General features: G+C 42.0%; 3 protein-coding genes across 5 annotated transcripts; 1 reads left to right on the forward strand and 2 right to left on the reverse strand.

The window, feature by feature from the left end:
• Nucleotides 1–1,060: 1,060 nt before the first annotated feature.
• On the reverse strand, nucleotides 1,061–22,216 carry cracr2ab (calcium release activated channel regulator 2Ab; the record flags this gene model as incomplete). Its single annotated transcript, XM_083757996.1, has 17 exons — nucleotides 1,061–1,222; nucleotides 1,703–1,779; nucleotides 2,173–2,274; nucleotides 2,978–3,092; nucleotides 4,861–4,942; nucleotides 6,568–6,706; nucleotides 7,142–7,925; nucleotides 8,671–8,753; nucleotides 9,247–9,295; nucleotides 9,773–9,844; nucleotides 10,375–10,550; nucleotides 12,138–12,233; nucleotides 16,901–16,991; nucleotides 19,160–19,306; nucleotides 20,443–20,635; nucleotides 21,198–21,309; nucleotides 22,055–22,216. The coding sequence occupies 17 exons, from the start codon at nucleotides 22,214–22,216 to the stop codon at nucleotides 1,135–1,137; spliced, it is 2,568 nt and encodes an 855-aa protein (XP_083614122.1). The 3' UTR covers nucleotides 1,061–1,134.
• Nucleotides 22,217–26,028: 3,812 nt separating this feature from the next.
• ccdc59 (coiled-coil domain containing 59) lies at nucleotides 26,029–33,045 on the reverse strand. 2 transcript variants are annotated; one of them, XM_083757730.1, is made up of 6 exons: nucleotides 32,763–33,045; nucleotides 32,550–32,684; nucleotides 30,513–30,776; nucleotides 28,883–29,051; nucleotides 28,200–28,308; nucleotides 26,029–27,295 (listed from the first exon to the last, which is right to left on the reverse strand). In XM_083757730.1, the coding sequence occupies exons 1-6, from the start codon at nucleotides 32,830–32,832 to the stop codon at nucleotides 27,131–27,133; spliced, it is 912 nt and encodes a 303-aa protein (XP_083613856.1). In that variant the 5' UTR covers nucleotides 32,833–33,045; the 3' UTR covers nucleotides 26,029–27,130. The 2 variants fall into 2 exon arrangements, with proteins under 2 accessions (XP_083613856.1, XP_083613855.1); XM_083757729.1 differs by having other exon boundaries at nucleotides 32,550–33,044.
• Nucleotides 33,046–50,307, forward strand: mettl25 (methyltransferase like 25). Of its 2 annotated transcripts, none has more exons than XM_083757727.1 (13): nucleotides 33,046–33,410; nucleotides 34,202–34,378; nucleotides 35,364–35,470; nucleotides 35,919–36,120; nucleotides 37,064–37,491; nucleotides 38,629–38,779; nucleotides 42,484–42,578; nucleotides 43,113–43,142; nucleotides 43,586–43,659; nucleotides 45,606–45,699; nucleotides 46,099–46,173; nucleotides 47,478–47,549; nucleotides 49,769–50,307. In XM_083757727.1, exons 1-13 carry the CDS (start codon nucleotides 33,203–33,205, stop codon nucleotides 49,898–49,900), a joined length of 1,845 nt encoding a protein of 614 aa, XP_083613853.1. In that variant the 5' UTR covers nucleotides 33,046–33,202; the 3' UTR covers nucleotides 49,901–50,307. The 2 variants fall into 2 exon arrangements, with proteins under 2 accessions (XP_083613853.1, XP_083613854.1); XM_083757728.1 differs by having other exon boundaries at nucleotides 37,067–37,491.
• The last annotated feature ends 12,335 nt before the right edge of the window (nucleotides 50,308–62,642 follow it).

The raw sequence follows: 62,642 nt of genomic DNA on the forward strand, positions 1-62,642 counted from the left end.
GTAGGTGTACTGTGCAAAAACTTGTTTTGCACGAAGCGGCCTCCTGGTGGCGCTATAACAGGCCGTTCTGGAAATTTTGGGGCAGAGGTTCATCGTTGGCATCCAGGGAGTGTGTGTGCTAAATTTGGCATCGACCGGGTTAACGGTGCCGGAGATTAGCTGCTCACGGACACACACACGGACGGACACACGGACGGACGGACGGACGGACGGACGGAGTGCAAAACATACTCTCCCCCCATGCCTTCGGCCTGGTGGAGACAACTATAGACGAGAACCGTATCATTTCTAGATCAAAGAGGCGGTCAGCTATTAGAAAGATTCAAGTTCAGGGCTTGTATGGTACCACAGAAGAAAGCGTGGAAGATAATTGGATTACAAGATGAAGAGGGAAGCCACTGTATGATGCAAAATACAGTGAATGAATGCCAATACAATGAGTTTTATTGTAGGCTTCTAGAGACAATGCGCATGTTTGACATACAGTACTGTGCATGGACAATTTGCAGCGTGTTTACAGTATCACACACTTCCTTAGGCTTCACTAAGTGAGCATTTGACGGCATTACATAACTGCATTTTAATTGGTTGCCATGTTTGACAAAAATGGCTTATCGTGGATATACTGTACCTATTATATTAAGTAGCAGATCTATAAGCTCAAAAGGCGTCGCTTCGTGTCACGTGTCGAGCTTGTAGAAGTGCTACTTTTGATGCTTTCGTTTGACGCGGTAGTATGATCAAGTGGGGCGTTAATTTCAGGAAAAGAAAAGAAAAAACACAAAAAGTTTGAATAATTATGGAGATAAGACGTTTCTGTCCGACAGATATGTTGTACATAATTGTCAAAAAGACAAACCAGAGAAAAGCTCAAGAGCGTGTTTCCACTCGATTTCCTTCAAGTGTAAACGCATACGTAAGCGGCGTGTTTGTGCAGGCCAGAAAGAGAAATACAGAAAATAATCGAATCAATAATAAATACATTCAAACATTAATTTTCAAAGTACATATACACACAAATTATAATAATGATGATAAAGTGATGGATTCATTTGGTTGAGGTTCTCACAACATCTGGGCCCTACAGTACCGCCAAACCCCACCAATAAGGTGAATGAACATTCATATACCTCCTTACTTGCAGCAGGCTTTTTTCTTGACGGGCTGGCCGCTGAGGATAATGACTGTGTCTCTGACGCGGTCCTCCTGTTCCTTTAGCACTCTGGACGGACGGACAGACAGACAGACAGACAGTGAAACCGTCGTTAATAGTCTAAAATAGATGACTTGCTCTAGAGTCTAGAGCAGTGGTTCCCAAACTGTTTAGCAGGCAGGCATCATTGCACATAACAACCACACCAAGGGGCCTAGTGAAGTAGTGTGAACTCATATACACATGAAAAATAAATACAAAAATCACGGCACTCAATCTTTCTTTCTTTTTTTACCTAATATATCCTCACGGCCCACCAGTTGGCCTCCGCCCACAGGTTGAGAACCAAAGAAACTTTTCTTTTACTTCTTTTTAGGTACAATATTTGCGTCTAAATGTAGTGGAGTAGAAGTAAAAGTACTGACATTTTGAAATACTCCAGTAAAGTAAAAGTACCTCAAAATTGTACTTAAGCACAGTACTTTAAGTACATGTATTATGTTACTTTCCACCACTGATCACTGGTATAGGACCGGTCAAGCGGCCTACCTGGCCAGGTGCGTCAGAGATTCGCTGACGTTGCAGCCGGTGTAGGCGCTGACCTCGAAGAACATCATCTTGCTTTCCTGCACAGGAAGAAGGATGCAAAATGATAGCAAAAATCACACCCGTGTGAAGTGAGGGGCACTAATATATTAAAGTCTAACTCATGTTGATTAGGTGATGTAATGGTGATGTAAAACGGTGCAAACACAAACATTAAACGCCTTTAACAATAAAGAGACAATATGACGTAAATGACACACTATGACGTAAATCTCCTCTTCTCTCTCCCTTTCCTGTCAGTCTTCACTGTAACTACTGTATCAATAAAGGCACAAAAAATGACCCCTGCATTCTCTGCTGATACCGACAACAAGCCTCTCCGGCTTACTTATTTACAGTCATAACAACACAACACAAAACAACATATCTACAGTTGCATAACATAACATAATGTTTTGTAATTTCACACTGACATAAGCGAGTTGCTCCGCCACTTTGTGAGACACCGCCCTGTCTCCCTCCATGTCCATCTTGTTGCCCAGGAGCAAGATGGGGATTGCTTCTCCTGCTGCCTCCTGGGTAAAAACAGCAGAATTAACACATTTAGGACTGAGGACCAACAAAATGTCTTCTAAATCCTGACAGTTTTCTGAAAAACCTATATGTTTCTATGTCAGCGGTTCTCAAAACTAGTTCATGTCAATGAAATTATGTATAATTGGCCGTTGACCCCCATCTGAAAATGTTGTTCCAGGGACCCCCCAGAAGCAAATGTTTGAATTAAAAATGTTCGCTGTGGCCCAGGCCGTAGCGTAACGGTCTGGGCACCGGACTGGTAATCCAGTCGCAGTGTGCCGCGGGTTCGACTCCCGGACCCGACACGGCCTTTACTGCATGTCATCCCCCCATCTCTCTCCCGTTTCCTGTCAGCCTACTGTCTGTCCCTTCAAAAATCAATAAAAGGCGTAAGCCGCAAAAAATATCTTAAAAAAAAAAAAAATGTTCGCTGTGAAAGAATATACTGTATATTCAAATATTTGCGCCACATTTTCACGATTTAATAAAAATTGCAGATCTACAAGCTCATAGCATTTGGTTTCATTTTACACTCTCAATAGTTAAATCATTGTTAAACTTCTGCATTACTCAATTTACAAGAAGTCTGCATAATTAGAGAATGGAATTGTGGACAAAATCCTATCCAACGTTAACTAAACTATTTACTTTTGGGTCAGCAAGGCTGAAAAAATAAAGGTTGAGAAGTCTAAAGGTCAGGACCTGGATATTGGCCAGCCACGGGCGCACGTCTCTGAAGCTGTCGGCCACGGTGATGTCGTACATCAGAACCACGCCGTCTGCCCTCCTGAAGAACTGCTTGGTGATGCTGCGGTACCTGTGGCAAGTTAGTACTCATTAGTTACCAAATAAATCACACCCGTCTGAATTGAGTGGTGCTGTACTGTCTAGTACTGTACTGCACCGCCCTCCTAACTGACCTGTGTGTGTGTCTGTATTAACTAAGTTTAAAGTTACCAACACTTGCTTGTCATGAAAATCCACTTTAAAACGGTGTAATCGCTTGTTGTAGTGTTGAAAAGTATTCCAAAGTGCCGACCACAACAACAGAACAGAGAATAGTCACGCATGGGAGTGGTCTCTCTCTCTCTCTCTCTCTCTCTAAGGGATAATGCATGGCTAGGTGGTCATTGTTGAGTGTATACAGCAATATTTGCCATTGACAATGAAAGGAGAAATTGGGTCAAATGTCCTCCAAATACTACGTAAATCTTGTCCACACACGTCTCAATATTTGCCGATGAAATTAGGTCAAATGTCCACCAAATATGACATGAGATTTGTACGATGACAAGAGCGCCGCTCAATTCACACGGGTGTGATTTTTTATATATATAAATCACGAACAGGCTAGGGTGATTAACCACCGACGTGGAGCGGAGGTGGTTAATTACCCTGAAGGTGAATTATATAAACTAGTCCTTACCTGTTGTGAGATATTTGCCCCCCCTTGTGGCCGCGAAGGGTACTGCGCCTGGGTGCGTTTGTAATTGACTAATACATTAATTAATAATCATTAATGTGTCGAATCGTCAATGCCTGTGTGAAAAGTGGGAGTGATTGGTGCAGGCAGTAAGTTAATTATAGTATGACAATGACGACCTAGCCATGCATTATCATAAATTGACCCAAAACACAACAAAACAAGGTATTTCCTTGCTTACGGTAATGAAAGGATTCCATAAGTGTTGCGCTGGCCGTCTACCCAGCTGCAGCACAGTCAGAAAACAGTGATGATTAAATGGAATCCATTTTCGTTACTGCATCGTCTATTTCTCGCTTTAAATGTTTTTAAAAACAATCTTTAGAGCAATGTGTAGTTAAATGACATTATGTTTACATGGCTGTCATGCTGGTTACAGCATAGAATCCAAGCAGCGCAGCCAGGTGCTCTTAGCCTTTGATTGACATCACAATATCAACCCCTCCCCCTTTATCATACAATAACAGCTGTGGGTGCGGCTTCAGTTCAGGTGGATCACCAGTTTCACCACCCATCAGGCAAACCAGGCATACTCAATGAACTGGAGGCCGTGGCCACATAAAAACTTTCTGTTCACTTTTTTTGAAAAAAATCTTTCTCCTACTAGAACTAAAAAATACATCGCATGGATGCACCTGGGACGTATCTTCAGTGATGTTTCCTGAGGTCAACGGGGTTTCGGGGTCTTCCAATCAATCTTCCAATAATCATAGTACCTGATGATCATGTTTTAGGTGGGAAAAAAATCACGGCCCTCCATCTTTAACCCATTTTAGGTGGGAACCCATTTTGGTGTTAGCATTACGTTATGCTTTAGCTATTTAAAAATAGCAGATCTACAAGCTCATAGCACGCCACGGAGTGGCGCGCTACGAGCTTGTAGGTCTGCTATTTTTTGAAAAATCGAAGAGCGACTGACGTAGAAGACATTTTTAGAATCTGATCTCAGGTCAGAATGGAAAACTGTCAGGATGTAGAAGACATTTTTAGAATCTGATCTCAGGTCAGAATGGAAAACTGTCAGGATGTAGAAGACATTTTTATAATCTGATCTCAGGTCAGAATGTGTTAAGTGAAATGCAGAGCATGAGGAGTGACAGACCTCTCCTGTCCAGCGGTGTCCCAGAGCTGCATGGCTATCTGGGTGTTGTCCAGAGTCAGTGTCTTCACACTGTAGTCGATGCCTGCAATTAATAATGACACAAAGCAGTGTAGATTTTACTAAAACCACGACTAAAAATGTTCGTCGACTACCTTTTTTTCACTGAAGAAAACTAAATAAAAACCAAGCTATGGTGATGACTAAAACTAAGACTAATTATATTGACAATTTTATCAAAAAATTAATTAGTGTTGTAAATCGGCTATTTTCAGAATGCAAAGTGTAAACTCCATTATGACGCCATTAAGGCCCAATAGTAAAACATTCCAGATGACAAAAATATGACTGAAACTAAATCAAAATATGCTGTCAAAATCAACACGGACACAAATGACACAATGACATTATTTTACCTACCCCTAAACCAGGTGGGTTTTCAACCCTTTTCATATCAATGTCCATTATTTATTCTACATTTGAGCATCGTACCACCATTTGATGACATTTAGCCTCTCGGACCTTGAATAATTTTGTCGTTGGATAGGATCACAATTCCATGCTGTATTGATGTGGTACCATAGGAGAGAGAACAGGCGTTGACCAAAATAACAATTCTTCTACATTCTCTAATTATGTTGGGCACCACTCATGAATGACCACAAGAGGGCAGTGCTGTATCTGCCTTCGGTCCTTATCAAAGGCTGCAACTTTTGAGATCTAATAATAAATAATGAATAGCTCGGAGGGGAAGGCATGAGAAAGGTCATCTTGTAGATGAAAACGAAGGCGAGTAATTGATCAGACGTGAGATAATCCTCAGCACAGTGTACCAGGACTCTGGTGCAGGCAGTGTGGCTCCACAAGCTCTTTCATGTGATGTTAAGTTGTTCTCAGAGTCTGACATGTGTGCAAGGCAACCATGCACCCCCACCCACACACACACACACTTTCGTACTGCACCGCAAAAGCCGCGGGAGGGTGTGCCCCGGCCTTGCCCCCAAACACGCCCACACCGTTTTGAGTGACAGGCAGCGACGTTAGCTCTGGAGTGTATGTATGTATGTATGCGTGTGTGTGTGTGTGTGCAGCTGGTAAAATGTATGACTTGATGTATTGGTCTTGTTTCATCACAAAACCGTCTTTGTAAATTATTATTTGTAGGTGTATTTTTCCAGAAGTCGAGAGGCTGTGCTGCACGAGTCCCATAGCCTGGACCAGAGCTAGCGCTGTTATAGATCGCGCCAGGCGATGATAATATTTATACATGTATTACATAAACGCTGCTGCCTTTAACATTTATTATCGGCTGACCTATAGTTACACTGCTGTTAACTGTTTGTTTCTCTTCTGCTTTCTGATTTCCACACATGAATTCAATGGAATTAGTTTTGCTAGTTTGCTGCTGCCAGTTGGACCCCAATGGATTCAATCAGTATTCAATCATTACATTGTAGGATAAGTATGTCTATATGATACCCAACTTGAACTTAAAAATATGCCACCCGCACCCAACTCGAACGTAATACTATATACACCAGTGTTGCCATGTCTGCGAGTTTGGACTTGTTTTTCCTGTAAAGTCACTTACTGAGTATTGGTGGCTGCGGCTTGTGTTTTTTGGAGGTTTGTTTTAAATGTGTAGTTGCTTATTTTGGCTTGCACACCACCTCAACAACAGCTCCACCTCGTCACTGTATGCATTCTCACCCACAGTAGCGGTGGTAGACGTGTGGAAGCGTCCCTCACAGAAGGAGCGGAGCAGGGATGTCTTTCCCACACTGGAGTTGCCGATGAGCAGCACTTTGAACAGACGCTCAGGTGTGAGAGAGGGTCCCTCTTTGATCCCCTGATGGAGACCGCGCACACGCACACACACACACACACACACACACACACACACACACACACACACACACACACACACACACACACACACACACACACACACACACACATCACATGTTGTACTTGGTGTTGGACGAATAAAGAGCGCACCAAGTACAGTGCAACTCAAGTGCGTATTATAGTGGGTCTAACCAACATTAGAGTTTTGGGCCGATGCAAAATCCCAAATAGCCAGCCTACAAGCTGTACATGTGCGTTGAGAGCTATCTTCGAATAGCTGAACAATAAGGGCTTAAGTTATTTAATTGACTGCCATTGACAAATATGTTCGTCATTTAAATCCAATGCGCAGACCGCCATTGACGCATGGCGTTCGTCCCCTGTCCTCCCCCCGGAGGACCCAAAACTTTGAGGAGCACTAGCCTGGCTCACGTACGTGTTGGGTCTCCTTTCCGACAGGCTGGCCTCTGGGGAACAAGGGGGTCTTCTTCGTCCTAGCGAAGCGGGACCTCCTTTCTGCTGGTGCCGGCGTCGCTACAGGCGCGGCGTACGCAGGGGGAGGTTGGCAGGCGGAGGCCTCGGTGGCCGGGACGGCGCCACCTTCCAGGTCGCATGACTCCTCTTCCCGCTCCTCCTCCGCCAGCGCCTCCCCTTCCTCCTCGTTACTGTCGTCTTCATCATCCTCCTTCTGCTCCTCATCCTCCTCACTGAGCTGGTGCAGCAGGGGCTGGCCAGACCCTGCGTAGAGGAGGTGCGGGAGGTGGTCCTCCTCGATGGAGATGATCCGACGCAGGGGCCATCCGTCGGGCGGTGCATCCAGGACCTCGTCCTCCTCCGCCACCCCCCCTCCTCCTACAACTCCCCTACCCTTCGTCCCCATCTCCGGTCGTGTACTTTTCGAGACGGGTATCTTGCTGGTGCTGGCCGTCTTCTTGGCTCTCGCCTTCCCGCGCTGTGACGCGGCTGTTTTCGCCATGCCAGTGTAGCCATTGCTGGCCTGCAGGCCCCCCGGCATTCCCCTCGCGGTGGACGAGGAGGAGGAGGAGGAGGAGAGCCGATGCTGCTGTTGTCGTGGAGGCCTGTTGCTGTTGTTTTTGCCGTTGGTGGGCGGGTCGGTGTCGTCCTCGCTGCAGGAGGAGGAAGCAACAAACACGATTTGAAGGTGTTCGATGGGCAAGGCCTCCAGATACTGGAAGGACCTGTCCACATACAGAGAAGAGCTTCTTTAAAGGAAACAAGACGGGAAAACAGGGGGGAGGATGGTAGCACGTCAATTCAAAGAGCTTTTTGAGACAAAAATACTTTTTTTTAAACCCAGTTATAGACCTGAGGCCGATTTAAAAAAAAAGCCTTCTGAATCCTAACAGTTTTCTTAAGAGCGCAAGTGGATACATCTTCATTTGTCAGGTGGAAACCTTGTATGTCCAAAACCGTTCCCTCTTTTGTTATCCTTATTAAGTCGTGAAAATATCCGATCTACAAGCTCACAATGCCTCGCATTGCGAAGTGTTGTGAGCTTGTAGATCTGCTCTCTATTTGTGCAACAGTATAGGGCTGATGAAGTATAGGGCTTAATAAGAAAACACACATTCAAAGTTGAAACATGAAAATACAAGTTTTCTGCCCGACAGACCACTACTTTGAGAACCAATGTACTATGTATATGTATATATATATATATATATATATATATATATATATATATATATATATATATATATATGAAAATTAAATTTGTGAAAACATTTTAACTCATCTTCATCGATCTTTGCTTCTTGGGATCAATGGGAACAAAATACTTTTTAGAGATGAATCGGCCTCAGGTCTTAATCAGTTTTACCTCCTTTCATCTGTGATGATGATTTCTGTCCCTACTGTAGGGGAGAACATCCGTGTCCAATCACACATGAAAGCAACTGACAGACGCGATTTATGCTAAAAGCATTCTAAGTTAAAAAAACTCACCTTTTCGTCGGCTGGCTGGAGTCATCGAATAAATTGCCCAGACTCGTTCTCTGTTTCTGCTTCTGTCTGAGGGAACTTCGAGGCTTAGGCTATTAGAAAGAAAGGGAACAATTTACAATTTAGGCATTTAGCAGACGCTCTTAATCCAGAGTGATTTACATTTAGGCAAGAACAAAAAGCATGGGAATACATCACATATATAAAATGCATTTATCATGAAACATGCGTAAGCTAAGAATGTAACTAGAACATATCTACATAATGACACTATACATATTTACTATACTATGCTATACATTATGTACTGTGAAGTGCTATGACTACTATATACAATGCAATTATTGTGCCGTCTACCTGACATGCTATAAGTCTGTTTCAAATGCTATCTAAGTCTAAAAGTGCTGTGGTAAGTGCTATGAGGCATGATGGAGTCTGAAAAGGTGGGTTTTCAGACTATGGCGGAAGGTTGGGAGTGATGCTGCACAAACAACACCACTTGTTAGACACTGACAACCATTATTATACTATTATTATTGTGAAATATATTTGTAGATGAAACATTTGAAACAAACTCACCGCACCAAAGCTCATGTCACGCTCATCTTTTAAATGTTTGTTCATCTCTCTGGGACGGTTGAGAAAAGACATTGGAAACAGATTTAATATACTAGTACATGTTATTTATTATAAATATGTTTTTAGAATAATGCATTCATAGGTTTGTTTGTACTCATTTAGGGGTGCAACAGATAACCAAACAAACCAATTTAATCAATTACAAAAAGTAATCAATGGGGAAAAATGCATTATCCTTTTATAGCAGAAATAGCATTGCACCACATTATGAGCTTGTACTGTAGATCGGCTATTTGACACCATTGTATGACAAAGAGGTTTATCAGACTAATCTATTTAGTCAATTATAAAACATAAATGAAACCTCTTTTGCGTTGATTCTTGACACACACAATTAAAAAGCATGTTTCATAATAATGTTTTTGAAAAAATAATTGACAGAATAATCGACGACGCAACCCTAGACTCAATTCAGAACTTTGTATTTGGCACAACACAATAAGACTTGTTGCTGATTATGTCTTACCTGAGGAGGTCCAACTGTTTCATTAGGCTCTGCTTTTCTCTCTGCAGTCCTTCTGTTACTCTGTACATCTCCCTGGAAAAGGGAAAATAAACATTATTGTTAGGGTTAGGAAAAAGGGAAAAGACTTGCACTCCTTCGCTGCTCACTGGTGTTAGCACGGTGTGCCGCCCCTCCACACCTTTAGCTAGCAGTAGAACCAGCTAAATCTTTTCAGCGATGCGATACAAACTCACTAATTATTTACGATCGTCAGGTGCACGGCGCGCACCTTGGACAGCTCTCCAACCTTTGGAGATACAGCGCTTTGAAAATCGGGTTATAATGGAGGCTCAACGGAGCTGCATTTAAAAATCGCATCACTGCTGGTGATGGAGGAGCCGGAGCAATGCTAAAAGGTGAACAAACGGACGGCACATTCATATATGGATTAAACGGTTGTCTACGCTTATACGCGTAGTTGGCATAAATAGGTCCCATTAGTTTACTACTACTACTACTTGCGTACAAGTACATTTTGATGCCAATACCTTTATACTGTACTTTTACGTAAAGTAAAGTTTGCAGTATTGATACTTTTACTAGTGAAAACCACTGCCACTCACATCTCTTTGTCCTGTTTCAGCTGGGCGGCCTGTTCCTCCAGGATGGTCAGCTGCTCCTGAGCCAGGGCCAGCTCCTGACTGGTGCCCGCCAGGTCTCGGGACAGCTCGTTGCAGGTCATCTTCAGCTTGACGTTCTCCTGCTTCTCGGTGCTCAGCTCACGACACTGGAGCTCCAACTGGGAGGAAGGAGGAGGAGGAGGAGGAGGAATGGGCAGATCAGTGTGTCATTTAAAAAGAATGGAGGACGAAGTGGTTCTCTAACTGGGGTCCAGGGACTCTCTGGATTCCTTGTCCTTGAGGTGGTTCCAAATGGACCCCACTCTGAGAGTGTACAAATGGAACCACATGGACCCGTATTTGGTTCCATTTGTACACTCTCCGAGTTATGGGGGGGGGTCCTTGAAATTAAAAGGCTGGACAACCACTGATCTAGGAATAAAATTCCATTATTCACCGTTTGGCATAGCCAACCATATTACTGCGTTTCGTGAAAACCGACTGCACGGTTCAGCCAGAACTGGTATTTTTGGTGGGAAAAAAAGAAGAAACAACTAGAAAAAGTGCCCCTCTGGGCACAGGTCTCCACCAGGCCAGGTCAGGTTGTGGCCTCCTGGTGGGGTTATAGTAAGCCAATGTGAAAAGGGTGCCATTTCTTCTTACGCCTTGGATGGCAATTGGATGATTTGAGGCATTTTGTTCCAAAAATGTGTTTTGCTAAAATCCACCTGTTGGTGGCACTATAACAGGCCAATGTGAAAAGGGTAGAATATATTCCTCAGCCTAATAGGAAAGTCTGTGAAAGATTGTGTAAATTGCACGCTGCGTTCATGATTTGAGGCTTTTTGTTAAAAACAGGCAATCCTGCAAACTTTGAAAGCCAATGTTAGCTAATTAGAATGGAATATGAAATATCGGACAGATTCATCTTGAACACATGACTATAGAGATACTGTGTAACGATTTGCAGGATTTTTGGACAGAATCTGGAGGAGTAATATCCAAAAATGAGATTTACAAAAGTCGGCCTCCTGGTGGCACTATAAAAGGCCGTTCTGGACAATGTGGGGCAGAGGTTCATTGTTGGCATCCAGGGAGTGTGTGCAAAATCTGGCATTGACAGGGTTAACGGTGCCAGAGATTAGCTGTACACAGACGCACGCACGCACACATGGACGGACAGACGGAGTGCAAAACATACTCTCTCCCCATGCCTGGTGGAGACATATTGGCTTGAAATATTGTCATGTGATAAATCAGAATGGCATAGACTGGCATATCAATACCGATATCAGCATTGTAGGCAGTATCGGCATCTTTTCCGGATACTGGCCTCGGAAACAACTATAAGGAGGCAAACAGAGTCTCTGTAACTAAAAATACTCTCTGCCACACTACTTAGAACCTTCATTAGTACCGTTGAAAACAGGGTGTAACAGTAACCTAATATATGTATGTCAATATAATGCTAATGCTATGAAAAAGGTTAATTTATTACTGCCACCAGGAGATCGTTATTTTTACCCCCGTGTGTGCATGTGCGCACACGCGAGTGTGCGTTGCTAATCTCCCATGGCACTAGGCCACTCTCCAATCTGGTTACGTTCCCTGCTAGAGACATAATCATGTAGTAACTGCAATAATTCAGAATCCAGTCGTACCAATATAAAAGTAATGCTCAAATAAGATGATTAATGAATATTAATGAATAATATTAAATCAATAATTAAACAATAAAGTGCATTTCCATGACAATCTCCACTCACCCTTCTCTGTTTCTGAATGAGATGCTCCAGTTCTGTCTCCTTGGAGAACAGCTGCTGCTCCAACTCCTGGCTGTGCATCTGGAGACGCTCAGCGTCCTGTGTTGGAGACATGGAAGATACACTTCAAAGATCTCAACTGGACCAGTGGTACTCAACCTTTTCAGGGGTGAGGGTGACAAGCACTTGGGAATAGGGATGGAGCTCGTTATTCTTGTATTGATAACGAGCACCTTATCAATCAGGCTTATCGAGCCAGGTTCTTATCGGGGCCACTATCGAGCATTTTGTGGAAATAAAAGACGTATATTTTACAAGGGCCTTCAAATACAGTGCCTTTCTAACAGACGGAAGACAATTGTCCTTTTTATTAAGAAAAAAATATTAAAGAAACTATTAACTGGTTAATATGTGTAATGTCACTTTAAAAGTGTAATTTTGTTTACCTGGACAGCGCTGGTTGGCAGGTATCGATACACATTTAGAACGACATGTTTGTGCCAGTGTGGGTGATTACATTTATTTCTTGATCACCTCTTGTCTAGATTGTCTAAACATGACATTATGGGCTGCTAATTTGCTCAATAACAGGCTTGATAAGCCCAACGCTTATTGATAACGGGTACTCAATAAGCTTGTTTTCGGATTCTTTCGGGTAACGGTTATCGAGCTCCATCCATACTTGGGAATGTAGGAGTTGAGGCATTACATTTATTTTCTCAATACAATAGCAATAGCAGATGTACAAGCACACACCTCGCAATAGAATTTGACTAGTTGTTATAGTATCATGTTTGATTACTTTTGATGCAGTAATGTTAAATCATCAATTCAATGCATCCATGTACCATCCATAAAACACATTATAATCAAAGATACCCATAACAGAACTAGATACCACACATATAGTACAATCCATAAATCACATTGTAATCACAGAATCACCAATTACAGAACAAAATGCCACAGGGAGGAGGCTGGGGAGGTGGAGGGAATTTGAATGCTGACATCTGAACAACCACTGAGTCAGATTGGCATGTAGAGTGAACACCGAGTAGTGACTGCTTAAAAGGACCACCTGATTGTGGGCGTGAGTGAGTTAGCTTGAAGCGAATGAGAGTGAAGGGAGTTGACGTGGAGAGAGACAGCTCACCTGATTTAGCGTAATTACTGTTAGAGAATGAATGAAGGGGGTCCGGGAATTGTAAAATCAACCTTCTGACTTCCATCATCTTCACTGTCATCTGGTGACCCCCAAACCAGTGGCGAAGGCAGACATAAATTCTAGGGTGGCCACACACTCAAGCTGGCTAATAAGACAAATATACTTGCCCTCTATACAACTAAAATTAAAAAATTTAATATTGTATTTTTTTCATAAATAGAGAATATTTCACTCAATAGGAGCTGCTCCTGTTGCAAGTTGATGATGTCATATGTCCATGTGGTCTAGCCCTATGGAATGTATGGAGTGCATATGCTAATAAAAACAAACGTTATGCTTCCTAAGGATAATATAAGCATCAAAGCAATATTTTAAATAATTTGTATTAGCATGTAATGCTTAATTGGGTCGTCCACTCACAGTTAACAGTCTTTGTATTGAGTTTGTGCTTGAAATGTACTGTAATTCTGCAAACTGTTCTGCAAACTGTTAATACATATTTCAATCAATCAATCAAGTATATTGGCCTAAATTCACAGCCGCCTCAACTGCCCCACGTCACCCATACACATACATGTATACATACACAACACTAGAAACACAAGAAACCACAAAAATCTGTACATAGAGTTCTCAATGGGCCTGAAAACGAAGGCCCGGTCCTAACTGGGCCCTAACTGATCAGGCCCGAGGCCCAGCCTGACTAATTAGAATAGATTTAGGCCCGACCCGGCCCTTCAACGTTGGGTCGGACCTGGTTGGGTTTACACAGAGTTAAAGAGAAACGCCAGTCAGCACCATCTTCATAATAGATAAATACAAACATAGACAGAACAGAACTATTATTTTTATTATAATAAAAAAATATAAATCAATATATATAATTGTTTTCAAGGAGCCCGAGGCTCCGCCCGGCCCGGCCCTTCTGATTAGCATACATTTTAGGCCCGGCGCAGCCCTAAAACGTTGTGTCGTGTCGGGCCTGGTCGGGTTCGGGCAGAGTTTGAGAACTCTATAGTACAGAATTACCAGTAAGACGCCCTGAGGGCGAGAAGCGACCTCGCCACGAGGCGTGATAGACTGCCAACCATACATGGAGGCGGCCATATATGGAGCATGTCACGAGGCGTGATGTCACGAGGCGTGATGTTCTGACAACCATATATGGAGGTGTGACCCGACTGTTTCATAGTAAACTGTTACAATTACACTGAGATCCTCCACACAGACTGCGACGGAAGCACACGCACGCACGCACGCACACGCACACACACACACACACACACACACACACACACACACACTCACACAGTACATTCAAAAGCTGCAGAAATAAATAGCCTTTGTTTTAAAATTAAGCCTCAACGTGGAAATCACACAAAAAAGCTCCCATTCCAAATACCTGTTGATGAGACGTCGGAACTTCGGAAGATTTAGAAAAGCATAATCCTTTATCGTTATTGTCATCGACCTCCTCCCGAGAATCTTCCCTTTCTGATTGTTCGGCGACAGGCTCGAGTGTAGAGGTACCGTGGCGAGGCAAGCTACGGGAACACTAGTTGTTCAAGAAAGATGAATGAACAAATGCCTCGACAAGAAACAAAAAGTAAACAACATCTCTCCACATGGCTGGACTGTGAGGAAGGACTCCGAACGAGGAGAGGCAGGGCAGACTTAGAGTGTGAAGAAGAACCGACAGCCTGTTTATTCATATTAAGGAAGACGATCACGTAAAGAAAACACTACAAAAACATATTTTAATGAATGAAAAAAATAAAGACATTATGAAACGTATTAAGTAATATATATATTATAATTATAATTATTTTCGCTAAATTGATAGGTGGGCCAGCTTTCTATTTGGGTGGGCCACGGCCAACCCAGGCCCTCCCATGGCCCTCCCATTCTCTCCTTCCCGATACAGAGTACCGATCCGATACCAGTGTAAATAAACTAAGAAAGTGGTTCTCAAACGATGGTCCAGGCCCAGGGGCCATCTGGGTTCCTTGCGGGGGTTCCAAATGGACCCTTAAGGCCGTTGCAAGGTCATTTGCACGTGTGTTGGTGGTGAGAGCAGACACGCAATGCACGCAACTGTAGTACATGTCCTTACATACTATGTAATAGCATTGCCTTGCATTGCTCTTAATGAAATAATGAATTGCATTTTTATATTTTTTGGAGGTGAAGCGGAGAACACCACGCCAGCGTCCTCACTTCCCACATTCACACACCAATGGTGGTGGCAAGCTCACACTGACCAACTTATTGGAGGCAATGTGGGGTTCAGTGTCTTGCCTAAGGACACTTCGACATGTGGACAGGAGGAGCCGGGATTCGAACCGCCGACCCAGGGATCACTGGACGACCTGCTCTACCTCTTGAGCTACAGCCGCCCTCTTGTGTGCTCCTGTGTGCAATACACCTATTCATGATTCATCCACTATATATGGCAGGCCCGGCGCCACGGGGGTGCCAGAGGGTGCCCAGCACCCTCCGTTCCAAATTCTGCACCCTCACTTTTATGTACATACAGCATAGTTTTACTATATAAAAATTAGATGTGCACCCTCGCCATTTTCAAATGCCCCCTCAGTCATTTCATCCTGGAGCCGAGCCTGATATATGGTAGCTGTGACACTATGTAGCTCTCCCAGAATGCAATGCTGGAAATGCTGCGGAAATGAAGACGGTAGAAGGAAGAAGTCGCTGAAGGCGGTTGTTGTAAGTGTAGCAGCTAGCAAACACAGCAGACACTCATTTGGATGATTTTGAGAAGACGTGATGAGAGAGACAGGAGAGGGCGAGGCACAGACAATGGTACATCAGGCCATTACATACAAGTGACGCCTAGATGGAGAGTGGCAGAGTGGTGTAGACTAGGAGAGTGACGTCATTAAGGGGGCAGAAAACAGCCCTTGAGCGCTGTTCATGCAGCCCTGCATGGAGTGTGACAAACTAGAGTTTGAAATACATTGTTTTCAACTAGGGCGACGCAAATATCAGCAATTTTAGGAAATCGGAGCCGATCATGTCATTTTCAAATGATCGGGAGAAAATCTGAGATTTTCTTTTTTTATTTCAATAAAATAGTGTGTCTAAATAGGCTTGTGTCTGAAGAAAGATGTACTGTATAAACAATGATATTATGCTTGATGTTTGTCATCCTGGGGCACTAGGTCTCAAAGATCATGCAACAAAGACATTCACAGAGGCATGAAATAGACCCATGATGAAAACAAAGGAACCCCCATTATGCATGATACTACTATCTATCTCTGAATGATAACCAAAGCCATATAAAGCCATATAAACTGTTATTGATCAACGGCAATGGCGGTAAGCGTATTATTAAATAATAGGCTTCAATTGACCTAGATCTACGCCAATGGCGCAGAGGGTGTTAAGGATTACTGTTATTATGGTAAACTCAAAGTTCATATCGCACACACCATAGCCTACCTGTAACTTTCATTAGCCACAAAAAAAGCTAATTCTTCCAGGGTCCACCAGGGGGTGCCCCACGTGCCACCTGTTGAATACCCCTGGGCAACTATATATACATGCATGCAGGTAAACTTATAAGAGTGAACGTTCCTACCTTAAGAAGTACCCTGTCTTTTTCATTTTTGATCTGTGCTTCCATCTCTTCATATAAACTGCGGATCTCGCTGTTGTGAGTCGCAGCATTCCTGTAATGAGAGAAAGGTGGTTCATGACATGTTAACAATCTTGAAAGCAAACGCTTCCGAGATTTTTAAGTGGGTCCTGAATCAGAAAAGGTTGAGAACCACTGACTTTAAAGGTATATTCAGTGATTTCACTTAATTCAAATATCACTTATTTTTTTGTTTTGTTGTGATAATCCTCCCTACTATAGAGTGTGCTGGCCATATAAGGAGTTTCTCCCTGTCCCCAGTTAACCCCTGGGGGTCAAAAAACCTTAGGTTTCGTTTTTGACTCTCTATCCTGATTGGACGAAAGGCTGGGTCCCACAGCCAAAAACGAAACCTAAGGTCTTTTGAGTGAAATCACTGAATATACCTTTAACCTGGTGCTGCACGATTAATCGAAATAAGATCGCAATCTAGATTCAGACTATTATCTATTATAGATTATGCGATCTCATTTCTAAATTGTAGCAAGAATTGTGCAGCACTAGTTGGCTGTCATTTTAGTTGCTCTTATGTTTTTGCTGCAAGACAGAGAGAGACTTTAAAGAGAGGTTTAAGTCAAGCACTTTAATGTTGTCTGTTTAAAGCTACAGTAGTTGGATGAGCTCCACGTGCCACATTTTGAATGTAGCAATGTTCAACAACTACAGACTAAAGACAATACATATTTTCATGGAAGAATTGTGATCTCAATTCTCGTGGAGGATATCAAATCATCTGTTGGCCTTACTTCAGTCATGCGAGTGTTAAAGCATCTGTGCAATGTTAGCTAGAGATATAGCATATTTGTTCTCAAAGTCGGGTTTTATTAGAGGAGCTAATGCATATCATTTTGGGGGTCATTGAAATGAAAAGGTTTGAGCACTTATACGATTTTTAAGAAAACTGGTAGGATTTAAATTTGTAGAATTGACCTCAGGCATTAATGGCTTCAAGTCAAAGTTATAGTCTGTATTATTTGCCAAAAGGAAGCTTTAAAATCTGTTCTTCTTGTGCTGTGGAACATACGGCTTCATGCCGAAATGTTCCTGCCTCGTCTTCCGCCGTGCGCCGATAAATCTTCACAAAGGCTACGTTTGTTGTGAGTTTGAGTCTGTGACCCATTATTTTATTTATACACCGAGAGACACACAATGTACAGTACTGTACAAAGCTGATATATGACATCATGTCTGGTAGCGGAGAAGGCTTTGGAAAAAAAACCAAAACAGCAGCGGTAAATACTGTGGGAAAAGTACAGTACACGCACACATTCAAACACATACGTGCGCACACACATACTAAGAGGTATTTACATGGCCCTGATAATCTAAGACCTAAACATCTGATTAGTGAGATGTACAGAATAACAAGCTGTACCATGCAGTACCAGGAAAGCAACCACACACACGCACGCACGCACGCACACACTTCTGAGGAGTGTTTTAGGGCGGAGATTTTATGAAAGCCATTTCTAGAGTTTATTTTTCCTTTTTGACATTTTGAATCCTAAACCGAAATAGCCAATCTACAAGGTCAAAACACATCGCACTGTGACGCATTGTCCCTAAATCTAAATCTAAACATAACCTCTAAATATCTAACGCTAACTGCACCTGAAACTTTTCCTAGTTGCTGCTCGCAGTGTGGCACAAACTAAGTGACACACTGTGAGATTTTATATCTGCCATTTTTAAATAGCAATGGTAACAACATTTTGCTGGGGAACACCCTGGAACCGCTCCAAGGACCCCTGGTGGTCCCCTGACCCCACTTTGAGAACCCCTGAATTAAAGCAATGTCCCACTAATGGCCAGACTTCATATAATGTGTAGCAGGATTAACACCAACAGTCAGTTGGATCAAATCCTGCATTGAATTACAGAGAAACACAAACATAGACAATATTTTGCTGCCTGGTTATTTAGGACAGGTGACTAAAGGGGAGAGCACTGAGTTTCTAAAAGGCAAATGTTCGTAAACCTTTTAAATGTAGGTCATTTGAGACATGAAACCCTGCCGTCCTGAAAATACATCCAATTCACTGATAATGCAGGCTAAAGACTGCAAGCTAAACAGCTCGGGGGGTATTTTTTGTGTTGTGGTCTCAATACATAAATTTATACTTTGTCCCTGAATTAGCACTCAATGTATACGTTGTCCCTTAATTAGAACTCAATGACAAAATACTCCTCCATCCCACCCACCTCTGGAGGGCGCTCTCCATGTCCTTCCTCTCCTTGTGGGCCTCTTTGATCTGTGAAGTCACCCTGGAGAGGAACTCCTCAAAGTTGGACAACAGGTGAGGTTCGTCTCTCCTCAGCTGAGCCCACAGGCTGCGCACCTCCCCCGGACTGATGAGCATGATGATGATGATGATGATGGTGGAGACGAAGAGAGATATTATTATCGGTGATGGATGGAGTACTCGAATGTTTTACTTATGTAAATGTACCAATACTACTGCAATATAGAAATGTAAAAGTTCAGATTTCAGAATTTACTTGAGTAAAGTACAAAAGTACTGGTATCAAAATGTAATTAAAGTACTAAAAGTAAAAGTACCCATATTTCAGAATGTCCCATTTCACAAGTTCAAAATTTGTACAAAATCTTCAAGCTCTACAAGCTCACACTGCGTCGCACCACGATCGACTATTTTCAAATGGCCAGAATGTATACAGGGCTGAAGTAGTTAATGTATGTTTTGTAAGAAATGATCAGAAACTACAAAGTAACTACCGGTACTAATTAAAGTTTTCAAATAAATGTAGTAGATTAAAAGTCTCTGAGAGTCCTCTGAGATGTAGTGGAGTAGTGGAGAGTAAAAGTATTGGAAATTCGAATTACTCAAGTAGTACAACAAATAACTCAAAATTGTACTTACAGTACAGTACAGTACTTACTGTAAGTAAATGTACTTAGTTACTTTCCAACACTGATGATGATGATGATGGAGACCGAGAACAGAGCTGATATTATCGGTGATGGAAGAAGTATTCAAATGTTTTACTTAAGTGAAAGTTCCAATACCCTATTTTAGAAATACTCAGTTACAGGATCTACAAGCTCACAACGCATCACTTTGTAACACGTTGTGAGCTTACAGATCTGCTATTTAAAAAAGTTTTTTTATTTTTGTATACATGACTAAAAATGAAATGGTATAGCAGAAATGGTATAGCAGAAAGGTGCACATCACACTGTTCCTTGTGAGGTGCCAGCCAACGGGACAAATACTGGAAAAGGAAAGATATGTAGCCGCACACTCGTCATAGCTGCCAAATGCCCAGAGTTTATTGTGGACACAGAGAAAACAAACCAACGTTTCCGACAGAAATACTGTCTTCTTCAGGGAAGGAACTTGTGAAATGGGACATAACTGCACTTTTACTTTTGGTACTTATATTTTGATGCCAATACTTTTGCACTTTTTGTACATATTTAGCACCAGACTTTTTTGTGCACGTGTGGCTACTAGACGACGTACTCCTCGAACACACTGCTGGCTCCCAAGCTGTCCAGGAGCATGGAGAAATGTTTCTCTTCGTCGTCCTCCTCTCCGGCCAGCTTGGCGTCCCACTGGGTCTGGTAGAGCGCTTCCTTGGCCCTGAGGCCGTGTCCAGCGGGGCTCACGCCGGTGTCTTCATTCACCGAGAACCTCCGACCACGCAGAAACTGACCTGAGGACACCACCGTCCCGTTAGTACGACTCACCCGTGGCTTCCACGCACGGTTAGGGTTAAGGGTACGGTTAGGAAATAATGACGCATTATTGGGACGTCGGACTAACGCCACGCATACGAGGACACCGCCCCACGCACAAGGAGGGACATTTTGTTTAAAGGGACATTTTACCACTGGAAGAAACTGCAGTAACTCAATGTTAATAGTATTTGTAGTAGATAACAGCAGCACAAATTTGTGTACACCTCCACGCAGCCCTCCAAAAGGAGGGGCAGTGCAGCAAAGCATTATGGTCATTGTAGGAATTCAGCAATCCAGTCAAACACACAGACTTCATTGGCCATAGGGTGCAAATTACTACAAATATACTAGTGAGTGAGTGTGACTGCAGTTTCTTCCAGTGATGAAATGTCCCTTTAAAAGTCATTGAATCATTAAATTGTAAACTGTACAGTTGTGCAGATACCCATACCTATACTGTCTGTTGGTTTATTGAGTGAGAACATTATTTGGGGTTCCTGAGCTAAAGGAAACATACAGGAGAAGAAAATAACTCACTGAATCCGGAGGAGAAAGCTTCTAGCGTCAGGTACCCGTCATGGTTGCTATCCAACGAGTCAAACACGTCCTCTAACTCTTCTGCAGAGAGGGGGAGCTCTCTGTGGAGTCTCTGTTAGGAGGACACACATGTTTATTTAACCAATATGGAGGGCATCCGCCAGGGCTCTCTAGCAGCTCGCCTGTTTTTTTTTTTTAGCTTTCCAACAGATTACTTTTGCTGAATGTTTTACCCCACCCCAGAATAGGGCCAGTGGTTCCCAAACTTCTTAGCTCAAGACCCAAAAGAGAAATCAGATGTTTGCCCAGGGTCCCAACTAGTGAAAATAGCAGATCTACAAGCTCACATGATGTCGCTTCGTGCCACATTGCAATTTGTCAAAAAAAAGTCGGTTTCAAAGAAGTACTATTTAATTCCCAAAAGGTTTAGACTGAATACTTGCAAAGAAAATAATTCCAAGGCATAATGTAATTTATTTTCTTTCATCCAATCTTTTGGGAATTAACGAGTACTTCTCTGAAAACCCCCTTTTTGGTTTTTGGTACCTATAGAATCTTTACTGCATCACCAAAGAGCACCCGTCTATAAAGCCCAAACCACACGAAAGGGTTGGGTTGGGAGGGACAAAATAGTTTTTAAGGTAAATCACACCAATGCAACTCATTTAGTTGCAATGAGTTTCATTGGTGTGGTCTACCTTAAAAAAAACCTTTGGTGTGGTTTGGCTTTGTGTGTGAGAGAGAGAGCAAGAGAGATGATACTTAGCTTTACTCTTCTAGTCAATTTGACACACACACACACACACACACACACACACACACACACACACACACACACGCACACGCCTGCCTCTTACTCTCATATCAGTGCGAGTGATGAAGCCTTTCTCCTCTATGTCACAAGTCTGGAAGAACTCCTTGGTTTTGTCCAGCAAGGTGGCTGCGACGTGGCGGCCCCGGTCGGGGCCTCGCCCATCAGGGTTCGCCCCGGCACCATTCGGCCTCTTCTGCTCCGCCATACGGGTGTATAAGGTAGGACAATGCACTGCGTGGCAGTGGGACACACTGCAGTGGGACAGTGATGCCGTGTACCGTACAGTTAACTCAGAGAGTATAGAATCACACACACGGGCCCAGCTCAGCTCCTCCTCACCGCCATCACCATGACGATCACAACAGAGGCAAGAGGCCGTACCTGATGATGGGAGAAGAAGAGACCTGTTCCTGATTTACTCAGAACGCTGGGCTTTTAGGCTCCTGTGTGTGTGTGTGTGTGTGTGTGTGTGTGTGTGTGTGTGTGTGTGTGTGTGAGTGAGAGAGAGAGAGACTTTTTATTCATTCCGTTTCTGATTAATGAAATAACAGAGAAATGTTTCTTTAAATGTTTCTGGTCTGGTTAAAGCCCTATATTAAACAACGGTGTTGTGTAAACATTGCGAAAATAGCCAATATAGCAGTTCACAATGCATCATACAGTCGCCATGTTTTAAACTGTCAATAAAATAGCAGTAAATCAATCAATCAATCGCATCGTCAGCTAGTAATCACTTGTGCCATGTCATGTTGTAGTAGAAACACTACAACATGACATTTTTATAATAGATTAAATCAATGTCTTCGGCTGCATCCTTATATAGTAGTACATTAATTAAAATGCTAAAAAGTTTAGATACCTTTCACCATTGTATTCAATATACAGAATACATTTAGAGAAAAGAAAAAGAAATGCACTTCAGCTTTTCTTAATAAGCTATAAGAACTAAGGAACACACAACTGGCATGCAAAGGATTATCTTAATTCCGCCATACAGAACACATGACAACGTTAAAACCTGCACCACGACTACAAAGGACTGTTTTCCATACAGAACACATGACAACGTTAATACCTGCACCACGACTACATGTTTTCCACTTGCAAATCAGTTCAGCACCACAATGTTTTACCTTTTTTCCCCCATTACACATTTGACACAAATATCGCTATTAGACCAGAGTACGATTCTACAAAAGAATGACTTCTAAATCCTAACAGTTTTCTGATATCTCAAAATATTTTGTGCCTGGGATCCCCAGAAGCAAAGATTTTGAGTAAAAAAAAAACATTCTTGCTATTAAAGCACATGGTTTGAGTGGTTTTGGTCTGAGTTATATATTTTAAACCTGGGCTATAAAACATATGGGTCATATCTCAATGTGCCACATTTGAGAGCTTTAGATTGGCATCATTGGCTTTTTCCCCTCTGTGTTACACTATCGTACCGGCAAGTATACAATACGACTTCACATGAATCCTATAGCGTTCCATTTCTGGGGACGAATATTGCACAAAAATTGCAAATCTACAGTACAAGCTCACAGGTACTGTATATAGGGTTTTAGGGTTTACAATTCAGGCAAGCACATCAAATGCAGAGAGACCAAAAGGTAGATGGGGATCTACCCTTAGATTACAAAGGCTGTGCAGGTAGATCACATGACAATATAAAATAAAATACAAAATAAAAAACATTTTGGCATCTGCCACTTGAATTGATTGACATGGCGACTTGATTGATCGACATCAAAAAGGTGTGTTGCTGCGCACAAATGTCGGTAGCATTACAAAAAAAAATTAAAAGGAAAAAAAAGAAAACCCTACCCATTCGCCCCCTCTATTTACCATTCCAAGTGCATTTGTCTTATATGCAACACCACTGCCACTATTCCAGAGCCCCCTCAGGTACACTATTTTCAGCATCATATTTTTTTTCGGTGGGTTGATCTTGTTGAGCTGGTCATTTTGAAAGTAGCTCTCAAGTCATAAAAGTGTGGGCACCCCTGGTGTAGTGCCTCATTAATCTAGGCTAGAATCATAGTTAAACTAAGAACCTATATATGTACAACACAAATATGTACAATATAAAAACAGAAATCTGTTCAACATAAACTGATGCTATTGTCGATGAAACAACAAATAAAAAGAATCGAATGCAGACGAGTGTTGCATCATATACTATACCAGTGATTCTCAAACAGGGTTCAAATCAGTGTTTTTGGCAGAAATTTTCTATTTTAGTCACATTTTAGTCACCTGGAATGTATTAGTGTTCATCTAGATTATATAAATATAAAATAAATATCATTTTAGTTGACTAAATTAGTTGACTAAATCTACAAAAGAATATTTTGGTGGGCCTTGATGCCGTAATGGCAGATTTTATACTTGCTGAAAATAGCAGATCTGCTATTTTCAGCATGCAACCAAGTCTAAAATTACTTACTGGATACTGGATCTCTTGTCCACTAGTCCCTTCCTAACATTTTAGTCAAGTTTTTATCTGTTGACGAAATGGTCAATAGCCTACATTTAGTCTTAGTTTTAGTCATCATAGCTTAGTTTTCATCTTCATCAGTGAAAAAAGGTAATCGACAAACATTGTTGTTCTTAGTTTAAGTAGATTAAAACAACACTGGTTCAAATGGACCCAACGCGGATGATACTACAGGGCAGTTGGGGGTCCCAGAGATCAAAAAGGTATCTAATGGGGGAGGTCCATAGCCTGATGCATATCAAACTGGGGGTCCTTGACATTACAATGGTTGAGAATCACTGCTAAAGCCATAAAACATCTTCTCTTATGTCTCTCGTATCTTTTCAAATGGAGGTCCCATGGGCTAATGTGTCAATTTGGGGGTCCTTGACATGAAAATGTCATTAATGATATGCAAACTGGTAAATAAAGTTACCTTTAAAGGGAGAAGGTATGAGTTTGGTGTTTGGGCTTGTAAACACAGCAAAATGACAAGTAACCTTACATTACAACAGACACAAAGATGAACATACTTACAGTTCTGATTGAGGCAATACAGCAATATTTCTCAAACATTTTCATGTCAAGAACCTCTGAATAGATACGTATCTGGCCGCGCACCCCCTCATCTGAAAATGTTTTGTGCCAGGGACCCCCAGAAGAGATTTGTTAAAATAATAATAATTACATGGCATATAAACGGATAGTGGTTAGAAATTACCTGAGAAACCAGAGAGAACCAGCCCCTCTCTGACAACACTGTAAAACAAGTAGTAACAGACCCATTACATTTAGACATTTACTGTCTGTATAACCAAACAATTCAAAATGGAAACATTCTAAAATGCAATTCAAGGGAAATTTGCCAGTGCATTTTCAAATGCTATAGTTATCTAACACTATACTTTACAGAGGTATGCCACGAAAGGGTGAGGAAAAGTCAGAATAAACTCACCTTTTACAAGTGATATCCACATGAAAGCCAAGTTAAATCTATCCTCTTTCTCTCAGTATGAACAGAGCAAGTATACTTGGTAGGTTTTGGAAATCTGTGCAGCCATGTGATGTCATCCCACCATGTGATGTCATGGGGCCGGGCCCCCCAGGCTGCACCATGCACGCTGCAGAAAAGGCTCTATGCACAGCAGCAATTTTGAAAAGAACTTTGGTCCCTTCCCTACTTCCTAGAGGTGTTTACCGATGATACTAATGAGGGCTCCGTTCCATTCTGGTCAAACAGAGTCAGGGTGCTGCTATTGTGCATGTGGGCTCACTGGAAACACTCCAGCTTCACTGAGTCTCAAAGTGTCCTTGAGTGGGTTCCAAATGGCCCTGTATGGGTGTGTAACTCTGAGAGTGTAAATGGACGGGTCTATTTGGTTCCATTTGTGCACTCTTATGGGGGGGTGCTTGAAATAATTAACCAAATGTCTATCTGTCTGTCCTCGCAGACCACTTGGGGGTCCACGGACCACCTGCCTAATAACATTCATTTTGTGCCTATCCCTGTGCATAATTTAGTGTTCATACAGTATATTCAAATGGATACATACAAACTATGATTAGCTACGTAAATCAGACAGACAGACAGACAGACACACACGTGTCATAAGCAAACATACTAAAAGAATAAGATGATTATTATGTTATAAGGCTGATTCTACAAATGCCTTCTAAATCTGTACATCTCAAAAATGTTCAAACATAGCAGATGTACAAGCTGTCAGAGCTGCACGAGATTATTTATCTGCTATTTTGTGAATATCTAAAATGACACAGATGCTTTGCCGATTTTAATAACTATGTTTAAGACAAAAGTAGTTAAATAATTGGTTTTCTCCATAATAAAGATGGAAAACGTACATAAAGAAATGTCAATGTTTGTCTTTTTTTTAAGAACCACATTTATTGGAAGTGTATACGGTAAATACATTAAATAATATATCGGTATTTAGATGGGCCATTTCCATTGGTTGTGAGGGGGTTGCTCTATCAGTGGTTCCGCATTGATTTCCACAAATATTATTAATACCTAAAATAATTTCACATTCCTGGATGACTGCTTTACAATGCCATCTCGTGGCCTGCGATTGAAATGCACAAAGATTAACCTGCTAGATGAATTGGCCACTACAGCCCGGGAAGTATCTGCACGCCCGGTAGAGAATGTTATCTCATCAAGTCACCTTTGGCCCAAAGGTCGGCGCTCACTCCAAAATGAGGTTGAGACCCCTTACCTGTCCACTCAGAAAAGATGGTTAAACAGCACTGTCCATTTGCAGTAGTGGTGGCATCGCAGAGTTGATACAGTACCATTCAATAAATCCTATACTTGGATGATCCAAGTCGCACATGTCTCTGTACGAGCCCCCCCCTCCTGTTTTTGCTCAACACTAAAATATCTTCGCCAAAAATAGCCAATCTACAAGCTCACAACGCATTGCATTTTGCAATGTTCTGTGAGCTTGTAGATCAGCTATTTTGGACGAATGTTTGCCCCAGAATAGGGATGTCAGGGTTCAAGTTGCTAAAATAGTTTCTTCTTAAACAGAATATAAGCCATTAATTAAGCCAAATATTGGCAAGTTCCCATTGTTCTTACATCTCTCCTCAAATAAACAGTAAAGCTGTGGTGCCGTGTCATTTGGAGGAACCTTGGATCTTCTGCAGCAGGTATTCCATCTGTACGTTCAGGTTGGGTTGTCCTCTCTTGGTCTTCTTACACAACATCTGATACGTGTCCTTCTTCTTCTGCTTGTACTTCTGGATGGCCTCCTCTTTCTGCTGCTTGTTCATCAGGAACTCCTGGGATGCAAAATAACGAGCGCACTTTTAAACCACTGTGTACAGACATGTTTAGAGTCACAGAGGCAAATATTAGAGTTGTTTCCATTCCGATCACATGATACTTGATACAGCATATCATTTACATGTACAGTCAATTATTGTATACTTTGAATGCTTCCTTTTTATACTCTTACTGTACCATTTACATAATTATTTTACTAACTCGCAGCTGCATAATTATTAATGGATTTTTACTTATTCCTAGGTCATGCATAGATGTACAGATGGAACCTTTAACGGTCTATTTGGTTCCATTCGTACACTCTCAAAGTTACAGACCAAGTATTCATTTGGACCCCTCAAGGGAACGCAGAGAGTCCGTGGACCACACTTAGAGAGTCAATATCCTAGATTTATATTTTTAATTACACACTGGTTACTGGATCGGTACTCAGTATCGACCGATACCCGTATGGAGAAGGAACAAATGGTATTGGTACATCTGGTGTGCTGGGGTCCTGGACTCACCTGCCACTTCTTTAGACCAGACACTATGAGGAGTTTCTCCAAGAGGATGTAACGAGTAATGCGGAGGAATGCGAATACGTGCAGTTGTTTTGTCTGCTGAAGGTTAGGTGTTTAATGTTTTAAATAGACCACAATGGAAATGGCTTTTTAGTGATTTGATCCATCATGGCATCTATATAGTTGCACTGTTTGCTTTTAAATTATGCAAGTAAAATATTATATTATATTCCTCCCTATTCTGCTCCATGCTGAGGGCACCCTCGACTAACCTGTAGCTGCCCGTTTACCACCTACCATACAAACCCGGTAAATGTTGTTGGTTGCAGTACCCAGCCAAGCGGGTGGCAACACCGTGGTGAAGGCTCTGTGGTGGTGGACGAAAGAAATGTTTTACCTCTTTCTTCATCCTGTTTTTTTCTTGGACTTTTTCAAACTCCTCTTTGGTCTTCTGGAAGGAAGTCATCTTGGTAATTTTCTTCTTCATCCGGTTGCTCATGGGGACACTAAGAGGAACACAGAGTAGAGGAAATCAGCGTGTGCTGTGCATTTTGCAATGAGTTAAATGTTTAGTAGCATAAACCGAGTGCTACAGCTTGAGCATACAAGACATCTGGAAGTAGATCGACAGGTGAACAGCCAGCACACTTCCAAACATAACTTGATATTTCCCTAAGTATTCATAAATCATTACCATATCTCTCTGAGAATCAATAAAGGTTTGAACTTATCTGTATCTGAAAGGAGTAGTCCACCAAAGAAATTACGTATTTCCTATCAATTATACACCCCATGAAGCCTTGAAATTGAATTCATGGAGATTCTATTGCTTTTGTCACATTGCTGAGCCAATAATTTGATGACGAAATTATTTGATGATGAATTTTGGTGGCTGGTCAGTAGGAGACTCAATCAAGTCTCCTACCGGAGACTCCACTGGTCGTCAAATTATTGGAATCATGAATGCTACAAAAACTAAAAAGATCTCCGTGAATCCAAGGCTTCATAGGGTGTGGAATTGATAGAAATGAAGTTTGGGTGAACTACTCCTACATGTATGGATGTATGGAGTAGCATTACCTCTCTGTTTCCTTGGACTCTGTGGGTTCGGTTCTGAGACTGTCTGATGTTGCATCAGCAGCCAGCTCCGTTTCAGCAGCGCCAGCTCTTGGTTCTGGTTCTGCGGGACCAGCTATCGGCGGTTCTGGTTCTACAGCACGAGCAGTTGTTTCTGGTGTCGCAGGAGCAGCTGCAGTAGTGGGGGAAAAGTACTCACAATTCTTACTTAGAAGTAAAAGTATCAATACTGCAATGTAGAAATACTCCGTTACAAGCAAAAGTCTGGAATTCAAGAAGGTTTAACAGTATTGGCATCAAAATGTACTTAATACAACAGAATGATGCTCATGGATTATTCAGAATAAAGATGCTAGAGTGCACAGCGTATTTGGCCGATTTGTTTAAAAAAAAAAAAGTACTCATTATGCAGAATGTTTTTCAAATGTATAAAAATATTTTTAAAATAGCAGATCTACACACTCACAATGCGTTGCATGATCTTGCATTGTGGCTCATTGTGAGCTTGTAGATCAGCAATTTTCTAAAGAATATATAGGGCTGAAGTGGTTAATGTATGTCTTGCAGTAATACCCAAAAACTAAATAAGTTTTGAAATAAGAAAAATACTCCCAAGTAGGGATTAAGGCTGTACCCTAGACCTTATTTTAGGACTCGAACTTCGGCAGAAATTTTCGAGTGAACATTCGGACCATTTGTTTCTAATTAATTAAAATAATAAACGTCTCGATCAGAGCGTCTGAGTTTCTGTAGCAGTTTTCGGAAGGGCGGGGGAGCAGTCGGTTTGGGGGGGTTCCCGACAGCTGCGCGTAAGCGACGCCGTCAGAAGCCCCCTCGCTCAGGAAGGCCCCCTCACTCTCAGACACACAACGTGTGTTGTTGTGACAATAACATACAGCCTACCGGTATGTAAGAGGAATATAAACACAAGACCGTGGCGCAAAACTTCATATTTACCCTGCTCTAATGCAACAAAAGTGTGTTCTTCCACACTCACAAGAAGTGGGCACAGGGAAAAAGCAGATCTTCCGTGACCGATTTGCTTAACAATGATCAGAGTTCACTCCTTTTTGCTATCATGCTAGAGAGCATAATGCTAATATATTATGGCTGCTAGTAAGAAAAGCGATCATGCTGGCGCGCGTGTGTGTTTGTGTGTGTGTGTGTGCGTGTGTGTGTGTGTGTGTGAGTGAGTGAGTGAGTGAGTGAGTGAGTGAGTGAGTGAGTGAGTGAGTGAGTGAGTGAGTGAGTGAGTGAGTGAGTGAGACCAAATGAACGTGCACAGCAGAACAATAAGGGGAGATTTCTTTAAAAAATCGTAACTTCTTACATGTTCATATCGCATTCTCGCCGAGATATATTTTCAAGTTAATACAAAAATAATAATAATAATTATTATTATATTTTTTTTAAATAAAGATTATATTAAAAAAACGAATGGTTCAAGCCCATTAATTAAGATTCGAGTGCCAACCCTAACGAGCGAACATTCGAACCTTGAATGTTTGGGGACAGCCTTAGTAGGGATCATGTTTTTTTTTGCTCCCGATCCGATTCCGATCATTTGAAAGTGACGTGATCGGGCCCGATTTACAGTACATGTACGGTACTTAAGTTACTTTACACAACTGACCAGCAGTTGTTTCCGGTTCTGCTTCTGCAGAATCGGAACCTTCAGTCTTCTCCTCGCGCCCTCGGACTCTTTTCAGCCTGTTGTTCCGGGCCTGTGTTTTCTGCTCCTCTGCCTCGGCGAGGTACAGGTGTCTGAGGTGCTCCGGGTACTGCTCCGCCTCGTACGATGCACTTCGGACCTCAGGCTTCCGTCTTCTCTCCTTCGACTGCATCTTTCTGTATTCACGCTGGACCTTCAGTTTCCTCTTGAAGGCCCAGCCCTGACCTGAAGGACAAGAGGGAAAAAGGCACACAAACAGATGAATGACTGGGGTTCCACCAAACAAATAAAAAAATAAACACAAACCAATGCAAGGATTAAAGCAAAAATAAAATCTGTTAAACTGTCCCGGTTAACAGATTTCTTTCACCTTTGCTTTTATATGACATATCCGAGACCATTATGAAGATGGAATGGAAGATGCTTCATGTTGCTAGTTAGACACATCAAATGCTCTAATCTTAAATTAATAACCGAAAATATAGTGTGAAATTAAGAGCAAAAACATAAAATATCAAAACAAATGGATTAATTATAATTATACAAAAATACAAGTGTCTACAAACAGCAGATGAGTCATAGGAATTTAGGAAGACACACAGCTGGTACATATAGATTGTATTGATACTATAGATTCAGATTAAAAAGTTAGGGTAAGTGAACTTCTTCGGTTAAAATATGTGTTAAAGCTCTCTATTGAGTCTATTCTGACCCATACTCATTGTTATATAGAGCATACATGGGCAACTGGCATGCAGCATACAGCCCACTTAATGTGGCATGCAGGTTAATATCAGATACTGATATAATATTGCTTTCAGCTGTTACAATTCCAAACATGGCACGCTTTAATTACTTCTGTCTATATAATTATGTAGCTTAATGACTAGTATTACAATGTTAATGTATTTTTTTATGTCCAATTGTATTTAGTTCATAGTTCAAGTTAACATAACTAACTAAATGCAATTGATATTAAATAAAACTTTTACTTTTCAGGATTCCAATTAAAAAACGGCACAAAATAATTCAGGATTTCAATTCGCACTGCGACGCATTTTGAGCTTGTAGATCATCTATTTTTGCTACGATAGAAATATCCAATGTGGCCCTCTGGAGTGAGTGTGGAGATAGTGGCCCTCTCCACCACCAATGTTGCCCTCTGGAGAGTGTGTGGAGATAGTGGCCCTCTCCACCACCAATGTTGCCCTCGCCTGATATAGAGAAGGGGTCTTCAGTGTTTTTCAGGCCAAGGACCCCTCAACTGAGCGAGAGATGAAGCAGGGACCCCCACTACATATTGGATTAATGTTAAATGTGTATTTTCGTACATTTAACTACTTAAACTCTCAATACTTTGCAACCTTGTGCTTGAAAATAAAAGGTTTGAGAACAACTTTTCTATTTGCCAGACATACAGATACAGTAGTGTTTTAGTAAATCAGTGTAATTTGGGTAACAATTCAAGATAGGTGGGCACTGGGACCCTCGATGTAAGATTGGCTATTTTGTATGAATGTTAAAAAAAAAGGGGAAAAAAATATTTTTTAAAGTAAAGTAAGGAAAGGAAAGGTACTATGTTTACCCAGGGTAACTGGACTAAGCTCTTAAGACTGGACTAAGAACTTTTACGGTATACAATGATTAGAACATGCTTACAAAGGTATAATATTCATAGTTATTTATCCAATCATTTTGGCCATGAACAATACGTTGAAGGATACAATTTTGTCTGTCTGTTAAAATTATGTACCGTGCATGTTCACATCATGTACAGTAGGCTATACATTACATTTCTTTTTAGTTGTCTTTTTTCTTTGATTCTTTGTTTTGGACAAAATAGCCAATTTTACATTGAGGTGCCCAGACGCCAGACCCTATAGTGCCCACCTATCCTGTGTGTGTATCCCATTGATAACCCCATAAGAATAACCATATATGAATGTACTGTTGTGATCTAATATCTGTCAAGTCAGACTGTATGAAATTAAAACGTACCTTCTCCAATACTGCCATCAAACACTTTGTCGTCGGGTGTCCATTTCTTCTTGAAATTATTATTAGACCACGAACCCCCTCCTCTCCCTGCAAACTGTCCTCTCCCTGCAAACTGTCCTCTCCCTGAAAACTGTCCTCTGCCTGAAAACTGTCCTCCTCTGCCTGAAAACTGTCCTCTGCCTGAAAACTGTCCTCCTCTGCCTGAAAACTGACCTCTCCCTGCAAACTGTCCTCCCCTGTCTGCAAACTGTCCTCTACCTCTATTCATTCTCTGATTTTCCATAATTTGATACTGAAATATTGTATTACACCTCGATTTAAATCATCGTGGATTTGTTGAATGTTTACAACTGCGCTTCCTTCCAAACCTGCATGCGTTTCCTTCGCGGCGCATAGCGATGACATCGTGGATGGAATCAAGAAGACGTGAGAAATCAATGGCAGAGAGCAGAGCCGTATAACAACACTGATGCCTCCTCGTTGAAATGAATGCATTTCGGTACATCCAAGATGGCGTCCTCGACCTGCCAGGAAACAAATCATTGTGGCGTTATCATCTACTAACGTCTGAGGCGTCCAGGTCTAGTGTGTAGAAGACTGCGTCCACACGTCCTTGTATGTTTCGTTTTATAGTTTTAGAGATATAAAGTAACATGGAATCTTCCCTTCGTGGCCTGGCTGACATTCAGCGACTCATAGACGAACTGAAACGGTTCTTTTCCGCGACGCTAGGTGTCGCCAACGCACATACGGTAGAGTTTTACACCCATGATGTGTGGAGTCAGTTCATGTCTGTACGACCAGAGGAGGTTCTGTCAGCCGTGAGTGACCACAAGGGGGCGCTAGAACACAACACAAACGGTAAATATCAATATCAGTCAGTCCAGTCATCATAAGTCCAGATAGTGTATTTACTCAGGTGTACAATTTTGAGTATCATATATTATTATTATAATTTCTGGTACTTTACACTTGTATTTAATTTGACTACATTGCATAAAACAAATCATGAAAAATCAATGAGATCATGAGGGAAATTTGAAAGATACCCTGCAACACAGTAGCCTATATAAAGTGTATATATAGGCTATAAAATGTATATTTTATTTAAGAAATGTATTTAATTCAGTAATATACTATTTTCATTTTAATATAGCTGTCCTGCATAATGAGGGGTGCTAGGCCCTCCTATGTTCAGCTAGCCTATTAGTGTAGATTTCCGTCTACAAACATTAAATTCCCATTGACAATGAATGGAGACGTCATGACTCATATATGGACGAGCAAATCGTCTATTTTTGTTCTACACAAAGTAAATTCCCATTTACAAGAGAATTTATATCATGTGTCTGAGCAAATCTGTATTTCTGTGCTACAATTCTCCATCCCATTGACAATGAATGGAGAATTACGTGTGTGTACGTATGTGTCTGAAGCTGAGCAAATAGACATGCTACGTCATGATGATGTACGATGATAAGAGCACCCCTCATTTCACACAGGCGTGATTGTTTTTAATATATATAATTATTTTTTTTGAGTGGTGCAACCACTCCTATAGACAGCTATGTGTGTGTCCCTGTGTACAGTACAGTACCACTCACTTCAGGGTCTGATTTTAAACTTTTCTTTGGCATATTTTCATTCCACAGAGGTGTCCAACACTACCTATGGGTTCTGCCACACCACAAAGCGTCTGGTTGACGTTCAGGAGCTTCTGAAAGCAGCTGAGTCCCTCTCCCTGCCCGGCCTAAGAGTCTGCATGAGCAGAGATGGACTCCTGCAGACCCTCAGAGCGACCAACACAGTCTCACAACTCGCAGAGGAAGGTAAAAGAAGAAGACTAATGCAGGGGTTCCCAAACTTTTTCATGTCAAGGACCCCCAAAATGATACTCATTAGCCTGCGGACCCCCATAAGAGAAGATCTTTTTTTACGGCTCTAGCATTTTCATTTCAAGGGCCTCCGATTTGACCTGAATTAGGCTACGGTCCCCCATTTAATGGCATTTTTATCTCTGGGACCCCAATTTATATTGTAAAATTAGATTAGATTAGATTCAATTTATTGTCACTGCACATAGTATACAAATACTTTGACAATAAAATAAAATGAAATCAAAGTTCATTTAACTCTGAGAGTGTACAAATGGTTCCATTTGTACACTCTCTGAGTTACAGACCCAGGGTCCATTTGGTTGCTAGTTATCATTTAGCTGGGGACCCCCTGGAACTCTCTCAAGGACCCCACTTTGGGAACCACTTGACTAATGGACTGCACAAGGTTAATTGCCAAGCTGACAGTGAATGTATTGCTGTTTATCGGTGAGCTTGAGTGTGTATTCCATATGTCTGGCTGCACTGGAATGTTTATCTGTTGTGTTTATATTCAGGAGAGTGTGGAGTCAACAATTCAGACAGTTTAGAAATCTGAGGATACAGCAGTGATGAGATTCAAGATCCTATTGGTCAGCTAATGGAAGGGTGCATGCTGTGTCAGAGGTGGAGGCTCTTAGACATTAGACCAGTGGCTCTCAGTCTCAACCTTTTCAGGCCTGACCAACCAAAATAGTCATATTTGAACTGACCCTGACAAGCAATTGAACCTGTAGGAGTTGAGACATTCAATGTTGTTTGACTCGGTTCAACAGATAAATATTGTGAAAATAGATGATCTGCTATTATCCAAATGTTTGCCTCTTAGCCGATCTACAATCTTTTAGATCTGTCAGAATTCGTCTGAATGGCAGTGAATGAGTTAATCCAGACCATAGTAGCATTCTTTGGTGAAATATTAAACGGCTGACTTGACCAGGTGCCGTTCTGGAGCCAGATGAGTTCATGAACTCTAAGAAGTCCCATGAGGTCCAGTCCATGTCTGAGGTGGTGGGATGTCTGGCGCAGCGCTGCGGAGTCAACCAGGTAGAGAGACCAGCCAGATTATTCTACAAAGTGTGTGTGGAGGGTGGCCAGAGAGGCACCAGTGGGTCTTCTAACGGTTAGAAGACCATAATTATGTGCAATCCCATTAGAACCGTCCCAGGCTCTAATGGGATTGCACATGCATCTATTCATACTCCAGTTTTTGGTGATAACCAAGTTGACCACCGAAACGGTGGTTAGTAAAAACAAGTGTTTGAGTGAGCGATGAGTCTCTTACCACCGCGGCTTACTATAGTACTTTTACTTTTGGTACTTTTTAAGTGAATTTTGATGCCAATGCTTTTGTACTTTTACTCAAGTAGTTTCGATGCCAATACTTTTGTAGGCCTACTTTGACTCAAATAGACTACATTTTGAATTCTGGACATTTCCACCACTGAAGGGAATGATGCCTGTCTCTCTCTCTCTCTCTCTCTCTCTCTGTCAGGTGATCGACGTCGGCTCTGGGAAGGGCTACCTGTGCTCCTTCCTGTCTCTGCGGTACGGCCTCCACGTCTATGGCATCGACTCGTCCAGCAGCAACACGCACGGCGCCCAGGAGAGGAACCGGAAGCTCAGGAGGTTCTCCAGGGCCTACCAGAGACACAGCAGGGCGGCTGGTGTGAGTCGGAGCGAACCAACGGATTCAGGTCAGGATGCGTTTCGTGTTTAATGAATTGCATTTATTTTATAGCGCTTTTCCAAGTGCTCAAATCGCTTTACAATGGTTCATTCATTCATTCATATACTTGGAGGTGAAGAGGCGAACAGTCGACGCCAGCGTCCTCACTTCCCACATTCACACACCGATGGTGGCGAGCTCACACCGACCAACTCATTGGTCAGTGTTTGTTACCTACTACGCTAGCAGCAGCTACTCCTCCTTGGGCTCCACACAGAAATAAATTACATTACATAACATGAAAACATTTTTCATAACAGTATAAACTATAAAAAAAATATTTAAAAAAAATACAACCAAATGAAGTGAGGGGCACCTGGTATTGTTTGTTAAAGTGCTCTAAAAACAAACATTAAAAGTCCATTGACTTGGCTGCTACTCTGTTTAAAGTGCTCTAAAAACAAATATTTAAAAAGTCCATAGACTTGGCTACCAGATGACGATAGAGGGTATGCGTGTGACATCATCATCATACCCAGAGGTTATGCTGGAACGCCTACTGAGTGGCAAAAAACTACTTTCTGGCCTTGACAGCTCATACATCCAAACAGAGAAGTCCTATTTGATTAGATTAAATAACTTTAAACAACATTAAATTAACTTGGTCACTCACTTTGCCACTCAATCTGCCATTCACTTTATGCATGCGCATACACTCTATTCTGAAAGCCAGGCGTTGGAGGGACTAGTGCCCTTCCAAAAATAATCTCAATTATATGGTGTAGTAAATCCTTGCATACATATAACTTCTTAATGATACCCCAAGAACCATAGTTACAATTTCAGGTTTATATTCAGTCTGCACAGACCAAGAATCACTAAACAATGTGCAGTATGTGTTAGCCGCAATCAAAAAGCAGATTCCACGAGATACTTCTTTAATTTCTTTTTAAAATCTGTTTTCTTGGCAGAAGTAAGGATCGGAAGCAATGCCTCAGACACCGTTTTAGGCGTCTTGGAGCACAGCATTAATCTGGAGCAAAACGCAGCCGAAGAGGAAATGGCATCGCCGGGGGACGGGAAGCACAACGTGTCGTCGTCGGCACCGACGGCCTCGTCAGAAGTCCACCCCGCGGCTGACGGGAACGCAGACCACAGCCGACCGTGCACAGAAACGGAGGACCTGTTCCTTAGCGGGCTGTCTGTGGACGCGGTCGAGGTCACCTCTCCCAGGGTGCCCGCTGGCGAGCTGAGCGCCGCGGAGAGGGAGAGGAGGAAGAGGGTGAACTTGGAGAGGAAGGCTCAGAACCGACCCGACGGAGGCGGCATGCACTTCTCTCCGCTCACGTCCTACGTCACGCCGCAAACGGAGCTGCGGGAGCTCATCAGCGAACTGGAGGTGAGAGCGTCCGAAAGTGTCCGACCCGATAAATTGAGGATAAACTACTAGAGGATAAACTACTAGAGCTGTTCCAGAAATCGGTCGATACTGCCTAAAATGCTGGAGTCGGTATCGGTCTGTATGCCAGTCTATGCTAATCTGACACCATGTAATTTATTTATCACATGATGATATGCTATACAGCATATTACAGTCATCTATTATTGTTTTTTTTAATATTCTTACTGTACTACTTACAGTATAACTTATTTCAAGGATCCCCATAACTCTGAGAGTGAACCAGTGGTCTAGATGTCAACATTACAGCCTAAAATAAACTTGTCAGCACTCTGTGGAAAAAAGGGCCACTGCTACTGTAACAGACATTTTGGGGGCTTTATGCCTTTACCGTACCTAACGGTAACTAAACTGCAGACACGGTGGAAATTCCATACTTTTGCATTCTGGTTTCTTGCATAGCACACTTCAGCAGTGGAAATAGCACATTGTCTCTGTCGGGTGGAAAACTCATGTCCATGTGAAAAGTAGTAAAAGTAACAGATACACAAGCTCAAAGCGCTTCACGCTGCTACTTTTGATGCTTCTGTGTGACACTGTATTAATTGCGACTGCAAATTGCGACCGAAAATTAAGGCTCGGCCCTAGCTGGGCCCTCAACAAACCCTGTACACTCAAAACATTGCTCCTGCTGCCACCCTTAGATCTCCATATATGGAGCTGACCTGTTCTGACATTCCATATGTTGATCTAACCTCATCAAACCCTGTGCACTCAAGCCACGCTCAATATATATATGGCCAGTACAGAATTAATTCCATATTGATCCATGCCAAAGTGCCAGCGCTCGCCCAGCAGTCTGTTGTCACCCAGGCGGCCCTTCGGGCGTCTTACTGCTAGTATGATAGGGCCGTCGATTTACGAAAAAACACAAAAAGTTTAAATACGGAGATAAGAGGTTTCTGCCCCGACAGCAACGATACATCTCCTAAGAATTCCAGCAAGTGTCTTAAATTACAGCTGTGGCCGGACCGTTTTGTATTCTTGGACGTAGATTGTTTGCGGTGTTCACTGTGTAATCTGTGGCACCGGTCGTCGTCAATAACGCTCGTCACGGATCATGTCTCCTCTGGCCAGGATGCGGTCATGGTTGGACTGCACACGTGTGGAGACCTGGCGGCCAGCACCCTGAGGATGTTTGTGGCCAAGCAGGAGCTGTCCTCCGTCTGCAGTGTGGGCTGCTGCTACCACCTGCTCACCGAGGAGCATGACCCTACTGCCACGCAGGGTAACCACACACGCACGCACACACACACTAGCTGCTATAACGCGTCATGCAAAACTGCAATACTGTTGCGCAAAGACCCGCCCCCGCCTGCCCCTGATTGGCCTACTGAACGTCCCCTTCTGTGACACACGCGGTTAGTTACCCTGCGTGGCAGTAGGGTCATGCTCCTCGGTGAGGAGGTGCCACAAAGGGTAACTAACCACACGCACGTCGGTCGCACACCCAAAATAAAATGAACACTGGTCTGTTAGTAGAGCGACCTTTGTCCTGTGGCGTTTGTTCACGCTGCCAGGGCCATGCGGCGTCGGAGCCAAGAGCCTCATCATGACATCATTGATGACATCATTGACAGCTGATTGAAAACACTCTAGGCTTTGCATGCACCTCGTTCTAGTGCTGTTTTAAAGTCTGGGACGTATTTTAATGAATAAAATGTTATTTTAACCTCTGTATTGGTAGAGCATGTTAATTTCTAATAGCATGTTTGTTCAGTAACAGCAGTCCCCCCGTCTATCCAGGTCTTTATTAAACAGAAAATGTATTTCAAGGTCAGGATAGTGAGGATACCAATTGTATCAAATCAGGATCAGGATACAGATTAAACAAGTGATGACACAAATAAATGAGCAGACAAAATGGGGAACTGTTAAAATTAAGCTGATAAATGGGCACTCTCTCCTAATTGGTGAAATGTTGTCAACCTACCTGAAAATGTATTTCCTGTTTATCAAAGAGCTGGAGTGACAGGTGGACTCCTGTTACTGAATAATATAGTGCTTAAACCGTTTAACAAGAACCTTTTGAATATCACTTGACACTTACCCTACCTTTAACAATGTCAATAAAGTAATTTGAAACAGACTAGGTGCACCGCCATCTTTATTGTAATTTGGCCATTGTTGCTTTAAAATGAAGAACAAAACTTTGTCCTCTATTTTCTCCCTTAGGAAAATGTGCATGCGCACACACACACACACACACACACACACACACACACACACACACACACACACACACACACACACACACACACACACACACACACACACACACACACACACACACACACACACACACACACACACACACACACACACACACACACACACACACACACTCTTAGTATTCTGGGATGCAGGCCAAAACTCCTGCGGTCGACTACCTTGCCCTAAAATGGGAACCAACTCTCCATTTAATTATTTATGAGGAGGAGAGAACATACGGTAACAAATAACAATGCTATAGTTCTGTGTTATTTGTCAATTATGGTACTCTTGCAGTATGTGACTATTTATCACACACCATCTGGTGACCTGGGATTTGACATCCAGCTCACACCATCACGCACAATTAGCACAGTGAAAGAGGTAGGGAAGTTTAGGTTTGCGCTCTAAGCTCAAGGCTTATTTTAGAGGGCTGAAAACAGGTGTGAGAGGCCAGAATGAAAGTCCATAAACCAGTCGTTTTCAACCCTTTCAAGGGAAATGTATTCGCCATTTCAGCCACAGACCACCATTTCGATGAGATTTCAGCCTCTCAGACCCAAGAGATTTTGTTGTCATAGGATTGTGTCCCACAATTCCATGCTGTATTGATGTGGTACCATTAGTAGATAACAGGCAAACGTTGATCAAAACTAACAATTGTCCTACATTCTCCAAGTAATGCAGATGCTTAACTCTTCACTCTCAAGAGTTAAAGACCTATAAGGGTCCATTTGGTTTAATTTTACACTCTCAGTCTCAAGAGTTAAAGATCTGTGAGGGTCCATTTGGTTACCAACGCTCCATCATTTAGCTGCATGGGGACCACCTGGAACAGACGCAAGGGCCACTGGTTGAGAACCACTGCCATAAACATAAACAACAAAAAGACTGGCACACTGAAAGTTGACAACTGAGGCTCTTTAGATGCAATAATAATATATAACTGATAATAATAGTCCTTTACTTATAAAAGTGCAAAACCATGTTGTTGATGTTCTGAGGAGAGAAACTGTGTAACTTTTTGCACTTTTGTTACTAATGGACAATGTTTCTTTGCATCTAAAGAGCCTCCGTTTTCATATTTCAGTGTGCTAGCCTTTTTGCTGTTTTGGACTTTCAATTAGTAACAGTGACCACGCAGAATTCATCTCATAAAGGGGCCACAGCTTCTCCTAATAAACACCATGTTTTAGGAGTTAGGACTTGACGTGTGTTTGGTCGGTCGCACGCAAAGCACATTAAAACACTTGTCTTTATGAGCAGTGTGGACAGGAAGTGGGCAGGTCGATGTTCTTGCTTTGGCCACTGCAGACATGCAACCTAGCAGTGCGTAAACACCTCTCCGTGATACTGTAAACCTAGTGGTTTCATGTCTAGGACCCCACATGCTGTAGAGCGCCAAAGTGTGACATCACTGCTGCTAGAGGGCGCTATGCCCTTGGGTCAGGGGGAGTTATTTTTTGGAATCCTCATAGGCAAATCTTAGATCGGCTCATATTTAAAGAACTGTGTTCCAGGAACCTATCTGCAAAAAAGGGGGAGGAAAAAAAAGAGAAAAAGCTCTGTTCTCGAGAGATTAGAAATAAACCAACCACCCCAGCGATTTTACTCATAGGCCTGGATATGAAGCATCAACTGACGATGAAAAATACTAATTCACCCAAATAGTAAGAAAATACTTTTATCCAAACACAGACATTATCAAATGTAACTCAATATCATAAACGTCACACAAGCACCTGACAAAATCACCGGAGTGGTTTGTTTATTTTTGGATCAAAGTTCTTATTATGACGTGATCTAAAATGTGCCTATGGGAATTCCAACGCAAACAATAGCGCCGTGACTAGTGGGAGTGACGTCAGGACTTTGGTACTCTATGAGTCTATGTGAAAAGAAGTAGTATAAGAAAAAACCACTAGCCTTCAAGCTGAGGAACAGCCTGTTGGAAGGAAATGTATCTGCTAGCCATGTGCCAAGCAGAAGGAGTGCTGATCAGACAGCGTTAGTCTGACCAGAGTAGTTTGAAGGGCCTCAATTGGCGCCCTTCGTGGGATGAATGCTTCACTTGATTGCGTCCCGTAAACTAACATCCAGTGTGTGTTTGTGTGTGTGTATATGTGGGAATACTACAGTATGTGGTCGTTGAGGGAGGTCTACAGTAGATTGATTATGATGCCTTAGTCTATAAATTAATGAGCAGATGATTCTGTATCTAAGGCAAGCAATGTTTAAGATTCTGTATCTAAACAATGTTGGTGGGAAAAGCAGATTTTATCTCTGCTGCTGTCGGCCAGATGTCCAAAATATTAACTTTTCAGAAAAAATAAAAAAACATGTTTTTAGAACAACACAACGCTACCTCGTCAAAGTTGGTATGGTAGTGACTTCTTACATCGTCAGATACTTCTTGAATGTGTCCTTATAATATCATCACTTTACCAAAATACGGCTCAAGTAGAGTTAGGCTTTTTTCCGCCTGACTTTGACATTCTAATCAACGATGGACAAGACAACTATCTCCAGTTAGGTGGTTTGAACGATAGTTTGAGGATCCATTGGCGTTAGGAGGTTCAGTCAGAAGCACGTTTTAATACTTTTCATTGGTGTACATACACAGATTAGCTGCTTTCTGCTCGACAGCGACAATATTTGTCTTTGTGTGCGTGTGTGTGTGTGTGTGTGTGTGTGCGCGCGCGTGCGTCATGTCCTCATCAGATGGTGTCAGCGGTGTGTATGGCTTCCCGATGAGTCAGTACCTCAGGGAGCAGTCCTGGTTCTGTGGCAGAAACGCCAGGATGTCAGCATGCTTGGTGAGAACTCTGTGTACACCATCAGCTGATTCAATGAACAATGGTATAGCTGATTCTACTTATATTATAACAAGGCCTCAATGCATCTTTAACCCATTTAGACCTGAGGCCGATTCTACAAAATAATGTCTTCTAACAAACGAAACACTGAAACTTCTGAAAAACGTGTTGCTATCAGTGGTGCTCAAATGTTTTCATGTCAAGGACCCCCAGAATTATATGTATTTAGCCGCCGACCCCCATCTGGAAATATGGTGTTCCAGGGACGACTTGAGTTAAAAAGATATTTGTTTAAAAATATATTTGTATTATTTATTATTCAAAGATTTTCAAATATGTTCACGATTAAAAGAAAATAGCAGTGATGCGCTATGAGCTTGTATAACTCCTATTTATGCATAGCCAACCAATGTGCTATAGATAGCTAAATTCTACTATACACTGACTACAGCAGCCAATATTTGTATTCAATAAAAAGCACTTGATTACTCTTAGTTGTGTGTTGGTAAATTATTTTCCCTTTTCCTGAAACAGGCTTTGGAGAGAGTATCAGTTGGCCAAGGGGTGAGTCATCAATTATATGCATACATCATCGACATTAAAAAACAAATAACACGCAACCTGCAACTTTATAGCAGCTTTTCCTCATGTTCATCTTAGATTTACTGTATAATACATACAGTATAGATTTGCTGTATACAGTATGCACACAGTCGTATAAACTGTCCATTAATTTATCCTAGGCTGTGATCGACTAAAGTGTATTTATTTGAAATGTAGCTGGCCTCGTACAGGGCTCTAAGCCAAAGCTGATATGTGAAACCAGTGACCATTAGTTATGGAATGTTTATAAATATTCATGCAATCATGAGCTACAGTAGATTGATTACATGTTGCACAACGACTTGCAGTGCATACATATCTCTGAATAACAAGGTACTAATAATGTCTCTTTAAAATGTAATTTAAATGTATTTAACAATTGACACATTTGTTATTTTTTGCAGATTCACATGGAGTCCTTGTTCTACAGAGCCGTTCTTCATGTTATTCTAAGGGACCATTATGGAAGCCATAAAAGGTAACGGGAGACAATACATTCTGAACCGAACCAGTATCTTTTACTAGGGCCTTCAAATACAGAACCTTTCTAACAGAAGGAAGGCAATTGACCTTTTTACCAATACAATAATATTAAAGAAAGTGTTAACTGGTTAATATGTGTACAGTCACTTTAAAACGTAAACGTAAACGTTAGCCTCTTGTCTAAACATGACGTCATGGGCCGCTATGCTCAATAACAGGCTTAATAAGCCCAAAGCTTATTGATAACACGTACTCAACAAGATTGTTACCGGTGTGTGAATGTGAAGTACATTCATTGTAAAGCGTTTGAGTAAATGTAAATGGAGTACATTTACCATACATGATTTTACTAGAGTTGTTCCGATACGATGCCAGTATCTGGAAAGCTGTGCTACAACCTTTTAGCACCACCAGTCCCATCATCCTGAAAATGTGTTGCCAACTTTGGTGAATAGACTGTCTGTCTGTTGTCTAGTGGGGAGGACGGGGGACGGGGGGAATATTTCCAGACAGAGCCTGCCTGGGCTGAGGTTGCACTGGCGCTCAATTTGCACGACACGCTTTCGGCCTCACATCTGTGCTGATTGAAGATATCATCAGCATACATCTGGGGGGAGCATTAGCACAGGGCCGTGTCATGTGACGATGTGCTTTGTTGTGAGTTGGATGTCAACACCCAAAAGATCGTTCAAGCCCCACGACGATGTCTCTGGGACTGTTGTTCCAGAGCTGAAGCATGACCGAAGCCTGTGTCTCAGGGAGGAAGGTTGTGTACTGGATAGATAGATACCCATGCATGGAGGTTAGTTACACATGGCTGACATCTTACAAGTTGGACACCGTGATCACAATGGTCCGGTCTTTAATTAACACCAGAGGCACTCCAGTACCCGTTTCATACTGTAGATACCAGTTTATTTTCTTTCCGATTTCGATACCCGCAACTTGCGTATCGGGTCAATATCGCGAGTACCGATCCGATGCCATACCAGTGTGTAATTTAGAAGATATATAGGACAGTGGTTCTCAAAGTGAGGTCCAGGGACTCCCAGGGTTCCTTGGACCCTTACAAGGGTCTGTCTGACACTGCAACAGTACAAACGGGTCCATTTGGTTCCATTTGTACACTCAGAGTTATGGGGATCCTTGAAATGAGCACAGAAAGGTTTGAGAACCACTGATCTAGGAATCAATTTAAATCCCATTAATAATTATTAAAGTGCAACTGTAAATTATAGTAAGGTAAAATAATAATGTAAATAGTACACGGTTAACAGAATTTCAGGCATTATCGGTATCGGCTGCTTTTCCGATGCTGGTATCGGAAACCGGAACAACCCTACTGCTTCATCATGTTACTCTGCAACTATCATAGGGAGATGTTTGGGGCCAAGGGTACAGAGACCAATGGTAGGCTGAACACACCTTGTTTTTAACAGTTTTTAACAGAAAGATCGCAGCCACGTCACGTGGCATTCATTCATTCATTCAGCCTTTGGAGAGCTACAGTACACATATACTGTATGCTGACGGGGGGGGGGGGGGGGGGAGAAGTACCGGAATTTCAGTGATCTGTATGGGAGATTCAAACCAGAGGTTGAGTGTCCAATGTGCTGTTGCATCATGCTTGGTGGGAGATTGTGTCATCATCTTTGGAGAATACGACACACCCAAAAACCTGTACATCTTAGAAACGTAAATCCTAGTCTGGAGACGTTATGAAAGCCAGCAGCTATGCAGTATGGTCGGCAGCCATGACAACCAACAGCAACATAAAAATGTAGTTTTTCTTTCAAATAAATAACACAGTCGTGTATGTGTGTGTGTGTGTGTGTGTGTGTGTGTGTGTGTGTGTGTGTGTGTGTGTGTGTGTGTGTGTGTGTGTGTGTGTGTGTGTGTGTGTGTGTGTGTGTGTGTGTGCGCGCGCGCGTGCCTCCACAGTGAGAAGCGAGTGGGGAACGTCTACTCCAAGTCCACATCTTTTGTAGACTACGTTCAAAGAGCTCTACACAGGCTGGAGCTGGACGGGTCAAAGGTCAGGACCAGTAGCACCTTCCATAAACAACAGGGAAAAGAATGTCGATATTCAAAAAAGTCGTGGTAAAGTCCTGTAATCCATAGTGTGGCATTTGTACGTTTATTTGTCCATTAATTATTTTATTTCTGGCTAACAGAAACAGCATTTGACAACCACTACTACTAGTACTCCTAATATGCCATAGTGTCATGATGTATACGTGTATTGTGATTAAAATAGGAACATTATGTGTTAAAAAAAAGGAGATCAGCCATGGCTTATTTTAGACTGCATATGAACCAGATTCTGCTGGTGTTGGGTTAGAAACACTGAAGTCAGCTGTGTTTCCACTACTACGCCCATTTATTTACCTTTACACCCCTCCCTCTGTCTCTCTCTCTCTCTCTCTCTCTCTAGCTTTGTGACAGTGACATTCAGGATTACTACGACAGATTCACACCAAGAATGGCTGAGATGCACGCTTTTAATATGGTGAGTGTTCCCAGTGTTAGGTTACTGCTGTCTGTGAATGAAAAACCATGAATAGACAATAGCTATTGGAGAACCCTGGCTTTAGGTCATCATTATTCTCTATATGTGGTGAAAGTGGTTATTAAATTGCACTTAACCTTTGTTTAGATTTACGCAGCAGCTACAATAACTTGTAATGAGCTCTACTTTGTATAAACCGCTTTTCTCCGCTTGATATGTTTAATACGATCGAATTGCAGGGCATTAGAAGAGATTATTAAAGCCAGCCGTGTAGGAATACAGGAGTGATCATCAAAGTGAATAGGAAATAAAGTATCAGTGGAATTCAGCTCAGACCACTAATTGTGGTGTTAAAATACCACTTTTACTTCATGGACTGAAAGTGTAGACCACCCACTACTAGGGCTGCACGATATGGACAACATTTCATATGTCGGTATTTATGCCAAAGAAATAATTTGCGATTTAACGGTATTATCGCGATACGTGGAGTTTGCATGTTCTCCCCGTGTCCCCTAGGGTAGGTACCCTCACAAAAAACATGCAGTAATCCTGGTCTCTAAACTGCCTCCCACTGGCCAGCCTGGCCTGATGGAGGGGAAAGGAACTGGTTGGAATAACGTGTTCCTTCGTCCAACCAGGGAAACTCCCCCCTGTCAGGTGTAAAGGAGCGACTTGGATGCATTAAAGGGACACTTCACCCTTTTTGCAAAAAAATATATGTTAATGACGTTTAGAAGCTTTAGATCACTTTCCTGGGGGTCTTTATGTGTGTAATATGTGGTTTTAGATATTTTAGATTGTAGCAGTGAGCCTGTTGTCTCTGATGTCATGGACACTGGTCTCACTACCTTCCTGGACTACAATTCCCATAATTCTTTGGTGCACTGCTCCTCCTTGTGGATAGGGGGAGAGCTGTCTTACTGAGACAACATGTAGTCCAGGAAGGAAGTGAGCCCAGTGTCCATGACATCAGAGCCAACAGGCTCAATGCTACAATCTAAAATATCTAAAACCACATATTACACACATAAAGACCCCCAGGAAAGTGTTCTAAAGCTTCTAAACGTCATTAACATATATTTTTTTGCAAAAAGGGTGAAGTGTCCCTTTAAGGAAGCATGAGTTAAAGTCCGTTGCTCTCCCCAGGTTGGCCGAGGGTGTGTAGAGCCCAGGATCACATTAGATAATTGACACAGGGGTGAAAAATGGGTTACAAAATCCTGGATAAAAAATATATAAAACAATAAAAATAAAATAGCTGCTCATACTGTCTTTCTTCCGTCTCGTGTTTTCTTGTACAGCTGAAGGTGAGACTGGCTCCCTGCATCGAAGGTTTAATTATTCTGGATCGTCTCTGCTACCTGAAAGAGCAGGTGATTATTAGTGTGGTCACATTAGGGTTATTTGTGTGTGTGTGTGTGTGTGTGTGTGTGTGTGTGTGTGTGTGTGTGTGTGTGTGTGTGTGTGTGTGTGTGTGTGTGCATGCGTGTACATGCAGGTATAGTATATCCATGTGTGTGATAGAGAGGAAGAGAAAGGTAGTGCATGCTGTGGACCGATGTACCGAAGTCCTAATCTCAAGACAGATCCAGAGCTCTGTAGCTGAATCTGTCAGTTACAACGTGTAAACTGTAGAGTTAGGAATGTTAGGAATCAATGTAAACAAACGACGCGTGCGGCCTGAATTAAGTGGAGCGCTAAAGTAGAGTGAACGGCTAAGATCTGGTCTGGAAGTGGGTGATGCCCCCAGAGGAAAATTTTAAAGTCCTGACATCACTGGCTCATCCCCTGGGTCACTTAATCCCTGGAATGACATTTTTTCAGTTGGGGTCGGCGGCCAATTACATATTTAGATTTATTAAAGGTCAGTGGTGTGAGAATAGAAGCCCCGTGTACAAAAGTATTGGCATCAAAATATACTTAAAGTATCAAAGGTAAAAGCAGAATGTCCCATTCTCACATGTTCAAAATGTATGAAAGATCTTTTGAAAATAGCCGATCTATAATCTGCCTTTTTCAAATAGCCGAAATGTATAGAGGCTAGAGCTTAAGTAGTTAATGTTTGGTAATACAAATATAAATCTACAAAGTAACTAGTAAAGTTTTCAAATAATTGTAGTGGATTAAGAAGTAGGCTACAATATTTGCATCTTAGATGTATTGGAGTAGAAGTAAAAGTATTGCAAATTGGAAATACGCTGCTGCTGCTGCTGCTGCTGCTGTCTCCCTGCCTCGCTCGTGGCTAACCTGCTGCTCATGAAGTTTTTGCAAATCCCACCGCCTCCCCAGCATCCACCTGTATACAGGCTCTGTTTCTAGGCATGGGGGTCTTATTCATTCCCTGTAATTCTACTTGGCTTATAATTCCAATTCCAACATTAAAATGTTAATGTTACAGGGAATGAATAGGGACAGAGCCCTGACGCCAATCTATGCTTCATATATCTATGCTCAATAAATATATATTCTAAATTCACTCTAAGAGTTGTCTGACTGAAGTGCAGTACTTAAATAAGTAAATGTACTTAGGTACTAGTTACTTTATATTAAGGTTTAGATTTGGGCTCCATTGGTTAAAAACGTTCAACCTTTGAAGTCACAGTGAGATTATACGACACACAGCTTCCCTCTTTCACACAACGTACTGACTTGTGTTCTCAGTGATTTGCTTGTGCAGAGCGTTGAAGGGAATTTGAAAGCGGTTTCTCTCGATGACGAATGTGTGAACGTGAGGTGGGGTATCATGGGGTGGGGCGGGGGGGTTTGGGTCTTAGTGTGGGGAGGAGGGGGGATGAAGCACCATATTGGTTTTATTATTCATACCATCTTGAGTGTTGGTGTCGGTGAAACTACAGTTGACAAGGAATTGAACACGCTATGCTATAGGTGCAGCGGCCAAACATAACAAGCTAATCTGTATAGGCTGAGTGATTGTGATGATGAGATATGTAAGAGCTGCTGGCTTTGATGTTCTTGATTACATGTGATTATATTGTATATGAAATGAAACACGTGAATGTCATTGGTTAGCCTGTGAGACATGTCTCTGGAGGGGGATGACGTTTGCGTGCGACTGTAAAAATGAAATGTACATAAAGTAATGTGTGTATAATGTGATAAATGACGTGGCATCGGAATGGCATATAGACGGCCGTACTCACTGATACCAGCAATTCAGGTAGTATCGGAACAACTCTAGTACTGCAGACCAAGCAGCGGGAGAAACAATGTTTTTAACCCATTCTGAACGGGCACCCATTTTGGTGTCAGCATCACGTCATGCTTTAGCTATTTAAAAATAGCAGATCTACAAGCTCATATCGCGCCACCGAGTGGCGCGATACGAGCTTGTAGGTCTGCTATTTTTGAAAAATCGAAGAACGACTGACATTTTTTAGAATCTGATCTCAGGTCAGAATGGGTTCATCAGACCAGTGTGTGTCCGGCGGAAACCTCGTATGAATCTGATCTCAGGTCAGAATGAGTTAATGTGTGCGTGCGCGTGTGTGTGTGTGTGTGTGTGTGTGTGTGCGTGCGTGCGTGCGTGCGTGCGTGCGTGCGTGCGTGTGTTGTGTGGGTGTCTCTCTCACAGGAACACATTGGATTCTCTGCGGTGGTGCAACTCTTTGACCCAGTGCTGTCTCCGAGGTGTTATGCCGTGGTCGGTGTGAAACGTCCCTGTCACAGTGGAACAACTGCACAGCAAGCAGTGAACCCCTTATGAAGAGCACTTTATAGACTAGTAAAGACTACAAAGTTCATCTGTTATATTCCTGTGCTGTTAGATTTATTTTTATTACAGTGGATCATTTCATTATCTATGTCAGTTTGGTTTGGATCCAGATCCAACATTGAGGAGTCGGACTCCGGAACCTTTTTTCTTTCTTTTTCATCACACTGTCAGAGCTGGTATGTGGACTTCACGTCTGCTGTACAATTACGATACAGGTGGTTTTAATTGCATGTCATGGACAACCATAACTCTGAGAGTGTACAAACGGAACCAAATGGACCCTTAAGCAGTGTTGACTGACTGATTGGCTATTTTAAGCATGCAACCAAGTGTAAAATCACTAACACTGGATCTCTTTTCCACTAGTCCCTTCCTAACATTTTAGTCTAGTTTTTATTTATTTGTTACAAAATTGTCAATATATTCTTAGTTTTATTCATCATAGCTTAGTTTTCGTTTTTTGTCATTGAAAAAAGGTATTCGACGAACATTTTTGAGTTGTGCTAGCCACTCCTATAGACAGCAGTGTGTGTCCCTGGCTAGGTCCGAGCATGGAAATAGCGTTATAGCGTTTGTTCACCACCAAGTGTCACTGTTGCACAGCCTAACACACACACACAGACACACGCACACACAGGCCAGGGAGGAGGGCTTGTACAGTACAGTACAGTACAGTACAGTACAGTACAGTACAGTACAGTACAGTATGTACAGCACCACTCAACTTCAGATGGGTCTGATTTCTTTGTCATAGTATTGACAAATCAACACTGCCCGTAAGCATCCGTTTGGTTCCATGTGTAGTGTACACTTTCAGAGTTACGGACCATGTTCAAATCACAAAGGATCCCAATCCTATACTGTATGTCAGTGGTTTTCAAACATTTTCACATCAAGGACCCCAAATTGTTGTGCGTTTGGCCCCTGACCCCCAACTGGAATGATTTTGACCCCCATAATAGAAGCTTTGACAAGATTTGTCCTAGTTTTTTTTTATTTTTTTATCCTGCAAACTATGCATGTACGGACCCACGGTACAGCAGGCCACGTCATGTTTTGAAATAACCTTTGCCTTGTTTTTGTATTGAACATTAAAGAACATATTTTTACGGTTTAGATGTTCCAGTGACTTGTCTTCATAAATGTCCACGTCGTCTCATGAAAACACACATTCAAAAACACCTGGAAAAAACATCTGTCGACGTTGAATCGTTTGAACGAATGGTATTCATCTCCATCTGTATTTTAAAGTGGCTCTTTAGACAACAATGGCTTTTAAGGGGCGGTAAAGGGGAGACCCCCCAATAACTCGTGGGTTAGATCTGGAAAGTCCATCACCAGCCTCTGAAACCACAGGGAGTACAGAGCAGGATAGAAGAGGGCAAGAGCAACCACCTCTTTGTAATCTCCTTCTGTCTTTCATAGTCAAGGTTATACTCTATAGTCTATACAGTAGCTATTAGGCACCATTTACACTGGCAGCCAAATCTAGCCTGAAATGAGATCTGATTTAGATCAGGTTATTGCATTCAGAGTAGACTGAGACGGAGCTCCTCAAATCAGATTTGAAACCACCTGTGAATGTGTCACAATGGAAAAAATCTGATTCCATGTGACTTGTATATGTGACCTGTCTGCATTTAGACTTATATTTAAACAAATCAGATTCCAATCTGGATGTGGCACAGATTCAGGCTGGATTCAGGCTCCTCGTCAGCACGAGAACCTGGGTAGAAAATGCAACACTAGTCACACAGCTCTCCTCCAGTGTTGATTTTGTCGACATGCGAAAAATGTCTGTCGACTACCTTTTTCACTGACGAAAACTAAAAATCTAACCTATGATGACTCAAACCAAAACTAAATTAATATATTGACAATTACGTCAACAGATAAAAACTAGACTGAATGGTGAGAAGAGATCCAGTAGAACTAAAAGACAAGTCATTTTATGTTTGGTTGCACTCTGAAAATAGCAGATCTACAATGCTCACAACGGACCACCATAATTCTGAGAGTGTATACGGACGGAACCAAATGGACCCGTAAGCATCCGTTTGGTTCCATGTGTACACTCTCAGAGTTACGGACCATCTACCCCCTGTAGGAATCGTTAAAGGGAGCCATTAAGGAATCGGACCGTTAAGAGGGAATCGTTAAGGAACCAGAATCATTCAAATCCCAAATGATCCCAATCCTATACTGTATACCATGTGAGCATGTAGATCTGCTATTTTCAACAGATTTCCATATATTTATACATTTGAAAACTTGTGAAATGGGACATACTACCATGAAGAATACTTTACTCAAGTACATTTTGAATCCCGGACTTTTACTTACATTTCTATATAGCACTGCAGTATTGATACTTTTACTATAAAAATCTGAGCGCTTTCCCCACCCATCTTAGACCAATAACGTTTAAATAAGAGGAGTCAGAGCGCGGCGGTAACAAAAAGGTTTATCTATTGTCCTTTAACTACCATCATCACTGTTGTCACTGTCATCCTGCCCATCTGTCAGCTATCCATTGGACTGTCTACGTCACTGTGGTAAAACCTTGGCCCAATGGTGCTTTCATTTTAACCTCGATAAAGACAGATGGTGAAGCGCACGTCGGTGCGTCTGGGCTGTGTTTGGGAATAGCGTTGTGTACCGAATTGACAGGCCGTTCCAGTGGCCAAACTGGACTGACGCCGCTCAAAGAGCTTCAAGATGTGCATGTGGCGTGTTGTTCAAATTATTGCGCTTTGGGTTTGTGTTATGGCACACAGTGAGTCACGTCCTGCTGACCCGTCTCGTCCTTGTTGTTTTGCATGAACACACGTGTCGTGCACCTCTGGGCCGGCTTCTAGCTTGTAGCTAATTTCAAATAGGGGTAAAGTGGTTAGTGCATGTTTCGTAATAATAATAATAATAATCACAAGTAACTAAAGTTTTCAAATCATTGTAGTGGAGTTAAAAGTACAATATTTTCCTGTAGTTGTATGTAGTGGAGTAGATAAGTAAAAGCACTGAAAATTGCTCCAGTTAAGTAAAAAAAAATCCTCAGAAGTGTACCTACCTACATCCCTGCACACAGCCAGTGTATGTACTTTACATCCCTGCACACAGCCAGTGTATGTACTTTACATCCCTGCACACAGCCAGTGTATCTACTTTACATCCCTGCACACAGCCAGTGTATGTACTTTACATCCCTGCACACAGCCAGTGTATCTACTTTACATCCCTGCACACAGCCAGTGTATCTACTTTACATCCCTGCACACAGCCTACTATGAATGGAACGAAAATGGGTGAGAGCCATCTGAGCAAAATGGTGATTTCCTTCCTTCAAGGAAGAGAGTCAAACGGTTCAGGATATGATGATGATGATGGAGGGGGACGTACGTACTGCAGTTGAGAGACAGAAATAGACTGCATTGTGGGTAATCACGCCATGGCCGTCTCTCACCTCCTCTCTGTTCATTAACACAGCAAGGTGGGAGCGACGGGAAATGGCAGGGGTTTGTTTGGTCGACGATGCATCAAACTCAAACACGTCAGTCCTCCTCACACGCAGTGAGTTCCGACTCCCACATGCACATGTTTGGACACACACAAACCGCTTTCCATTCTAGCCGGTTGGCAAAACAAGCCGACACAATGATGCTGTCCTCCTGCACTTTGAAAAATCATCCCATGGTTCCTTCCTCCAACATGTGGAGTGAGACGCAAGGCAGCGTTGGGCGCCTGAAATGTGTTGCCATGGATGTTAATCTACAGTCAGTATACTTACAGGTAACAATAATGTCAACCATTGCTGTGAATAGGGATGCTAATAAATATAGCCACTGTTATGGCTCTGTTCTACGGGGTCCACAGACAGTCGGACAGTAGTAAATATCAATCTTTGATTGAGGTTCTGGGAAGAAATCTTCTCAAAAGTGTGTGGTCATTTCGTATTTGTATATTCTGTGCAGTGACAATACATTTAATCTAATCTAATCTAATCTAATGCGTATTAGGATACAGGGGGTCCTTGACACAAAAATCTTGAAAACCATTGACTTTAGGAGTTGTGGTGGCGTGCACCGTGCTTTATCAGCCATCAACATGACTTGAAGCCAAAGAGAGAGGTTCATTGGTTTATACTCATTAGTAGGCTACAATCAGCAGCCCTGGTATTAGCACGGCACGCAGAACATCTTTTCCCATTTTCCCCTCACATGCAACCACACATTTGTTTTACAACCCCACGTACATGGTCACGCGAACCGTCTCCATCATTATAACCTGTCTGTATTCTGTTCTCACACACGCATCACACACATGCACGCACACACACACACACACACACACACACATTTTGTGATGACTTCCATGTGAATACAATGGTCCTGCTGTCCAGGTTTTCACTGTCCGGACGACTCCGGAGAGCCAATGAGATGTTATTCTATGGACCATGCACGCCAACGCCGAGAGGTTGATGCCAAGATACTGTTTGACGTCAATAACACCAGATGCTGCCGTCACAGTGATGAACGGTGCAGTACTCATAAAGGTTTTACTTTAATAAGTAAAAGTATCAATACTGCAATAGAACTAGTAAAGGTCCGGATTTCAAAATGCACTTCAACAGGTACCAAAAGTAAAAGTACTCATTGTGCAGAAATGTCCCATTTCAAGTTTTCAAATGCATTGAAATCTTTTGAAAATACAGTAGCAGGTCTACAAGCTCACAATTTTTCAAATGGCCGAAATGTATATAGGGCTGAAGTGGTTGCGGTATATATATTTTTTAAATAATAATAATCCAAATCTATAATGTAGTGTAAAGTAAAAGTACAATATTTGGATCTGAGTTGTACTGGAGTAGAAGTAAAAGCATTGGAAATCGGAAATACTCTAGTATACAGTACTTAAATAAATGTACTTAGTCTGTCTCCCATGAGACAGTGGTGGAAAGTAAACTTTCTGTCTGGACACTACACAGGGCTTGTTTCAGATACTATATATAATATATATATATCAAAAAAGAGAAAAACCTTCCAAGGAAGGGACTGCACACTCCAGGGAACAGAAACGGACAACTTACTGCATCAAACTTATTTATTAGCACGACGCGTTTCACCGTGCACCTGACGAAGCTCACGCCGAAACGCGTGCATAGCACCTGACGAAGCTCACAGCGAAACACGTCGTGCTAATAAATAAGTTTGATGCAGTAAGTTGTCCATCTGTTCCCTGGAGTGTGCATGCAGTCCCTTCCTTGGAAGGTTTTTCTCTTTTTTGATGTCTATGCCTGCTAACTAGACTTGCACCTCCTACGGGTCTTTTTGGATGTGCAGGAGTCCCTTTTTTGTCTCATTTTGTATATATAAATATATATTAATCAAAGATGTGCAGACATTTTCAAATTCTTTAAAAATATAGCAGATTGACGGTCATAGCACAGTACAAAGTGGCGCGCTATGAGCTTGCATATCTGCTGCTTTTGATTAACAAAAGTATAAAATATAGCTAAAATCGAAAAGAATTACACAGATGCTTTCCCGGTTTTAAGGAGTTAAACTAGCTGTCATCAGTGTGAATGATGTAATTGAATTGGTCCTTTGAGGTGGCACTCAGGCAGAAACATGTACTTCACACCTGTCAACGATACATACCGTGGAGAGAAGCATGCCATGTCAGGCCAAGTAAATGTTTGACTTTGAGCCTCATCAGGCTGGTTCACCTTGAAGAAACACTTCACTGAATGTGAAGGATTGTTGGCGGTGCAAGAAAATATATCCTAACAATATCGACGTGAATGAAAATGATTAAACATTCCCCAACAACAATATTTGTCCTGACTCCCCGGCAATTCACATTTTCCGCTATTCTTGCCCAATGCGCTTGGAAAGTGCACGATTAATATCAAATTAGAGCTATCTAAAACATCTGGAAGGAGAAAGGACGTCACAGGAAATGATGCGTGTATCGACTTTGAACCCACGTAACAACACACTACTGTATATAAAAACACGCCACCACACACTATTACATGCATTGTTCCAGCTACTTATGTGTTGAGCACTATTACAATAAACGTGATTTAATTACAATGAAAACGTAAACACATCCACAATTATGGGAGAACCTGCCACTATAATGTTACAGAATGAAAAAGGAGTAGTTCTTCACCCAAATGTATACATAATATACTCATATATAGCTCATAGCGCACCACTTCATGCCACACTATGAGCTTGCAGATCTGCTATTTTTTTTTAAAGCTTGAAAATGTTTGCAAATCTTCGAATATAATGATATATTTTTAAAGCAAACATTTTAACTTATTGTTTGCTCTGGGGGTCTCTGATATAGCAAAAAAAATGTCAGAAAACTGTTAAAGATGCAGACTATTTCTGTGACCCTGTGTGATGTTTATCTGCTGAGGTGAAGACACAGTGGTTCCACAGTAAACAGCCCAGGGAAACTAGTGCCATTAGTCCATTTGTTTAAAAGCTTATGGGAGAGGAAATATCTCAATAATTACATTGGAAATAGCCTTTGTTTGTCTTTGACAGGTGGAAATCTGGTAACAACAGTTATGTTGACCAGCTTGGCTTTATCTTTCTGATCTGTTTTCAAAATGCATGAATCATACAGGATGTGAGTATTTTGTATTCATGATATTTGCTTACAACTGAAGCCACAGATTGATGCATGATAATGGTGTCTTTCTGTGTTTATGGAAACGTGCAATATGTGTAACTAATGCCAGAAATAGGACCATGCAGTGTTTGGCCAAGGACAAATCACTCTCTGATATGTTGCCCTCCAGCAAGAGGTGCGCTTTGAATTATGAGTTTCCAACGACTCTCACATGGCTCAAAAAGAACAAAGTAAAGCCGGGTACGGAAGAAGGAAGGGAGATGAATACAAATTTTAAACATAAAAGTGTAGACTTTGTTTTTGAAAGAGAGAAATGCCTTCTGCTCATGCAGGAGTCAGGAGCTGTGAGGGCGCATGAGTAATCAGACAGTCAGAAAGAGGAAACCACTTGTGTATTTGTTTCGCCCCAGGCCTGTTTACCTTCTGAGCACGAATACCATCGTCCCTCCCCCTTCTCTTGTCTTCTCGGCTTGATCCCTTAATCACTTGCACTGTTCATTCTGGGAAAACAATACTCCCCTCTCCTTGTCCTGATTTATTTAGTTTATACCAGAGTAAAACTTCAACTTCACTGCACTTCATAAGGTTACAGCAGGTGTAAAAGACAGAGTGAAATTCTTTAGTGCAAGCTTTTTTTCTCACATCTCAAAACAAATATCAACTTATCAAGTATGCATGAAGTGTGTAATCAAGACACAGCTCCTGTCTGTACAAATGAAGGCATATCATCAAATAGCGGCAGAAAACAAATCTGCTCATACATTTTGGGAATGGGTCATACAGTTACAGTAAGTATGTATACACTTGTTTCTGAGCTTTCCAGACACATTACATGACATGGCTGGTCAAGGCCGTCTGTTCCTTGAAGGACAACACACTTCCCAAGCAAGGACCCTGATCTCATCTGTTCTAGACACTGGGGAATGCTGTGAAAGAGGAAGCACCTCACTATTAGCCTGAGAGACTATACACCACCACGTACCATCTGTCCAGTTACAACAGTCCAACAGGGGACATACTCCCACAAAGTAGAGTCACGAAGATGCAAGATGCAGCTTACGGGCCGGCGTCTCTTCCGGGTTTTTCAACAGCTGGTGGATGGAAATTTAAGCTTGCATTGAAGCTGCAACTTGCAGCCCCGGCCAGAAAACCGGAAACGCTTTGCCCGCGCTGCAAGTTTCAGCAAGCTTCATTTTCCATCCACTAGCTGTTTTAAAAACTCCTACTGTAAGCTGCACCTTGTTGAAGCGACTGTCTGGAAGCGGCTAGGTTCTGTCAGGGCATTGGAGGGTCAAGGAGGACTGGAGTCATGTTCAGGTCACTGGGATGATGGTGGTTCTTACAAATCACCTTCTAACCTGGCTCCATATAACCGCACCTCTGCTTCACTCCATGCCCTTCATCTCCACACCATCTGTTTCTCTCCCATGGTCCTCAGAGCACTGATCCACTGATGGACATTGGGGGCCAGCTGGTGCACAGCGGGACCTATAGGAGCCACGTTTCCACGCCGACACCGGTGTTATGAAGAACCATGCATGGGTCCTTATGAAGAACCATACGCCTCATCCTACACACCATAGGCTGTTAGACTACTTCATTAATCACCTGCAGTGTTGCCAGAAAGAGTTTGCGAGAGAAATAAGCCACTGGGTTTGTGAAAACAGCAAAAGAACCGACCAGCCAGGTATATGCATCTGATATTTGAAAATAGACGATCCACAAGCTCACAACTTGTCACGATGCGACATGTCATGAGCTTGTAACTAGATCTGCTATTATTTATTTTTTAACATTTTTAATATATTTTTTAACATCAATCTGGTATGGTACAAGTTACAACATATTTTCAGCTGGGGATATGCGGACAATTACATATTAATTTGGAGGTACTTGGCATGAGGGTTTGAACAACATTAGGAAACAAAATAAAAAAGCGCATCCCGCAACTACCAAAAAGACTTTAAAAAAACAAAGCCCAAGGTCACTTATAATAAGCAGACATGACAATATTGATCACCTCCTCTTACTGTACCTCTCTCTCTCTCTCTCTCTCTCTCTCTCTATCTCTGCAAGCTGGTCAAGCCAATCATTCTCATCAGCAAAATGGGTACAAATGTGCAGCACCATACTGTATTTGAGCCAAGCTGATTGTGGGTGGTGTCTGGCCACCATTTTATGCTGGCTGTAATTCTTTAGTATATGGACTTTAAATATTAAAGCTGGAGTCTTCTCAATGCCTTGCGTTGTGAACAGCAATTTTCACAAAAAAAAAGCTTAAGGTTTAAGTACCGGTAGTTATTATTACTACATATTGGGGAGCGAGTTGGCTGCGCGAATTGCTCTCAATGTTTGGTCCACCCACAGCCCTGCTCTTCCTGCAGGGCACCTATGTTTTCATTCCCACTGCTGACAGATTAAGTAGGGCAGCTCGGAATCTGTTTTTGAGATATTATATAATGCCCGATATACACATGGTTAAGATGCTCTTTGTGTTAAACGAGCATTTGCTTTAAATTAGAATAATTTAAAACACTTGAATAAATATACCCATATCAACAACACCACACTTTCTATAGGGAGAAAATCTGCCTTCCTTCTGTCTGTGTTGGTTAGGTTGTCCTTAAAAGCAGGGGTTCTCAACCCGTGGGTCGCCATCCCTCGGGGGGGTCGCCAAATTATTTTGGGGGGTCCCCCAATCTTTTTTTTTTTTAGAGTTTACATAGTATACACATAGTACATGCATACACGGTATACACCTTCCCTAATGTGTATCTGGTTTCAGTATTTATTTATGGTGTATTAGTGTGCGTGTGTGTGTGCGCCGTCCACTATCTGACCATGACACAGTGAAGCTGTCACGCAGGTCCGCTCCTCTCCGGTGACAGATTGCTGTAGTGGCCTCTGTCCCGGCCGGCTCCAATCCCAGCCTTAGCACTCGATGGCTGCATCCCCACAGCGAGGGGTCACCCTCCACCCACCCAGTGGATCTATCAAAGTCAGGACCTGAATGGAAACAAGACAGCAAGGACTTTTTCTGTGATATCCTTTTGGAATAATGTGTTTTATACTGTACTCTGTGCACCGTTTACATTTCTGCCCGATAAAGTATTCAATCAATCAATAAAAGTCACACCGATCATTTATACTCTGGAGACTCCACTGACGGACAAATACCAGTGATTCTCAACCTGTGGTACGACTATGGTGGTACGCAAACTAGTCTCACCAAAAAGGAGAAAAAAAGACTAAAGTGGAATGAAATGTTTATATATACTGTATATAGCGGCTATACCAATCAGAGTCCGTCAAACAAGTCTCTTTTACCAGGGGTCAAGAGTGCTGGCGTGCTCCATGTCTCTCCCCTTGGGGGTTTATAGAAGACGTTCTAGTATCACCAAGGACCCATTGAGTGTCTTTGAAGCAGACAATGCCTTAGTTTGGAGACGAATACGTTCTAGGGATGTTCTGTTGGCAAAATGTCTGCTTTCTCAATCGTGTCAAGTGTTTTTCCTGGTCTTACTCAGACGCTGGCCAAGCGCTCCGTAAGCCAATGGTAATACCAATAAAAAGAATATGAGTGTGAAACGACTGAATTTTACTGCTAGGGAGAGAGGCCTATATATGAGCCAGACATTTCTTTTCAAAGAGGGGGAAATACTGCTTTATTAGTTTGTTAACTGGTGCTTAAGTCATTCCTCTCAAACCATCGTCTGTCAGGTCTTAATTTGTAAGGTTATCTCTGTTATATCTAGATAAGCTGTTGATGACAACCTCTCTGGCTATGTTTCCATATCAGATATGGCCATGGGGAAAAGTCCACTTTTTGCTACTCCCGCCTTATATAAAAAGGCTGCTGATTCAATAGAACCAAATATTGGTATCCTGGTTGTTTTGGGATGTAGGGACACTATACCTTTGTTGACCATCTGTACAATGAGTACAACATAAAAACCACCAAATGGTAAGCCCATTCATTCATTCATTTATTCGTTCATGCATGTCTACTTTATGTGGTGAGTAATTTCATGGATACATATCCTGACTTTTGCAGTAAAAGTACAAGTTGTGATCCATTTCATGAAGGGGACATCTTAAAGATATGAAAAACAATGTCACATTTAGTTCCACGCCGGGTAGAGGTATCTTAAAAACAAAGGCCCTACTTGAGGGTTTAATTGTTCCTGCACTGATTGTCAGAGAATGACCGTACAGCACACCCACATTGGTGTGGTACTGGCCACCACTGTATTGGGCTTGGCCCATGGAAATAGTTATCCACTCCACCCTTGTTGCAAAATATATTGACAGTATTTGGGCCACTGCCAACCTTTCAACTCATGCCTTCCTTCATTCATGTTTGAGTGCGTGCGTGATAGAATGCGATATCTTTCTGAGAGGGATCGCTCAACGGATATAGCATTTGATTGATTCAAAAATGTATTTGCTGTGAACTGTAAACTCTCTCTTGAATCCTCATCATCAAGTGTTGTGACAGGTCAACAAATGGCCCTCTGAAGGACTGTGATATTTCAACGGCACTGGCCTTTAAACAGCCTGATGGATGACCCCAACCAGAGGAGTAGTACGTCATTCAGGAGGAGACACCAAAACAACAGCGAGACTTTAGAGAGATGAAGGAGGCATCATGAGAAATGACTCCGAAAAGATTTCAGAACTTTTAGAGCTGCGTGTCCCTAATTATCTTACCATTGGCATTCAGCAGATGCACAGGCCTTTATCCTCCAGAGAGACGTTTTTGCACAACACATGAGGCAATAACATTTTAAATGCTCTTTCAAAATGCCTAAATCTTTTGAGCTCAATTGTGCCTGTCTCACTGTGCAGTCCGTGGACAAAACATATTATGGATCCCTTAGGTTAGGGGATTGCAATGAAAATATCTTTCTTCTTCTGTTTCATAGGAGGACAAACTATTTACTCTCCGGTTGGGTGGGTGGATCTGAGATGATGTTGATGTGGTTTGTTGATGACATAAATGACGGCCGCATTTCCTGCATATGGCCCTTTGAAGTTCAGATCCATATTGTCCATGCGTGCATCTCTTCCACGTTAAGACGCCGTTGTTCAGTGGTGGAAAGTAACAAAGTACGTTTACTCAAACACTTTACTTACTAGTACAATTGTGAGGTACTTTTACTTACTGGAGTATTTCCAATATTCACTACTTTTACTTCTTCTACCCCACTACATCTCAGAGGCAAATATTGTACTTTTTACTCCACTACAATTATTTGATAGTTAGTTTCATGATATTAATAAACATCTAGGTAACTAGACCTAGATGTTTATTATTATCATGAAACATACATTAACCACTTCAGCCCTATATATTTCAGATATTTGAAAATAGCCGATCTACGAGCTCACAGCGTGTTGCTGGTGCTATTTCATGTACTTTTTACATTTGGTACATTTGCATGCCAATATACTTTTGTACCTTACCGAAGTAAATTCAGAATACAGAACTAAATACTTGTAACATGTTTACATTGTGGTAGCCTATTGATACTTTATTTTAGTTCAGTAAAATATGTGAGTATTCTTCCACCACTAGTGATATTGCCCTCAAAACAAAGGCCTATACTGTATGATACAATTAAACTGTAGCCCACAAATGGCACAGAGGTGACAGAGAGACGTGACTAGAGTGTTGAGTCACAGCGGTGCCATCGATGGAGGCAACAGCATGAGAGAGTCAACATCTGGTTCTTCTCTATGTGGGTTTCTGAGGTCGTCCGATAAACGTATCAACATGGGAGTCTTTCAGGGAAGCGTCCTCTGAGGACTGACTATCATTTCTTTGACGCCAAAGTCTCCAGGGACCAGTGACCACACTGATTAACCTTCTTCCAAAGTCTCCAGGGACCAGTGACCACACTGATTAACCTTCTTCCAAAGTCTCCTGCAGGGACCAGTGACCACACTGATTAACCTTCTTGCACACCCATAAATGTATGGGGTGGTGGGAGCTCCAAATTACAGCAGCACTATGTAGTTTGGGTTCGGACAAAACATGCACCAAGTACTTCCACCACACACCATAGTTTTGTTATACTCTTTTAGT

Source organism: Protomyctophum parallelum (genome assembly GCF_964188405.1).
Source record: "Protomyctophum parallelum genome assembly, chromosome: 22".
In the NCBI taxonomy this organism is placed as follows: Eukaryota; Metazoa; Chordata; class Actinopteri; order Myctophiformes; family Myctophidae; genus Protomyctophum; species Protomyctophum parallelum.

Bases quoted from the DNA above. Each gene is read 5' to 3' on its own strand.
- ccdc59 (XM_083757729.1), bottom strand. From the start codon at position 32,832: ATGGAAAATCAGAGAATGAATAGAGGTAGAGGACAGTTTGCAGACAGG. The intron at 29,052-30,512 runs GTCAGTTGTGTA...CCACTACTGCAG, and splicing joins AGAACCGGAAACAACTGCTG to CTGCTCCTGCGACACCAGAA. The intron at 28,309-28,882 runs GTAATGCTACTC...TGTTCCTCTTAG, and splicing joins GAGTCCAAGGAAACAGAGAG to TGTCCCCATGAGCAACCGGA.
- mettl25 (XM_083757727.1), top strand. From the start codon at position 33,203: ATGGAATCTTCCCTTCGTGGCCTGGCTGACATTCAGCGACTCATAGAC. The intron at 43,660-45,605 runs GTAACGGGAGAC...GTGCCTCCACAG, and splicing joins CATTATGGAAGCCATAAAAG to TGAGAAGCGAGTGGGGAACG. The intron at 47,550-49,768 runs GTGATTATTAGT...TCTCTCTCACAG, and splicing joins TCTGCTACCTGAAAGAGCAG to GAACACATTGGATTCTCTGC.